Source organism: Ammospiza nelsoni, chromosome 6 (assembly GCF_027579445.1).
Source record: "Ammospiza nelsoni isolate bAmmNel1 chromosome 6, bAmmNel1.pri, whole genome shotgun sequence".
NCBI lineage: Eukaryota > Metazoa > Chordata > Aves > Passeriformes > Passerellidae > Ammospiza > Ammospiza nelsoni.
In genome coordinates this window covers 9,568,600-9,639,252 of record NC_080638.1, presented here as the reverse complement: position 1 = coordinate 9,639,252, position 70,653 = coordinate 9,568,600, and the positions used below count along the sequence as shown (strand labels likewise).

At 44.7% G+C, this 70,653-nt stretch overlaps 3 protein-coding genes across 3 annotated transcripts; 2 read left to right on the top strand and 1 right to left on the bottom strand.

Moving 5' to 3' along the window:
* Positions 1 to 12,370: 12,370 nt before the first annotated feature.
* FGF19 (fibroblast growth factor 19) lies at positions 12,371 to 16,287 on the top strand. The gene is made up of 3 exons (XM_059475259.1): positions 12,371 to 12,704; positions 12,798 to 12,901; positions 15,955 to 16,287. The coding sequence occupies exons 1-3, from the start codon at positions 12,371 to 12,373 to the stop codon at positions 16,285 to 16,287; spliced, it is 771 nt and encodes a 256-aa protein (XP_059331242.1).
* Positions 16,288 to 20,283: 3,996 nt separating this feature from the next.
* Positions 20,284 to 25,699, top strand: LTO1 (LTO1 maturation factor of ABCE1). The gene is made up of 5 exons (XM_059475363.1): positions 20,284 to 20,324; positions 22,122 to 22,227; positions 23,008 to 23,078; positions 23,525 to 23,642; positions 23,982 to 25,699. The coding sequence occupies exons 1-5, from the start codon at positions 20,284 to 20,286 to the stop codon at positions 24,048 to 24,050; spliced, it is 405 nt and encodes a 134-aa protein (XP_059331346.1). The 3' UTR covers positions 24,051 to 25,699.
* A 6,861-nt stretch (positions 25,700 to 32,560) lies between these two features.
* Positions 32,561 to 49,230, bottom strand: CCND1 (cyclin D1). Its single transcript, XM_059473984.1, has 5 exons — positions 48,922 to 49,230; positions 47,009 to 47,224; positions 46,409 to 46,568; positions 41,154 to 41,302; positions 32,561 to 36,110 (listed from the first exon to the last, which is right to left on the bottom strand). The coding sequence occupies exons 1-5, from the start codon at positions 49,117 to 49,119 to the stop codon at positions 35,955 to 35,957; spliced, it is 879 nt and encodes a 292-aa protein (XP_059329967.1). The 5' UTR covers positions 49,120 to 49,230; the 3' UTR covers positions 32,561 to 35,954.
* Between the last annotated feature and the right edge of the window lie 21,423 nt (positions 49,231 to 70,653).

Here is a 70,653-nt window from a genome sequence, read left to right as displayed (position 1 = left end):
TTCCAGATGTGCAGGTGCAAAGCCTGCAGACATCAAAAGCACTGATGTTCACCTCCATTACCTGAGCACCACCCTTCTGTACTTCAAAGGGAAACCAGCTGAACTTTCCCTGTAATCACCACCTTGTGACATCCCTTTAATGAACCAGATTGTACAGGACCTTCGTGTCAGCCACATAAAGAGGGTGCTGGCATTTTATTTTCCTCTGCTAGGATCCCTCCCAACCCTCTTCTTCCTGTGGGGAATTCACCCAGTTATCCTGCAACATCAAGAGGGAAAAGGCAGAGCCAACAAAGCCACCACAGGGTAGAGTGGGCAAAGCCACGGTCGTGAATTGGACATGCTGGAAGAAGGCCAGGCTGAAATCTCGGGATAAGGGGAAGCATGAGCTGACAAACTCTTTGCAAGTGCGAAGAGTGCATTTGGCATTTTGTAATTTGGAAGTGCATTTGGCAGTCTGTAATATGGTTATGCTGTTTTCTGGAGTTTAAGAAGTCACCTCTTCGCTCAGAGAGATTGGATGTACCATGGCAGCAACAAATAGGATTTAGTAAATTGCCCACAGAGATTTGATTACTTTGACTAATTAATAAACATGTACTTGCTTGTTCAAACAGCAGTAGGTAGAAACTTTCCAATATGAACCCAGGTCTGTGACTGGTACCTGTCTCAAAGAGAAAAACTGCTGAAATTTCTCTCTTCAGGATGTGCACATACGTGGTATTTCCTCCTCTTCTGGATCCTTAACTTACACCCTGGCATTTCTGCCTTGGGTGAATAATCTGCACATTTTAAAAAGGCTCTGTGCTGTGCTTCTAAAGAGTGTCTGATCATCCACCCACAAAAACAGTATTTTTTCTCCAGGGTGTGCAGAGAAAATAGTATGGCCATTACATTTGTAATGGTCAGTAATGCAGCGGGTAAAAATATGTGAATGGGTGGCTCTATGTCACTTAATCTTTTCCTTTCTTACACTACAGTAGCAGAGAATCAAGAAGGGATGGAGTGTTTCTGTAGACAGGAGATTTAAGGCCCAAAAGAGCCTTAACAAAACCCACATGAGGTCTAACAAAAGTATTGAGAAAGTATCTTGTCCTGTGGTTCTGTGGTTGAGAAATTAATTTCGAATTAGCTCCTACTTGCTACAAATCATTGCAGAAGGGAGGCTCACTCTTTAAACTCTGTTTCTTTATTCTGTAGTCCCTCAAGTAACTCAAAACTGTAAGCCAGCTGTAAACAGGGTATCTGTCCACAATATTTCTGAGATATGTGACCTGCCCCATGCCCCTGTTACGACTTAGAGCAATTTTCAATTTTCTCATTGGGAAAACTGTTATTTTCCCCATAGGGAATTCAGGGGTTTTGCCATAGATTTCATCTCTTTTGATCCACGTTTTGGTTTTGATTTTACCCAACAGCCTGCTTTGCATTGTTACTTTGCTAGCTTTCCCACAAGTAAATAATCTCAAGTCAGTGATAATCACCTCATTATTCCTTAGACCTACTCCTCAGAATCAGAGCAACACGGATCTAGATTTGGAATTTTTGCACCTGCTGTATGCCATAGGAAAAAAAAATAAAGTATTTCTTTAAGAAGACAGAAGATGGTGTGGATATCCTGAATTATCCCATGAGGACCCGGCATCCACAGTGGACATGGCTGGAGGGGGTTGCTTTGGGTAAGGTCTAACCTGGTCCCATGGACTCAGTGGCCACTGGGGCTAACACCATGTCAGGGGACGTCAGTGAGCACAAGCCCAGGCCTGGTTTATTCCAAAGAGAATTCAGCCCACATGCTCCAGTGCCACTTGCTCCTAAAAGCAAACTGAAGCTCGGCAAGGAGGGAAGTCTTTTCCTTCAAACCATTTATTTTGACTCCAGCTTAAATGATGCCAAAACAGACCTTTTGTTTTCTGCTGCACAGAAACAAAATTCTAGTTTCACTGGGCTGTAGAGAGACTCCCCACAGTCACTCACATGAGCTGCTAACTGGAATAAGTCAATCCATCCTTACCTGTGAGGATCAGTCCTGAGAAGCAAAAGGTTATTTATTTTCTATATTTGGTCCTTGTGTTTTATTTTTTAACTACCACTTGAATGAGTAATAAAATCAGTTTACTTTTTTGCCTCCATTCATCTCCATGGTTAGGATCTCACCATGGAGAGGTGGCTACAGATCACTTCTTGCTCAGCATTAATATCAACATTATATAAACGCAATCTGATGAAATATTTAAGTTCTAAGCATTCCTTGAAAGTTGTGGAAAGAGGTAACATTTAGCTCTGTACAAGCAGCCACTGGCTGGCTCACAAACAAGCCAGCAGCAGCCATTTAAAGGACGTTGCAAAGCCTTTGGACAATGTGCATTTTATTAGGAAAAGGAAGCAATGAAGAATACACACAGCAGGAAAAACTAAACACAGTAACTGACCTTAATGTGGATAAAAATTGTGGCACGGGGAGAAATTCTGTTCCAGAAAGGTCATTCCTTTGCCTCTGCATTCCTCCCCCACATTTACATGCTGCTCGCTGGATTCATCAAAGGTCTTCATTATTCGCTCTCAGCACGCATGAAACAATCACTTTCAGATATAATGACCTAATTACTCAAACAAGACAAATGAAAAAAAAAAAAAAAGGAGGCAGTTATTTACTTCAGACGTTAGCATTTAGCAGCTTTTCAGAAAAGCCATTTAAAGGACTCTGGTAGGGAGTTAAACCTGGAGAACCAGGATCATCTCAAAGGGTGGGGTTTGATGACTGCAGGCACTGGTGATGATTCTCAGCCATTGGGACTCAGGCTGTCCCAACTTAAACTCCTCTCCCTACCGACCAGGTAACCATGAGCTGCGCAACAAGGATGTTCTCCCCACCTTTCTCCCCCAGTTTCCTTGTGGTCAGAACCAGATCATCCTGCATGCCCAGGGACAACCGGGGGCTTTCGGTGACTTTGGGACCTCTACACAACATGTACACGAGCCAACGTTGCCTTTAGAGATAATTTCTCCTCCCTCTATGTGTTTTTCTACTTCCTGAGCAGCACAGAAATCAGATGCAACAAGAGAAAATTTTGGATTGAATATTGGTAAATGAAGGCATAACCAAGAGCATTTATTACTCAGACTTGCTGTGCCTGAAAAGAGACCCAGTCCAAAAGGTGGATCACAATGGTTCTTTATTTTGTGTTGTTCTGCAGAATGGAACAGTAGCAATGATACAATCGCTACCAGTAAATGCCCCAGTCAGGTAATGCCTCACTCATTTGGCACCCACATTTTTGCAGAAAAATAAAAAATAGATATCAGTTTGATGATGCTTATCAGTGCTGTGTCACTTACATAACCATATAAATTGTCTCAGTTAAAAAGAGGTGATTTTGGGAACAAGAATCAGAGTATGAACTTTTGAGCCTCTATGCAATTTCTCCTAAAGATGTGAACTTTATTTGCTGTTCCAGTACCTCTGCAAGTGTGGGATATTCACCCAGTGTCAGGAAATGTTCCCAGATATAATGCTTGAGCCTGTTTTAATCAATATACACCATCCCAGTACCTCTGCAAGGGTGGGATATTCATCCAGAGAATTCATCAGGAAATGTTCCCAGATATTATGCTTGAGCCTGGTCCAATCAATATACACCATTACAGAGAGATCCAGCTCATTTCCTAATTGCTAAACATTTCACACAGAAGGTTTAAGCCCCAGTGGGATCATATGTGTCTGACCACAAATAATTGTGTGACACCAGAAGGTTTATTATCTCCTAGCAGGAATGAGAAGCATATTTCTTAATAGGTTCCCCACCCTGGGCAGTGCAAGCCTTCCTTTGAAGAGTGTCTCTATGGTAATTGATGTTAATGAGCAGCCGGCAGAGGAGAAACACTGAGTCACCAGGTAGGAAGCCCCCCAAGAGATAATCTAATTACTCTCCAAAACAAATTACTTTCAACCAAAACAAATTACTTTCAATCACTCTGCAACAGATAAGATCAGTGGAGGGGGCTCAAAGCTGATGACAGCTGGAGACTGAGGCTTCATGAGTTTATGGATTGATCGCTTTTCTCTTTGGTCCGTTTTGCTGAATGACAATGGAGTGACAGAAAACTGGAGCCAAGAACTGAGCTCCCTTTCATTTCATTCAGGACCTGCCAACTCTGTGCTCTTTGCTGGGTGGCTCATTGATCTGAAATTGGAAAAGCTGGAGCTGTGTGTGTCCACAGCTGTAATGGGAGCAAGACTCTCCAGAGGAATAAATATGCAGTCTGGGGGTCTACAAAACCCACTCCTTGTGCATTTTTTTATGTGAGGAATGGAAAACATGATATTGTTGCTTTTTTTTTTCTGATCTCTTTTTTAAAGATATGAGGCAAAATGGAGCCTTCATTCTCATGAAGCCTCAACAGGACTAAACTACAAATATTAATTTAAATTGCAGCTCTACAGGGAACATAAGTGAGTCAGTTGGAGTGAGGATTGAATGATTAATCAGTGGGGTTTTATATCTGCTACTTGCTGTGCAAAGGGTTGTCATTGCTGCCTGTGTATGTGAGAAAATCTCATAAATTTGGCAATTACTGTCTCTTGAGAAAGGTGCTGGCATTGCCACTGGAGCCATGAATTGAAAGGGTTTCTGCAGGGATCAGTTACAGTTCTGCTGCTCTCGATGTCATTAGCATTGGCTGCTCCCTTCCTTCTGTTATCCAGCTGATGGAACATCTGCCTGGCTGAGTCCAAACCACACTGGTGGCAATCTGTGTCCTGATAGAGCAGGCAATGGGAAAAAGGGCATCTCCCTGCTTGCAGCAGCAGCTCTCCCTTGCAGCGAGGCTGCAGTGGCAGCGATCAGTAGCTGTTTTGTGACAGGCTTTATCTGCTGGAGGCCTCTGATAAAGAGCAATAGACAGGTCTCGGGGAGCCTTTGCTATTGATTGAAACCTCAGTGCCCCACAGGGAGAGAAGGATTCCTCCCCTGCTCTGTAAACGTTCTGAACTAGGTTGAATTCTGAATTAACTGGGGTGTGTGTGTGTGGTGTGCGATTGTCTTTACAGCCCCCTTGGCAAAGGCAATGCCCAAATCCACAGATCCACAACCCAGAGTGGATGAACTGCATGCTGAGCTGCCATGCGAAAGAGCCACTCCACCTTTCCATCCCCAGCAAATCTGTCTGCTTTGCTTACTTCAGCAACTGAGGGCTCTCTGCCTCTGGTCGTGCAAGGATCTTCCTGCTGCCTCCAGACATGAAAGAGCCAGAGGCAATGGGGCTCTCACTTTCACCTTGAAATGTTCAAGGAGCTTTGTTTCCAGAAAAAGGAAAACAAGTTGAAAATGTGTTTGACATAAAAATATTTAGCATTTTAAAATGGTAAAATAGAATTTTTCTGACCGTTATATGTCTGATTACAGTTGTAAGTGTACACAAAAAACATTTAGTTTAATTCTGCTTCTTATAGCAAGTCAACGTACAGAACACACAATAACCAGATAGTGGAGGATTCTACATTCCTTCCCATATTTGTGATGTTTAGGTAGATGTTTAGGTTTAAATACCTTGTGGTAATGCAGATATTTCCTTTTACCTTCCAGTGGTGTTTCAGATTTTATGTCTTGCTGAAACAAGTTATTTAATGAAGCTGAACTACTTTTGGAGTAAAACATCCATTACTCACTCGTTTCCTCACTAGTCAGATGTGTAAAATCTAAGTAAACTTGAATTACTTTCTAAAGACCATGCAGGCTCTTTCCATGCTGATTTGTTCTGCTTCTCTTACTTTCAAATGGCCTTTTAATTGGCCATTAAAGTAGGAAATTATGGCTGATTAGGATCAATCCAAATGCAATGCTTTGGATGGACTGGCTATTTGAATGCCATTCTTTTAGATCCCGTGTCATTTCTGCTTTGTCAGCTAAAGGTCACTTTTAGCTGCATTGGCAGGATGCTTCAGTAACCTCTGCCCTTCAGTTCTTGACCCCAAATGTGCCACAGCCATGTTTGGTGGCAGCAAAGGGGACCAGTTGCAATAAGGAACATCAGAGAAAGTTACTCCGTTTCCCAATTCATAACAAATTGTGCAGCTACACCCAGGCTATGCTTTATGCTCCATTTCAGATGAAAATTACTTACAATGACCTCCAAGAGGAAGAACAGTTTATTAATAATCTTCCTCTCTCTTGAGCAAAGCCATTGTAAAACTTCCTACCGGGTTGTCACTAAAGTTAAGGAGTGAATCTGGAGGTCTTCTGAGAAAGGAGGCAAAATACCATTGCACTTTTTAATTCCATGTACTAAACAGATTTTGGAGTAGCTGCATGAGAATTTTGTTTTTTCTAAGATATTTCTCCAGAGTTTTAGGCCTATGGTATGAGCTGGAGTGAAAGGTTAGATATCTGTTGACTCAGATGAATGGTTTTGCTTTCCAGAAGCTGAGGATATGCCTGTGTGCAAAATATTAACAGTCTTAAATGATCAGGAAACTTTGTACTAGTTTTGGGGTTTACATTTGTTCAGAATGTTTCATAAAGAGCTTCACAGTTTCAGTCCTTCCTGCAGTATCATCATAATCAAAGGTGATGACAGCAGGTCAGTAAGCACTCATGGGCTGAATTTGATAATCATTTACATGTCTTAACAATTTATACAGTTCTGTTGGTGCCTTGGAGTTTTTAGTAGTGATAAGCAGCAGTGTAGATGAAATATAGACAGCAAGAAAACTCTGAGACTTAGCTGGCTTCCTTAACTCCCTTTCTACCTCTTTTACTTCACAATATGGGAAATTTTTGTAATGTGTTCAGCACACACTCATTTTTCTCTGATCTTCATCAAGTATTTGAAGCCCAAATAAGAAAAAAAAAAAAAAAAAAAAAAAGTAGGCTGCTGTGATTATTGGCATCACATAAGCCATAACAATTCTCCCACCACTTCTCAGTCAAGCCTAACTGATTCTAGCTAGAACACCACTTAGATGGTCATGAACATAATAAATACCTACAGTGATGTAACTCATTATCATCTTCATGACTAGAAGACTTTGGAGTATCAATTTTACAACAAAACAGGATTATTATAATAGGTGTTTTTGAGAAAACATCTGCCTTTAATCAAAGGTACAATCACATTTCTGAGGTGGTTTAACTTCAAGGGAAAGGAGGGATTCAGTGTCTCACCAAAGAGACAGGCAGAGCTAAAACCCTTTCATACCTCTCCTTCTTACCTCTGACTCCCAAAAAATCATCACCTGAGCACCCCTGGATCAGTGTCCCTCTTAACAATGCACCTCCAGTGAAAGTCAGACCTCTGTGGGACAAATTCATCCCACATTTCACTCAGTGAAATTGTTCTGGGGTCAGGTTTGTTTTAACGGGCCTGTATTGGTCTTGTTGCCAAAGTCTTTGCAAGTCCTGGCTTCCTACTATGCTCTTCAGGGGTGATTTTGTGGGAATTGTCACTATATCAGGCTGAATAAAACCACCTGATTAATTCTGTCCAGATGTGTTTGTACAGGACCACAGGTCCAAGTATGCACTCTTGCAAGTTTGAAGCATTTCTGGTATATCTTCTTCTACTGTTCTCTGTCTATTAAAGGAAAAATATTTCCAGTGAAGCTGGAACTTGTCATGCAGACAGCATTATTTAGTCACTGTCAGGAAAAGAATACAGGTAAATGCTGCAAGGATACCACATTTGACTGAGAAGCTGATGGTCTAGAGTCACCCTCTTCTAGAAAAGCTTCCCTTATGGCTTCCAGGAACACGTTGTGTAAACAAAGTCCAGGGGCATTACTCCCTAGGTCAAGCTGGAAATCAAAATATAATTTGTTGGCAAATAAACCTGCAATTATTCATTTCTGTTGCAGGACGAAGATCTGCTCAAAACATAAGAAAAAACATAAGAAAAACACAGCTTTTGTTGGTTTAGTGCTGGAGAATCACAGTACCAAATATGATCCCATAAAATCAGTAAGGTTTCTTCTATAGGAGAATTATGAAGGATTTGATAGCACACAGAAAAGATGGGGTGGATGAGATACCTCTAAAACATGAAATAATGGCTTGCAGTGATGACAAAAAAAAAAAAAAAAGTATTTAGGCTATTTGAAGCTGGTGGGAATTTTGTGAGCTTTAGAGCAGACCTAACCAGAAGATATCATTTGACTGTGCAAGCTCCAAGTCAATTCCAGGCTCAGTATTGCTCTCTGGAATGCATTGACTGATAGCAATAGCTGAGGAAGCATTAGATAACAGAATGGTGAGAGATATTTGAAATTGGTTGTCTGGCTGTGCTCCTTGGAAAGAACCAGCAACAACACACACCAATTACAGTAGCAAAAATCTCCCCAGCATGTTGACCTTCCTTAGCAGAGCAGTTTTAGAAGCAGAACCCCTCTGGAAGTGGATCATTTGGAAATCTATGAGTCTCTCATGCACTTGAATCCTACAAATTCACTGAGGACTGTGGTATCAGGGAAGAGGCTCAGTGAGTGCTCGTCCCATCCTATGACATCCTGTCAGTGGGTGCACGCAGCGGGAGCTGTGGAATCTCAATTCTGCACTCATTCACAGCCCGGGGAGAAATATTGTCACCTCCATGCCTCTTGGATTGCAGAAGCAGCTGGGAAGCAGAGCAGTCCCTGACATATGGTGGAGTAACCTCTCCTTCTTAGGCAGATTTTTCAACTGGTGCTGTGCTGATAAGGCTCTTTATAGAACAAGCTCGTGCTCGAGTAGCTGCGTATCGCAGTGTCCTGTGTCTTCACTTCTGCCTTCCCTCATTCTCCTGACATATTCTTCTCCACCAGAAGCAAGAGAAAAGGCTAGACTGCTCTGCTGGCTCTCTGCCATGGGTAAAATAATTTTCTTTTCTCTGTCACTTCTGGGATGACTGGCAGGAACCACAGCAGAAACCAGAAACTGGCGGCATTAGCACTGACATCTCCAGCCCTGCCTGGAACCTCACTGCCCTCAGAGTATTTGCAGCCTCTGTAACTCTCCCACCTCTGACTTCAGAGAAAAGAGGGGAAGACTGACAGATCTCTTCACAAAAGTAATATTAGATCACACTGGTGCAATCCCAACTCCAAAATCTGTAGGAGATCCCAAAGACAGCCCAAAGGAAGCAGAAAGTCTTCAATGTTTCTGTGGTATTTCCCTCTTCCTTCAGTGACTCGTACAACCAAAGCTTTCACCATCATATTCCAAAGACATTCCGTAACTGAGAAAATGTCTCTTCATCCTAAACACCTCCAGTTTATCACATTTTTGACCCTCACTCAGCCTTGAGTGACTCACCTATATAATTCTTTGATCTCCACCACCAAGTAGCCTGCTATGACCAACTTTGACTCATGGGTGGTTCTTGCCCTATTTCCTCACCAATTTTTGTGGCCACCTTCCTTAGTTTCTTTTCAGTTGGTTTCAATCATGTCATTATCCAGTATGGTACAAGCCCTCTGTTACCTCTGTGGTGTGTTCCGGGATCTCTGGATGTTTGACTTTTAATTATAGCTAATTTTATTCTTCCAAAACACATTCACTTCATTATTGCTGAAATCTGGACTTCTCGTTCTGCAGAAATTGCACTGGGACATTGGAAAGTGCAGTGGAAATAAATGATCCTTTGCAACAGGTGAAAACGCTTTTGCGAATTGTGAACTGTTTAGTTAGGAGGTATTTTTGTTCTATAAGACTTTCTGCCTGGGTTTTTGGTTGTTTTTCCTATCCTCATAAAAGCAGAAAATCTAACACTACCAGGTTTCCTTGTTGCAGGAAGCAGGTCCAGCACTGGAAGTGAATGTGGAATTTACCCTACAATACATTTGTTCTGCAACCATATACTTTTTCCTGCAAGTGCATTTGTAGGAACATGCAAAGGCATGTGCCTTTTTTATTGAACTTTGAGAAAACATGTCAATAAATGATAAAGTCCAGTGACACAGACAGGAACTGAAATTAAAATAATGTGTTGCAACTCTTGCATTTTGAATTCAGTGACATTCACTAGCTCATTTATCTCTAGCTAAAAATAAGTTATCTTCAGTTTCTAGCTAAAAATAAGTTACCTGAATCTGAGTTAATAATCTAGGCTTCTTTTTTTTCTTTACAGAGGCAATAAGAAATTGAATACTTCTACTTGAATAAGAAAATGAATACTTCCTGGGTATATTCAACCCATATTTCAGCAGCTGTTTTGTGATAGGATTGGCACCATTCAGTCTAGTTAAGTGTTTGCAGACACTTACCTCTGTCAGGGACTACAGGGGGACTTGGACAAATTATTTAGGTTGGAACCTTCCCCTAACAAGAAAGGCCATTCCAAAAAATTAGTTAAGAGCTTAATGTTTGTTTTAATTTGATAAGACACGAACCCTTTAACATCAGCCTGTGCAACATCAGCAACAGCAACAGTGAAAATAATTTTTAAAGGCTCTCCTTCAATTCTTGGGAAATTCTCCTTTACAGCCAGCTTTTTCACTGATTTGAAATATCATTTAGTGCAAATGATTTGTCCTTTCTGCCTCAATTTTTGATCCTCACAGAGATGAATGAACAAGTTCCAAGCATCAATTCCTTACTGCTTGAAAGAAGCCTGAACTTCTTGATGAGGAAAAAAAAAACCTGTGATAATGATTGTTGCTCCCACTGCAGTACAGCAGAAGCAGTGGTCATAAACCAGCTTCTATTCACTGAGATGCACAGAAAAATTGAGCTAAAGGAGCCCTCCAGATTAATTTCAGACCATAACCTCCGCGTGTGTGGCGGGTGCTCAGTACCTTGAAGAATGCCAGGATGAGTTACATGCACAACTGCTGTGGGGCCCAGGGTTGCAGGGCAGGAACTGCCTTTGTAGCAGCCATGTAATAACATTGCAGAGGAAAAAAAGAATTAGGGACTTGCATGCCTTCGTATTATTTACTGGGCTTATAATACTGTGAACTTCCGTGATGTAAGGAAGACCAGAATTGGTAGGAAAGCCCACACATGATTTGGAGGATGCAGCAGGAGACATCTGACTGAGAAGTGGTCTTAATCCTTATTAATTATTCAGCAATCATGCAGGGAAAACTAGGATCTTTTCTGGGTGTTTCAAACTGGTCACCAAAAAAATGCCCAAAGCTAATCAAAAGTTGTAGCTGCTTTTGAAGGGATTGATGAGATTCAATCCCTTGCTTCCAATGAGTTTGTTATGCAAGACCTTGATCATCAAAATACGGACTGATTGATGTCATTAACTCCAGTTAAATACACCTGAAATTGCACATGAAAATAAGTGCAAGACATAATCCTACAAGCCTCTGTATTTTTGTGTGGTTTGTCTGTGTGCTTATCCCCACTGAGCTAAGATTGCTTATGGGGCAAAGATTTTTGTGGGAGTGTTTGCAGGAGGGAGATGCAAGTGCAGGGTCAAAATGATGAAAGCGAACAAGAAGGAAAAGATAAAAACAGTATGACCGAAGCTTTGTGTTTCAGAGAAGATGGTCAGGAGGTGGGGTTAGGTCTTGTTGAATTGTCATTTATTGTCTGGGGGGGGGGGGGGATAATTTCTTTATGAAATTACCAGTTTTCTTTTTGGGAATCTAAGAAAATTCCTTCAATGATCACTTTGTATGTACAGCAGAAGAGTCGGCAGCAATCCCTTTAAATATGTCTGAGATACAAATACAGTGGAAAACCCCCAAATTTGTGTGTCGTCTTCTTTCCAGGGCCATTCTCTGAGCGAGCTCCCTGGGAGGAGCTCGCGTACAAAAAAAAAAATCCATGCGCAGACCAGAAGAAAATTTCTGTTTGAAGCTTAAATCGGGCGATGCAGTTTAACTTCACCCAGAATTTTTTCCTCCCCAGTCTTTTTGTAAGAAGTGGGGACAAACAGGAGCTGGAGAGCGCCCCCAGAGCGGCTCCCCGAGGCGAGGCAGCCGCATCCCAGGGGCCAGGCTCCATCTAGTGACCCGGGCGGGGATGGCCGGGCGGGGATGCCGCCGGGAGCCGCGCCGGGACAGCCGCAGCCGCCGGTACCTGGCCGGACCGGGCTGCACCCGCGCCGGGACCGGGAGCGGCTGTCCCGCTCCCCTGGAGAGGCGAGCCCAGGTTTAGGCAGCAACTCTTTTGATTTCTGCAAAGGGAAATGAAACACAGGACGGGCCAGGCCGAAGGCAGGGGCTGAGCCGCGGCGGGGAGCGGGGCAGCCTCCTGCCGCTGGGTGGGCTGGGTGCACACACGCCCACCCGCGCTCCCCGTCCCACATCGGGGCTGCGGGACGTGCAGTGCCCCGGCAGCGCGGCCGGACCCGGCAGGAGCGGAGAGCTCGGAGATGCGGAGGAAGCGACTTAGGGTGTCACCCGCTTAATATTTTCGGGGGAGTGACCGAAGGCGGCTATGAAATGGGCTCTATATGGGATGCGGCCGGATCGATGGAGCTGATAAGGGCGAGCTATAAAAGGCTGGGGGGCGGCTGCGGCCGCGCTACAGCCCCGAGGCGCCGCTCCGGGATGGGGCTGCGCCCCGCCGCGCTGGCGCTGCTCGCTCTGGCGGCCGCCGCCGCCTCCGCGCTGCCGCTGCCGCTGCCCGACGCCGGCCCGCACCTCAACTACGGCTGGGGAGAGCCCATCCGGCTGCGGCACCTCTACACCGCCAGCAAGCACGGCCTCTTCAGCTGCTTCCTGCGCATCGGCGCCGACGGCCGGGTGGACGCGGCCGGCAGCCAGAGCGCGCAGAGTGAGTGGCGGCGGCGGGCATGGCGACGGGGATGGGGACAGGGATGGGGCGGCGGGGGTGACACTGCTGTCCCCTCTCTCTGTCTGCCCGCAGGTCTGCTGGAGATCCGCGCCGTGGCCGTGCGCACCGTGGCCATCAAGGGCGTGCAGAGCTCCCGGTACCTGTGCATGGACGAGGCGGGGCGGCTGCACGGGCAGGTGAGACCAGCGATGCTGTCCCCGGGGGGGTTTTACACCCTGGAACAGCGGCGTGTTCTAATAACGGGGTAACAAAGCTTCTAATAACGGCGTGTTCTAATAACGGGGTAACAAAGCTTCCAGGTGTCCGCCGCAGTCCCTCCCCCAGCGCCTGTTCTCCCGAGGAGCTGCGGTTCTTGTCACCGTCGCTGTGGGGATTGTTAGAAGGCAGAAAGGAAATGTCGTTTAGAGAGTAAATGATGTTTTGCGTGTCCTCTGCCAAAACATACCGAAAGTACAGCCCAGGGCAAAATTGCATTTCGGTTTAAAATTCTCGTCGGTGGGAGACTGTGATTCTGCTGCAGGAATAGATTAAGCTCTGCCGTAGAGTATGAGTAATTCCTCACTGTTCAGGTCAGGTATTCTGGAAGAAAAAAGTTAAAAAGAGATTGCTCCTTTGGAGAAGAGTTGCAGCCAGCTGGCTGCCAGGCATACAATTCCCAGGAGCATGGGTTGCTACCTCTTAGGAAGCTGCAGACAGGAAAAGGCTTTTGAGGGAGAAAGGATGCTTCTCCACTGCCTCACTTCTGCCCTGCTATAACAGCACAGCTGCGGGACTCAGGGTTTGGAGAGTTACGTGCCCCTCTGATGCCACTAGATCAGCTTTTTCACTAGGCTTAGAAACTAGTCATTGACATAAACCCTAGTTTTTAAGGCAGGTGAATACATTCTTGACTCTAGAATTTGACAAGTGCAGTTCAGATTTAGTCTGTACAGAAGCCTGAGTTTCAGAGTGATGGCTTTTCATGAAGCCACAGTAAAGATACAGCTTGATTCTTTTTTGATTACTCCAGCAAAATTTCTGCTGATTTTAATCAGGAAAGGACTTCTCAAAACTCCCGGTATCTTTAATAACAGCAACACTGATGTTTCTGAATGTGGATAAAATTAAGAATGCTGAACACAGAATTAAGTTTATCTTTCTGGATTTCATTGCTTGTCTGGGCTTAAATCAGTCGAGGCTGAGATGAGGTGCATAGGTTCAGATGACATGGCAGGTCAATTATTAGCTTTAATGTATATCCAAATACATTAATATAATTCTTTAATGTATATCCAAAACAAATCAGAACCTGGATTCTGCTCCCGTTGGAGCTACCAGCTGAACTTGAGCAATCACAGAATTTTAAAATGGTTTTCCTGTAGCACCATTTTGAAGGCATACACGTTGACTGGAACTGCATTTGTTTGTGTAGTGTATTAGATGCAGGCTGGAGTTTTATTCTGAAAACACAACAGCAAGTAGCTGTGTTGTTCCATCTCTGTGCTGGGGACACCTGCTGTCACCTCTGTGCTCACAGCCCAGGCAGGCAGCTCTGCAGGTAGATCTCAGCCTTATCAGCACCACGCTCAGGACTGGGAGAACAAAAGGGCAGACACGGTGTCTGGGGGCTGAACCTGTGCTCCTGCAACTTGGCCTGTTTTGACACTGGAAAAATGATGACGGGGGTTGGTTTTTGAATGTGCTGTGTGCTGTAGTCAGTAGTTTAGGGGAAATGCTGAATCTACTAGCATACTGTGATTCCTCCTGTGAAAAAAATCCCTCCTGTGGGGAAAAAAAAACCTGGAAATACTTTAAAAAGTCTGTCTGGTACTTGTTTAAAAAGACAGACTAGAGACAATCCCAGTGTAGTGAAGAGGGAAAGGTATAGCTGAGACACAGGGACTCAATCAATATCTGTTGTTTGTAGTGTGTACTTCTTGAGCAAGAACCTTTTTTATTTCATCATCCTTTTTAGTGAGGCTGAGCACTCATAAAGACAGCCAACAATCCAGCCCCAATTTTTTGTCATATAGACATATTTTTCTGAGATATAATGTGTGTGTGTAAGGATAAACATTGCACCATTTTATTTGAAGAAAACTTTCTTTAAAATTACTTTTTAAATTTAAAATGTGCTTTTGAAAGATAACCAAATGCACATCCTTAATTTTACTCCATGTTACTGAGGGTGTCTGAGAAAGGCCCAAAAATATTAAATATGCTCTCTGTTCAGACAGGCAGAACATTCATGTAAGGACACTTCTGTGTCTGCAGACTGAGACATAATCAGCAATTCTCTTTTATTGACCAAGGTTCAATCACCTGCAGTAGCTGAGACTGAAATAGCAACAGAGTTGTAAGAAGCACAACTCAAGTGCTGGTGTAAAGATCTAGAGAGGTCTGACCTGCTGATATGGGTTCAAGATACAAATATCATATATTATATTATACATACATATATATATATATATCTATATCTATATATATATATATATATTCGTATTTATAACTTAAGATGTTACAGGTATATAATATTTGTACAGGCCATTGCAAATGTAATCCTAGAAATTCATGCCTAAGAAAATACATTCTTCTCTACCAAGTCCTAACTTGTGCTGGCATTAATTCAACAGTTCTCATGTTAACAAGAAAATGACACTTTGTAAAAGGGTCCTTGGCAATTTCAGTAAATTCTGAGTGGAAAAAGGTGGAAATTACCTTTTAGCATTGTTTTACTGATTGGCCACGCTGCCTTTCTATCCTGAAGCCTTTGCACAGGCAGATCTCTAACAGAGCAGGAGTTATATACTTGGATTAGGACTTAAGACTGCAATTAAGGACAAATTCATCTAAATCTGCTCTGGCATCTGAGACTTTTTTCCCAGTGCTCAATCAGGATAAGTGTGGTGGCTGTGGAGAAGCACATCCTGGGATTCAAAGCTTATTTGATGGGATGGGCATGGAAAGAACTTCAGGGGTTATGGAATGGAATGGAATGGAATGGAATGGAATAGAATAGAATAGAATAGAATAGAATAGAATAGAATAGAATAGAATAGAATAGAATAGAATAGAATTAGGAATAGAATAGGAATATAACAGAATAGGACAGGGATAGGGATTGGGATTGGGAAAGCCAGGATACCACCACTGAGGGACTAGGACTTTTCCCATCCAAGGTTTGTTTTGTGGTTGAATACACCCAGCCTGGTGGGCATATTTATCATTCTCACTATTCCTTGCTTTTCAGCTCAGGTATTCCACTGAAGACTGTTCCTTTGAGGAGGAGATTCGCCCAGACGGCTACAACGTGTATCGATCAAAAAAACATGGAATATCAGTGTCTTTGAGCAGTGCCAAACAAAGACAGCAGTTCAAAGGGAAGGATTTCCTTCCCCTGTCTCACTTCTTGCCCATGATCAACACGGTGCCCATGGAGTCAGCAGACTTTGGTGAATATGGTGATTACAGCCAGGCCTTTGAGCCAGAGGCGTTCTCCTCGCCCCTGGAGACGGACAGCATGGATCCCTTTGGCATCGCCTCCAAACTGTCCCCAGTGAAGAGCCCCAGCTTCCAGAACTGACTGTGCTCCCACACACGTTTTCACAGAAATATTGAAGAGGACTGTAGGGTTTGTAGCTTTCTGTGTAGTGATATTTGGGAACTTTTTTGTGTGTTTGAGTATGGAGCCAGCCTCGTCCTTGTTGTACCTGCAAGAGATGAGTGCCTGTTCTATAGTCTAAAGAATTGCCTGTCCATAGTTTTGTTTGGAAAAGCAGGATTAAATGTGAAAACTTTAGCGACCTTACCAGAATTCCTCCATAGGTGGTGATAAAATAACTGTAATTTTTCTACACCAGCTACACTTCCACATATATTCACCTGTTATATCTGCTCATACAAGCAAATGCAGAAAACTTTTTCCTCTTCAGAGATCCCAACTCAAACACTTGGACCAAAACTAGATGAAGGAAAACATCCTACCAGATGTAACTTGAGTTAATGCTGCTTCTTTAAAGAGCTGCTAACAACATTCTGGGGAAGATCTCCTATGGAAAGCATACTGCTGAAAAAACAAATCTGCTTGTACATTGTGCTTTTTCTTCCCTTAGAAAATAAGAGAAGAAAGGGAAAAATTTCTCCCTTCCCTTACTGCTAAGAGATACTTTGGGAAACTTGATAATTGATTTCTTTTGTAGGCTAAATTATGTTCTCTGTGGCATCAGAATCACCCAGCAGAGAGTTCTCATCAAAATCAGTGAGGATTCAGTGTGCGGTTGGAAGGGTGCCCAGGGCTAGAATTGATGTTCATCAGGTAGGGGAATGAGCAGCTCAAATGAATGTTTAAATGAAGATTGTGTTGTATATAAGCATGTATATGTCATTAGCAAATAGAGAAGAACACTGAGAACGGATGTATAGGTCAAATCAGTTGTAAAATAGGTTTTTGTGTTCAACCTTTAACCACCAGGAATTCTTTCAAGTCACTTCCAGGCTTGATTCAGCATCCATGGGAATCAGTGGAGAGATGGTTTAGTGAGATAAAAGCTGCAGAACTGGGTCAGGATTCTCCTTGCAAGAAGGGATTGTGAGGACTTCTGGCCAAGGCACCCACTTCAAGTTCTGTTCTCCCTCTGAAAAGATTCAGTGAAGGAATAGCCAAGGTGAAGCCAAAGGGGAAAAAAAAAGGATGGTTCAGGGATTATACTTGTTTCCAAAGGTTCATTTATAAGAGAGATTTCTGTAACAAAAAAAAAAAAACAAAAAAAAAAAAACAAAAAAAAAAAAAAAAGAAAGAAAGAAAAGAAGAAAAAAAAAAGCTTTACTGGAAATACTGGTGTTTTTCTGACCTAGCACTTCATTGCCAATGCAATATTTATAATTAATTTATTGAATACATACATCTGTTTATTTTGTTACTGTTATTTATGCTCAAGATTCTATTTATATACTTCTGAATATAGGTTATTTAGTTGTAACAAATCTTGTGCAGTTTTGTAATCAACAGAATTTTAGCCAACAATAGCCAATTTTTAAATAGCTGTAATTTTAGCTAATTTCAAAATTTCTGTGCATTATCATTAGTGTAATGTGTACATTTGCAATAAAAGAGAAAATCATCCTCAACACTGAAATCTGCTTGACTCTTCTGTCTCTCCACAAGTGCCACATCCACACATCTTTTAAATACCTCCAGAGATGGTGACTCAACCACTTCCCTTGACAAAAAAAATCCTCTGGGTAGAAGGCTGCTCCCATTTAAAAATGGGAACTATTCTAACCAGTGCTGCCAGGGAGAAAAGTGGTGTGAGTTTTGCCTGAAAAAGATGTCAGTTTCTGGCAGGAAAAGAGCCTGAATGTTTCCATTTGGAAATGCTGTGAGACACAGGAACAGCAGATTTCTTGGCCGGCAAACACCTCCCATAGTGTTTTCCCATTCTCTTTTGTGCTGAGCCACTGCCACACATCCGGAGGGCTCCTACTTCTCGTTTGGTGGAAGATGTAGTTCTGATTTCCAGGTTGTTTTATTCCAAAACTTTTCAGATTTCAGGGGGTTTCATTTCCAGTTTTGATCAGTCACTATATTTTCTTTGAACGCCTTTCAAAACCTTTCTTAAAAAAAAAAACAACAATAACAACAAACAAAACACAAAAAGCCAGGAAACAATATAAGAATGAACTTTTGAAGTTGGGGCAAGAAAAGAAAAATCACTTTTCTGCTAAAAACTTGCACAGATTTGACAGGAAGCATGGCAAATAATGGAGTTTGGAGGGTACACAGTTTGATTGACCCAGTGAGAGATTTTTTAAGTGGGTGTAACATTGTGAAAATTTCTCAAGGGTGCAAAGACAGGCAACCTTACATTTTGGGAACATCATCTTGAGCTCTCTTGTGACCCTATTTGCTGACACCTTTGGCTGACATTCTTCCAGCGGCAGCACGATGATTTTTCCGGCAACAGCACGGTTAGAGGTTGGTTCAATATTTATTCAGACAGAGGGAAGAATGCCAGGAGCTAAATTAACCCACACCACTTCCTGGAGAGCTCCAGTTTTCGTTGGAGTTTTCCCATCCCAGCTCTGACCAAACCTGGCTGTTTTGCTTATAAAATCTGACAAGATCTCGGCTTGAGGTTGGAGGATTGCTGGGAAACGCTTCCCCTGCCCTGCGACACCTGACTCGGTCAGGAGCCGGGCGTGCAAAACCTCCAAAAATCACCTTTGGTTCTGTGGGAATGTAAACACCAGCAGCAGCACCCATCAGCACACCCCATCCCCTGCCCATCAGAGCTGCTCAAAGGCAGGGGGACAATGGAGGTGCTTTCATTTGCAACAGAACATTTTACAGCCCCGAAACGTTTTTAAAGCTCAGGTGTCAAATGTCTCCTTGGGAAGTCTCAGCTGGAAGCTGTGATGTGCAAATACGAGTTGCTAGAGGAGCGGGAAAGGGATTACTGAGCGTCTTCATTTCCACTGGGAGGAAGTGTGAAAACCTATAAATCAATTCAAAGTCACAGTATCCATTTTACCCCTGCTCAAATAATTGAAACCCTGTTAGTGGATAATTTGGGGGCCACTCTTTCTACTCTGCCAGTGTACTTTTCATATGAACGGAGAGCAACTTGATAAATTAAATAAAAATTCCCCTTTTTCCCCCTCAAAAATATATGTATTCTAACAGCAGAGTGGTAGAATACTGTGACCAAGAGCCACATTTTATTAAGTCTCTGGAAAATAGAATACGTTAACTTTAAAACACGTGCTTGTAAATGAGTATACATGTTTCCTTTGACTGGTGTTGATCTGTAACAACTCCTAAGTATTTAAATAGAGCAGCCTAGAAGGACACAGTACAGTTTGGGTGGGTAATAACACAAAAAATATTTATGTTTTAGAATCATAGACTGGTTTGGGTCGGAAGGGACTTCAAAGATCATTTAATTCCAGGGGCAGGGACACCTTTCCACGTTGCTCAGAGCCCCATCCAAACTGGCCTCGGACACTTCCCAGGGATGGCGCATCCACAGCTTCTCTGGGCAGCCTGTGCCAGGGCCGCACCACCCTCACAGGGAACAATTGTGGGGACACACCAAAAATACACTTCTTGAAAGCCACAGACACCAATGTTACATGAGAGAGATGTGCAAACTCTATCATTCCGTGACCAGCGACAGCAGCCGGGACGACGGCCTGGAGCTGCCTCAGGCTCAGGCTGGATACCGGGACAAGGCTCCTCACCCACAGCGAGCCGGGGCACTGGACCCGGCTCCGCACGGCAGGGCGGAACTCAGGGAGCGTCTGGACACCGCTTTGAGGCGCAGGGTGGGATTTCTGGGAGGCACAGTGGGCTTTTTGGCACACTGGGCGGGATTTTTGGAACACTGGGTGGGATTTCTGGGACACCGACGTTTCCCCGCGGACGGCCGGGCCCGGGATCTGTGGCGGCGCTCGGGCGCCCCCTGGTGGCCGCACGCCATCGTAGCGTGTGGGGCGTGGCTTACCATGGGGGGCGTGGTCTATGCTCATGAGCCACGCCCCCTCCCGCGCGCCGTCCGCTCCCGGCGTGCCCCGCGCCGCCATGGCCGACCTGTTCGATGGCATCGTGATGGCCGAGCAGAGGTGGGGGCACGGAGCCAGCCTGGAGCGGCCCCACAGCGGCTTCTCTACAGCACGGGGCTCCCCCGGCGCTCCGCTTCCCTCTGGGAGCTGCCAGGGGAGCGTCAGGGAAAGGAGGGCGAGCGCTGAGCCCGAGGAGGACGGCGGGGAAGATTCGCCTCCTTGCCCGTTCTGAGGGAGCGATCGGCGCGAACGACCTGGAGCTGAGGCGGGGAGGTTTGGGCTGGGTATTAGGGATGGGTTCTTCATGCAGGGGATGGTCGGACGCTGGGACAGGCTGCCAGGGGAATTGGTGTCCGCACACAGTGGGACCCACGCCGGCAGGCTGGGTTGATGGGCTGAGAGCAGCGGGGTGAGGGTCAGCAAGGCCGAGTGCCGGGTCCTTGGGCCGCCTCAGCCCTCTGCAGCCTTCCAGGGTAGCCGGAGAGTCCCTCCAAAGCATCCCAGAGGGAAAGGGCCTGGGGGTGCTGGCAGAGAGCTGCTGAACACGAGCCCAGGTGGCCAAGAAGGACGGTGGCGTCCTGGCATTGTCAGCAGGAGCATGGCAGTGACCATCCCCCTGTTCTGGGCGCCGCTGAGGCCCCACATTGAATTGTGGGCTCAGTTGTGGGTCCCACGCTACAAGAAAGACTTTGAGGTGCTGGAGAGTGTCCAGAGAAGGGAATTGAGCTGGGGCAGGCTCTGGAGCACAAGTTGGATGAGAAGTGGCTGGGGAGGCTCAGCCTGGAGAAAAGGAGGCTCGGGGAGAGCCTTCTCTCTCTACAACTCCCTGACAGGAGCCCCCCATGTGGGGCCAGACTTCACTCCCTGGTTACAAGTGACAGGACAAAAAGAAGTGGCCTGGAGCTGCCCCAGAGGAGGTTTAAGTTGGACATAAGGAGGAATTTCTTCATGAAAAAGGTTGCCAGGCCTTGGAAGGGGCAGCCCAGGGAGCTGCTGGAGTCTCCACTTCGGGAGGTGCCCAAGGAGCAGCTGGATGTGACACTTAGGGCTCTGGGCTGCTTGACACAGTGATGATCATTCAAAAGTTGGACTGAATGATCTCAGAGGTCTTTCCCAACCAAAACAAGCCTGTGATTCTGGGATTTAAATTGATTTTCTGTGGTATTTCTACGATTTGGAGGCAATGCACGTTTCTGTTGCCAGGAGCCACTTGTGTGCAGTGTTGACTGGACAGGAGATTAACCAAGCTGTGGTTGTGCACTCCCAGGTTCCACGGGGAGATTAACCAAGCTGTGGTTCTGCTCTCCCAGGTTCCATGGGGAGATTAACCAAGCTGTGGTTCTGCTCTCCCAGGTTCCACAGGGAGATTAACCAAGCTGTGGTTGTGCACTCCCAGGTTCCACGGGGAGATTAACCAAGCTGTGGTTCTGCTCTCCCAGGTTCCATGGGGAGATTAACCAAGCTGTGGTTCTGCTCTCCCAGGTTCCACAGGGAGATTAACCAAGCTGTGGTTGTGCTCTCCCAGGTTCCACGGGGAGATTAACCAAGCTGTGGTTCTGCAGGTTCCATGGGGAGATTAACCAAGCTGTGGTTGTGCTCTCCCAGGTTCCACGGGGAGATTAACCAAGCTGTGGTTCTGCTCTCCCAGGTTCCACGGGGAGATTAACCAAGCTGTGGTTCTGCAGGTTCCATGGGGAGATTAACCAAGCTGTGGTTGTGCACTCCCAGGTTCCACAGGGAGATTAACCAGGCTGTGGTTGTGCTCTCCCAGGTTCCACGGGGAGATTAACCAAGCTGTGGTTCTGCTCTCCCAGGTTCCACGGGGAGATTAACCAAGCTGTGGTTCTGCTCTCCCAGGTTCCACGGGGAGGGCTACCAGGAGGGGCTTGCAGAGGGCAGCCACGCTGGCATGGCTGAGGGCAGGAGGCACGGAGCACTGCACGGAGCCAGGATGGGCTCAGAGGTAAGTGGGGAAACTCTTCAGCACATGTCATGAGGAAATGACAGCCACACAGAAATTTCCAGGCTGAGGCCTGCTGTGTTTCACTGCTATGTCTGTGTCCAGGAGGACCCATAAAGCTGTTTTGAGCTGGAGAGCTCAGTAGATGCACTTGTGTTTTCTCAGCTTATTTGCTGCATGGAGCTTTGGTAATATTTTTTCCCAAATTTATGGCTAAAGGTTCTGCTGCCCCCCCAGTACCATCTGCTGTGGCCCAGCATAGGGAAAATCATGGAATCTGGAGCCACAGAGGCAGGTGTGCGTGTCTCCTGCACTCTTTGTGATTCTGTGAGGGTTTGTGGCACTGCTCCTCTTCTGCACAGCTGGATCAGTAACCATTCCTAGGAATTCAGGGGCTGGACACTGGTGGGGAGGCACCTCAGCTTGTCCCATATGTCTTCTCCAGTTTGTCACAGCTACAGGATGAGAATGCCAAACAGCAGTCGCCAGAGCTGGATGGTTTGTACAAAATGGTCCTGGACAAACCATAAGAGAGAATTCCTGTGATCTCCTCATACTGGGAAAGCTCTAGAGGGAGGCAGGATTAAACACATCAACTGAGAGGGTGGCTTGGGTTACCTTGTACTTGCCAGCCTTTCCAGCTTGGAAACACGTTTGTGTACCCAGGGTTGATTTTCCCAAAGAGTGAGACACAGTGTAGTGCTTTATTTTTGTTCCCCTGTCTATGCTCTGTGTCCTTTGTGGTTTTTTCTTTCCTTCATGACTCTTTAAAATTAATTTCAGATTGGCTGCTACCTTGGGTTTGCACTGACGTGGCACTGTCTGCTCCAGAAATGCACAGATCCAAAGAACAGGTGAGGTTAAAAAGGCTTAAAGTCATCTCACTGTGACTTCCATTCTTCTCTTCACATCTTTTTTTTCTGTCCCATTCTGATTAATCTGTCTGCCAGAATTGCCTTTTTGGTTGCATTTCTTTATTTTGCCCAGTCATGTAATCAATTTGTTGATTCTTGAATATTTTTCAACTTTGGACTGGTAAGTTGAAATGGAAGCCTTAAATCTGTCAGTTGTGCTTGATTCCCAATTTGGAATAATTCCTAGTTTGCATAATTTCTTATTGAAGAATATGGAACACACCTGACAGTGGGCTGAAAGTTGAATTAAAGAAGGATGGAGGGCTGGGTTTTGTGCTCTGGATTATTACATATCAGTGTAATTTTCATAGTGATACTGTTTCAAAAAACTCCTGTGTAAGGATCATTGTGTTTTCTTTTAATTAGATTAATTTTGTTTTTTCTAGCAAGAAGCTAAGGGCTCTGGATTCATTAATAGGGATGATTCAGAAATTCCCATATGAAGACCCCACTTATGATAAGCTGCAAGAAGATCTGGAAAAAATCAGAGGAAAATTTAAACAGGTTTGTAGGATTAAGTTGTAATTTTAGCACATAAATTAATTTTTGAGAAACTTTGTTTCTTAAGCCACTCCAAAGTTTTGTGGAGCAGTTATTATTCCCATTCTGCAATCATAGCAAAATACTAGAAGTGAAAATCCTTGACAGTTGCAAAATTTCCCAAGCAATAGCAAATGCAAAATAAAGGGGAAAAAAATCTTTAAAAAGCAAGTTGGAAATAATCTTTGACAATTTGAATTACAAGTGGGATCAGAAGAAGATAAATGGAGCAATTGGGAGTTTTGTTGAACATTCTTCTTGAAAAACAGACCCTTTGAACCACTTCTGTGTATTCCTTTTTAGGTTTGTTCAATGCTAAATATTCAGTCTGATTTTAGACTCGGTAATGAGAGATCTTCACTGACATTTTGAATGCAACAGATGAAGATAATTGTGGATGACCAAAGGAAAAAAAAAACATTAACAGAACTGGAAAACTGTCTATCTACTTTTGTATTAAAAAAAAATCAAAATAGTGAAGAGATGTTAAAGGGGAAGTGAAAAATCACTGGACTTGCAGTATTATTTAACATGTATTATCTCCAACTTTTATTTAGGATATTACACACACTAGTGTGTAAATCTGTTAAATAGAAATATTTGTTTTACTTCTTTGCTAGTCTTTTACTGATAATTCCTCAAAAGGAAAACAAGCATTTGCACACTTTCCTTGTTTAAAGGATGTCTGTAACTTAAAAATCTGTGTATGCAGATGATTCAGTTTACACAATGTGTACATGCTGTGGGTGAAGGAAAGTAAAATCAACTCCCTGCAGACTTTGCAGCAGGAAACATTTTTGTGGGGAGAAGATGGAATGACAAAGGAGATCAGAATGCAGAGGAGAAGGATGAAGATACCTGCTTAGAATATGGAATTTGCACCTGGATTTTCCAATAGTTTTGCAGACTGGTGGGAGAAGGAAGCAAACTCCACAAAATCCAACCACTTCCCTACAAGTTATCGGTTTAAATGATGGATGAGATGAACATGACTGCCAGGAGAGTTGTGATTCTCATTGACTATATTTATCAGTACCTCTCACACAGACCAGCTTTTTGTGTGCCAGCCTTGAAAAGTGACAACTTCAGTCTCATTCCAAACCGCTGGATGCTGCCAGCTGTGTTAGCTGAGAGGAGTGCCTGTAACAGGCTTTGCCTTGGGCTGCTGATGTCTTTGCATTCCAGTGAGGAATTCCAGAATTCCTTTTACCACCTGTACCCTGTGTGTGTCTGGCTCTGCCTGCATGGCATGGTTCAGCCTTACGAATTTGATATGAAATATGAAAATCAAAGACAGATTTGAGGTTTTTGGTTTGTTTAATTGTCTTACATGTGAATTTTGATTCCCCACAGGCAGTGTCAGAGCCATCTAGTGGATGTGTGGGATTGTAGGAGCTCACAAATACTTGTGTAGGTGAATTGGTTAAAATAGTACAGAGTGTACACACTCATGATGATTCTGATTATGTGGAGAATATAACACTGAGGCAGGAATGAATTTTTACTTGTTTCCTCATTTGCTAAAATGTCTGTAAAAGCAAGGGCAGGGTTGTGAGAGCTCCAGGTGGAGCATTGGTTTAATAGAAGTGTGTGACATGTGGGTGACAAGCCAAGGTGCTGCTCCAGAGATTGTATCAAACACAATTATTTTTGTTCAGCTCAGGAGAGAAAATGTCTCTGGCACTCAGGTGGTGACTCTATTTGGAAAATTGGTTTGGTGGCTAATTTTCTTGTATTGCTTTAGTTCTATTAAAAAAATAGATAATAAATTATTATATAAATACATGAGTATGTACTATACTATAAGTATTGTATCAACCAGGGTTTTCAAGTTTGGGATATACCAAGTTTAGGGTTATCTGTTAGGTCTTTATTCTTTTAAATTAGGTCTTTAATTAAGTTTCATTTGTGTGGACACACTGATGGAGTCTCTTCTTCCATGAGTCTGTGTTTTTCTGCATATCTTCTGTTTCACACCTTGTGGGCCTGATTTAGTTTATTAAATGAGGTACAATTCAAAATTCTGTTGGATGTGCAGTTGTGTGCTTTCTTCGGTGCCATTTTTTTTGTTTTCTGCAGTGATTTGTGGGGGTTTGTGTCACATTCAGTGCTGTGGCAGTGGAACTTTCCCAGCATTCTGAAGAGGTGTTTTTAGGCCTGATTTACAGCTGAGGTTTTGGGTATGCCTGATTTATAGCCCAGGTTACATCAAGAATATTCATTTGTCTTTGTCATAGTGTCACAAAGACATAGAAAAACATGCAACCTTGTACATTATGATACTTGTTATTAATAAAGCAGGACACTGAGATTGTGGCTTGGTGCTGATTGTCCACAAAGTTTGAAATTTCACAGAAGTAAGACTTCAGAATATATCTCTGTACTCATTCACCAGCCCTGCTTACAGCTCAGTAGTTAGGGAGGAATGTTTGAAACATTTCACTCACCAATTTCTGACTTGCCTGGACTGAGTTCTAGCTTGTTTTGTCTCTTTGTGATCATCTGTCAGCTGAGCCTGTGGAATATGGAATTTTATTAAAAGGTGGATACACAGCTCATTACTGCTAGCTGCTGAAGTCATGGCAATCCAGAAGAGTTGTAATTTTCCTTTCTGCAATGTGTGATGAGTGCAAGAAATAGTGAATTTTGAGGCAGCAGCAGAGAGGTAAACTTTGAATACCATTTGGTAAAGTTCCCAAGCACAATTCTTGTTCTGTCTTCATGAAGCAACTTCCTTTCCATTCCTTGTCAGCTGTACTAAAGGTGATAAATTCCAGCTTTGAGTGAATATCTATAATCAACAGAAACAAGTGAAATAAATCAGAAAAAAAAGAACCTGGGTATGCAATTGATTGCTTCAAAACCAGCCCTGTAGAGGTACTCTGGCTCATTTGAATCCTGATCTGTTTTTCTGAAACAAGGTTGTGATAATTTCAATGTGAAATTACACGTTGAGTTTTAATTTGCCACTAAATCAGTTTCAAGGTTTATGTAGGTTTTGGTTTTTGAAGAGATGCAAGAGAGAGTTTGAGCCTGCCCTGTGTTTATGAATGCTTATTTACACTTTGGCTGGAAATGCAACTTCTGCACTGGAATAAAGGGAAATCCATCTGTCAAAAGTCTGCCTGCACCCTAATATCCCAGTGTGCTTTAGAGTAAGAACTTAATATTTCTGGTATTGTTTTCAAATTCTTTCTATTCTTGGTGCCTTTTGAATAGTGCCCTTTGCAACTTCTTACAACCATGGCTTCTGGTCTAATTGCAGCTTAAAACTTCAGCTTTCATAGTTTGGCAAGTAACCATGAAGATTCTCATTTTACAGTCTGCCAGAGTTGTTTTTTTAATGGATAAAGTTGTGACAGTACACATTCCCACAGAAGTGGATGTATCACCAAGGAAAAAGGGGATTTGGGAGGTGTGAGAGGCGTTCAGCAGGTTCCCAGTTGCAAGTTGTGGTGTCTGGGACCGATGTGTAAAAGCCAACTGGAGCAAAGCACTGCTGAAGCACTTCAGTGTGTCCCAGGGTTTGGAACTGCAGGACCAGCCTAGCCTGGGGTGATAATAAAAATAACAATAAAAGCTCTGTGTGCTGTTTTGTTGGCTTGCACAGTCAGTTCGTTTGTAGCTGAATATCTGACATTGCACTGGGAATGCTCTCACCTTAATCACTGGAGTGTTTATTCTCTTAAGTGTGGTAATTAAATTTTTTCAGCATTTTTGGTGCTAGAATTCTGTAGTACTACTTGTCAAATGCTGCACTACTGTGTGGAAGGAGACGTGGTCACTAAGCTCATCTGAAATGTGGGAGACTTCCTAAATCCATGGAATATATGAAAAGTAAAAAAATCTCAGGCATTGTTTAACTTGATTCCAAAGCAGCTTGCTGCACAATGTTTTAAATTATTTTATGCTATTCTATAACCATAACTAATTGAGCACTAGTGCAGCATTCTGTGTATCTGATTTGGGGAGATTTCTGAATAGGAATGAGAAATGGCATAAACCTTTTGCCTTGGAAAAATTAGAAAGCTACACAATTCTAGTTGTGCAGAATTTATTAGGATGACATCTGAAATAGTGGCCTCCTGTCTGATAGAGTTTAACTGATGCTTGTTCCTAATAAAATCATGGAGTTTTATTTTAGCAAAATGTTCAGCAGAAAGGAGATTGATTATTCAGTCCCTGCATCCTGACTGTGCATCAGACAGAATCAACTCAGCATTTGTCACTGTTCCATTTCTGATTTTAACTCCCTGTTTTGCTGCTTTAGCTCAACACTTTTTAACTTTCAGCATCTTCAGGATTCTGGGGAATAATCAACACTGTGTGGAATCTTTCCTGATAGTAGGAACTGTGAGTCAGCAACCCTTTAATTTTTTTAGTTGCAGCCATTGTTCCAGCAGCAAGCTTTGCTGCTATTGTCCACTGTTTGTCCAGCTCACGTTTACTGGACTGTGGGAACGGATTAGGGTTTCATGGCTTTTTTTTTCTTCTTGCATAAACTCTTGATCAAAGACATTCCTTGGATGACAAAACACTGTATACTGTGTCACACAGCCCTGACCAGACTGCACGAACAGTAGTTTAAAAACACATGCCTACATTGTTCTCTAAACTGGCCTGTTTTTTTTTTTTTTTTGCCATGTATGTGCAGACATTGAATTTTTGAGACCCCATTTACCTCTGTTAAAAACACACACACATACAGAAGTTATTGTTAATAAGCACTTGACAGTTTCTGAAATACAAGTTAAAAAGCAAATTACTCTGAGACTAAGAGCAAGACAGAACAGAATGTCATTTCTTAGCAGAGCTAGGAGTTATATCTGCAGTGCATTTCCTTCTTGAGGAGACCTTGGTTGTGGGGCAGGTAGTCAAGGACACTGGAAATCTAAACCCACATGGATTGTGGCATCATTTATGTGTCACAGCCAGAACACCTGAGTAGGGTAGAGAATGATTGGAGCACAGTTTGGGACTGCATTAACCTCCTTCACCATAAGTACATTGTTAGAACCACATTTTGAGAACCTCGCTTTTTACAGTTTTATGTCTTGGTCTTCTTTTAAGCTCTCTTATGCATTAGGAGGAGGACAAATTTCAGAAAATTCCAACATCATTATTCCTCAATGAGAAAAAAAGAAATGGTGTTAGCAAGCATGGAGACACTTTTTCAAGGAGCCTTGCCTTGTGATTTGCCTGAAATACTCCTTCAGCAGAAACATGGAGGAAAGGGATTCCTGAAGACATGTTGAGCAGTTTTACAGAGGGATTTAAAACCTTGGGAGGGCTGAATTGTGGTGTCTGGAGAGCTGTTTGTGAAGGAGAGAAATGATCCACAAACACGAGGCTTTGCATTGTCTGGCTCTGCAGCACTGTTGAGCACTGTCATGCAGAAGCGAAGGCAGATGAAACTTCTTTCCCTGACATTGGAATGTCATATCCATAAGGGAAGAACCCTTCTGATCCTTTGCAGTCCAAGGGTCTCCATGGAAAGAGAAACCTAAAAAATATGTGGCTAATGGATGTGTTTAAAAGGAATTAAATGGTCAGAGTGAGTGACTGAAATGGCTACAGAAATATTAAGTCAAACCCACAAAATAAACGTATTACATTTAGAAGAAATAATGTTTACTAATGAGTAAATCATTTATGATGTCTTCTGGAAATTTAACAGCATCCATTGGCTGAAGCTTTACTCTTCATATTTAAAATAGCCAAATGTAAAGAACTTTGGTCTGTGGATGTTCAGGGAGGAAAGAAAGCTGTTCAAAAATAATGCCCTGTATTTGAACAATCTGGAGTGATACAATCTAATAAAGGGGAGAGATGAAACATCAAAAAGCTCAATTGCCCGTTGCAGACAGTTTGCCATCAGAGAGTGGCTCAGGACACCAGGTCACTGCCTCAGGCTGGCTCAGGGGTGCTGTCACAGTGCCCTGCTGGTGCTTTCGTGGGCCTTGGGTGAGGATCTGTCCCATCACATCCCAGCCACAAACGTGGTGGCTGTCACAGGAGACAGGGGGAATTAAGCCGTGTCACAGAGCTGCTGCCACGTGGGATGGATGAAACAAAACCACTCAGCAATGTAGAATCTAAAGCAGGGAAGGGCGAGTGCATGGCAATTTCCTTTCTGTGATGCACACACTACAAGCACGACTCAGAGCTCTAGACCTCTGTTCCCCACACGGTGCAGAGGAGGATTCCTTCTCTGGCCAGTCCGTGTGGCAGGTCCTGCCTTGGAGCTTGGCCCCTGCATGTGACAATTCCTCCTTTGGTCTTCACAGGCAGAAAGGAGGACAGGTCTAGGTAGGGCTCTGCAGGTGCTATAGGATCAGCAAGGAACTGTTTCTGGTTTCACTCTTAAATGTTTATGACAATCAAAAAGCAAATGGGTAACTTTTGCCTTCCTCCTGCATTTGGTCCTGCTTGGCCATAAAGAACAAAATCAGAAGTCTGGCAAATGTCCCATTATCAGTGCAATCCCACTGACTAGTTTGCATTCCCTTTCTCATCACTTTATTGGAATATGGTGTGGGACTCAGTCAGAAGACACATGGGAATCTATGCTGGCCATGCCAATGCAATTACTATGAGAAATTATATTTGTGGGATCATAAAAATACCTTGTTTATCTGAAGAGATACATTTCTCATAAAATGATGCCAACAGGAATTCATTAAAATTCATTGAAATGCCATCATTTACAGCTTTACTGCCATTTTCCCATTGTAGGAATCTCAGAGTGTGTAGCTCACGTGCATGGATCATTCCTGTGACTCTTAAAAACAGCTCCAACCTTCTCTTTCTCCTTTATCTTCTGGAGTTTTCTATCACTTAAAATGCCAGCTGTGCTTGAATGCAAGTGGATTAATTTTTTTTTCATTTGCTAGTTCTTGTTTATTTTTTAATAAAGAGCATTTGAATTTGTGTTCATAAAAGGTCCAAGATTGTCAAATGGCCTGAATTCAGCAATGGAACTGGGAAGGTTTTTGGGAGATCTGTTGGAGGTTTTTCTTTGTACATGTCTCAATTTGACACAAAAACATACAGTAGTTATCCCTTTAATAAGCTACAACATAGTCTAGCTGAACATGCATATTTTTTACAGCCTATAGTAAATTGTTTTTCTTGCTACATTCTTGTCTTTCTGCCCTTTGCAATGTGAGTAATACTGTCATAGTTCACCCAGCATTCAAGTTTAGGAGTTTAGGAGAGATGATGTTCAGGAGAAGGAAAATGTAAATAACAGAGCTGACTATGTGGGCTTAAACCTACTTAAGTCACAAACACTTAGTCAGTTTAACAGCATTTATAAAAGAGATGGGAATGGCAAAACGCACTTAACACATTCAACCAAACACAGGTTTACATTTCTCACTGAATCACTGTAATGTTTTTATCAGCACAAGATTTTTGTCAGAAGTCGAGATCCCCGAAGTGTGTCCTCACTTGGTTTTCACACACTTGAGGTCAGAGAGATGAGCCATCAGCCATACAAAAGAAAGCTATTTGTTCTTTCTGGGCTTTTGGGGTTTTTTTATGCTGGGAAAAAGGAATCATTTTTGGCCCAGACCAATTTAAGCTTTTGCTTGATGTGTTTTTGAAGTCCCTGTGAGTTTAGTTCAGGTCATCTCTCAGTGTTTTACGCCTCCCAGTGTAACTCACCGTACAGAGGAGCTGCCCATTTCAAAAGGAACAAACCAGACCCCGTTTGTACTGGTTTTACTTCACCCACCTGACCTGGGATTTTGCAGCAGGCCGCACAGGCTTCAGGTTTCTGGCTGAAATGACTGGGAAACCACCGAGCTCACAGAGACTCATCTGGGATTCTTCTGATGCAGGTGGTTTCCCATCTAGTGGTAACTGCCCTGAAAGGAGCTTTTTCTGCACTAGACAACAATTAACACGTTAGAAGTTAGCTCTGCAGTTTCATTTTTCATTTCCTGTGCTGCACTTGCTGCACAGAATCAGTTGTAACGTGAAGTTTAGTCAGTGGGAAACTCAGAAGGCAAATACCAAATTTCTAATTTGTGGCAGAGAGGACAAGCACTTGGCCTTTTGCATAATTTTTTTAAGGAAATGCAGGATATATTTTACTGGATAAAAATTCACAGGATAATAATCAAATACATAGGTTATAAGCTTGACCATCTTCACTGAAAAGAAGCTGCTTCTGCTGTGTTCAGCTCTGAAAATAATAGTAATAATAATAGTAATAGTAATAATTGATAATGTGCAGCCCTTATTTTAAGAGATATTTTGGACTGTGTATTGGAACAGAGATTATAAATTTTTTTCTCATTTTATTTTGTATTAGTATCTAATTCCTGTCCTCGGTCCAGTTCTTTTTTTACATTCTTTTAGTTGGCTTTAATGTTTTTCAGGTTTATTCCATATTCTCTTAGCTGTAAAAGCTGTCTGAGGGAAGGCACAGAGAAGAAGGCAGCTTAACCAACTGGCTTTTAAAACCAACTGTCTTCTGTAAAGGTCTTGTGGGACACAAAACCTTCCCCTGATGAGAAAATACCAGCAAGCACTCTGTACCATCCAACACCTACTGTGTTTTACCCTTTATTCACATGAACCACCAAAGGCCATTTTACTATGACTAATTAATGTGAAAAAAATAAAGTCTTCAGGCAGGGGAAAAAAAAAAATTTGCTTCATTAAAAAGACACGTTGGTGTGACAGGCAGGCAGTTACCTACCCATGGCTCGAAACACCCACGGTTTCCTAAAATATCAACAAAAGGTCCTCAGCTTTTCAAATGTGTCAAACCTAGAAAATGTCACGTGCTTTACTCACAGCACCAGGGAGTTACAACCATTCAGCATTTTCAAGGCAGTTAAAGATAAATGTAAATTAAAAGACGACAACAGTTGGGTTTTACCAATTTTATTTCTAGACTTTAGATTTTTTTGCTGGAAACTTGTCTGTTACAGGTCTGTTGGTGAAAATGTGCATTTCAGACCAGTGATGCCAATAAGTACAATATAAAAATGTACAAATCTGAATTGCTTTTGCTTACTACAGATTGTTATAATAACGTGACAAATAAAGCATCTCTGTTGGCACGTGAACCCACTTATCTGGATTTGGCCTTTTTCAGTACATACAATATTTCAAAAAAAATTTGCAGTACACACTACCACTCAGTGTAACACATAATAAAACCAACAAGCACTAAACTCAAGAATCATGTTTGGTTCAGGGACACAGAGATGCCACAAACAGAAGTGTTTTATGAGGTAAGCAGTAAGAAATGTTCCTGAAATTTGGACAGAATGTATCCAGTCCTCCTGGGTCCTGCGACTGCTAGTAGCATTGCAATGCTTATTTATGCACTATGTAGGATCTTAACTGCATTTGCCTCAAAATGAGTTCTAATTCTGTTTTGGTTTAGCAGCATACAGGCAACAGCTAGATTATTCTTCAGCATACAACTCTGTTAGCTGGCTTATTTATGAGATTTACAGGCTTTTTTTAAATTAGCATTATGCTATAATTATTAAAAAAAAAAAAAAAAACAAACAAAAAAACCCTAGTATATCATAACAGATTAAACACACAAAATACTTAGAGTTCCAGAAGATAACCTATCATACCAAATGATGTGTCCTAGCTGAGGGAGAACCACATCAGGTGGCACACAAGAGTTATATTATACTGCACCTTTCATATATCAATGTGGCTAGTAACACAACTTAAAACTACTATGATAATAAACCCCAGATCAGACAAAGTATCCAGCTTTATAAAATGCATAACAAAAAACAAAAAACAACAAAAAAAAAAAAAACACAAAAAAAAAAAAAAAAACAAATAAAAACAACCAACCCTTGACATAAATTGATCTTCTGAAATGTCTGCTAGTTTTTAAATTAATGCAGAGACCCATTCAGAGCAATGTTTGATGCATTTCTGTTTGCAGTAGAACTATGAGGCACTGTAAGAACATCAAAACCTGGTCTAGACACGGGTAACTGAAGTATGAGGTATTGTGAAACAGGAACCTTTTTTGGAATAGAGCAGTAATCACATTAAGTAAAAATTGATCACATAAAAAAATCTACAAAAAAAATGATGTCAATAATATAATTTTCTATGAGAAAATTAAAACCTATTACATGGCAGTATATGACATTGTATAACAAAAAAAAAAAAAAACTGATCCACAAAATAGCAGCAAAACACAATGACAAAGATACAGAAAAGCAATGTTAATTTTTTTTCAAACCATGCTGGGAATTTATCCATAGCAGCTCAATAAAAACGGAGCATCCACTCCTTTTCTTTTGTCTTTTTCTCTTTTTTTTATCTTTTGAATTTTTTATATTTTTTCCTTTTTTTGTTCTTTTTTGTTGTTGTTGTTGTTGTTGTTGTTTTTTACAATCAACACCTTAGCGGCAGTTTTCTCACATACATCTCACCATCACATTCTCCTCGAGCATCAACTTCAACAGCTATGTCCACGTCCCTTCAGCTACTTTCTAAAATAATAATAAAAAGATACATAGCCAAGATGTGCAAATTTTCTATTTGTAGCTAAATTAAAAAAAAAAAAAAAACCAACCAAAAATGGGGCATATTCTGGAATAAAAACTTCTTTCAAGTACTCCAATTTTCATATCTATTAACTATGGCGTTTTTCATGGTTAGACTGCTTTTGAAAATGTATAGGAAGGGGCCAAATAGACTGCCTGGTTTTGGGTTTGTTCTTTGAAGCGTGTCCTTTTTTTTTGCTTTAATAAGCTGGGTTAAAACTGCAACATCAAGGGTAGAAAGATTTTCTTTTTCAAAAGGGGCAATTGCATTAATTTACAAATCATACTGGCCTTACGAACATCCTCTGCAATAAATATTCTTTTTAGCCTTAACTATAAATTATATATTTTAGTGTTTAAAAACCTTCAGTTGTAAAAACATCTAGTGATAATCCTTAAAACTATGTGTCCTATATGTGAACCTTTAAGGCCCCTAATTTATAAAGATGAGTTGGCACCAAAGGATTCTAAACTCCAAACTTTTCTATAGAAAAGGAAAGGAAGATATCCTGGCAATTTGTGAATGCAATTTTCTCTCACTGGAACACAACCTTCGGAAAAAAAGAATCACCTCTCCTCTAACACCATAGTTAAATGCACTTGCTTTGCAATTCCAAGTTTGCCAACAAGCACTTTATATATTTCCAAACCATTCCATTAAAAATAACAAACAAACAAAAAAAAAATTCCCACACAATAAAAGAATGTATTTCCTATATCTAATGGACTGAAAGTGCTTTGAATGGAATGGTTTTAGAATATTACAAACAAACAAAAAAAAAAAAAAAAAAAAAAAAAGACTGAACTGTGGATTGAACCTGACCATAATTAGGCTGAATATCTGTGGGGTCAGAACAGCATTTTTACACAGGTAACTACAAAAATAGGAAGATTACAAAAATATAATATATTATGTCACTATTTCGGTTTCTCTTTATAATAGGGTCCTGTATGAGTAGTACATTGGCCTTTCCCAACCACGCTAAGCTGGAACCCTACAAATGCCTCAATGCACAGGCAATCCACAGGCACAAAAAAAAAAAAAAGATTAACATATAATAATGCTGCATACTAATATACACTAACTTATGGGTTACGTTAACCATTTATAAGGTGAAGAGGATAAAAAAAAAACCTAAGGAAATAAAATAAACATTTACAGATGAATTATAAAGTGACTAAATGCATAAGCAAGCAAGATACAGAAAAGCCTAGAACTGCGTTAAAGCTATGCTTTTTAAAGAGAAAGAATATTTCATTTACTATCTAAAAAAAAAAAAAAACACCCTCTTCTACTTTAAAAATGGTTGGTTGGTTTGTTTTATATGTAAGAAATCAAATCTAATACCTCCCCTGGAGACATTTTGTGTGTTAATGCCTATTTTTACAACATACAGACAAGAACACTTCAATATAAAAACTAGTTGATTATTATTGTATAAAATCCTCTATTTTTGTAGCACAAACCCCTGGGGGTAATGCAAATACTATTTTTTCTTTTTTTAAGACAGTTTTTGGGGTATTTTTTTGTTTATTTGTTTGTTTGAAGTCACAGATGGAAGGGAGACAGAGCGAGGAAAAAAATATAACAAGACTGGTTTTCCCTTCTGGTATAAAAACGTCCTGGAGAAAAGGGTTTCTGGGGGGGAGATCCTGACGCCGATTCCATCTCAGATGCCCTTTCTTTGTCTGCTTTTCTTGCCAAGCAAATCCATTTAGGAAGTCCTCTTTAAATGTTCACGTCTCGCACATCAGTAGGCGTGCAGGAGAGGTCTGCTTCGTCCTCTACAGTCTTTGTTTCTGAGGATACGTTGTGCTGCTGTGCCTGGCGTAGACTGGACTCCAGGAGGGACTCAATCTGTTCTTGGCAGGCTCGTAAACAATCCTGCAGGAGGGTGCAATGGAAAGGGGAAAAAAAGAGAGAGAGAGACCCAAGAGTCCTTTAGAAAGATCACAGGGTAAAATACTGGTTTCTTGACAAAGCAAGAGAAATGTCACCAGGTTATCTGGGAGAGCAGCAGGCTGGAAAGGAGGGTGGGAAGAGCAGAAGCACCCGACAGTGAAAGGACTGGCTGAGCAAGCCTGTTTTTTTGCAGATTGTACCTTGCACTGCTGCTTCTCTGCCTGTGCTGCTTACAGCTCTCTACAAGCCCACTGCTCACAACTGTGATTTCTGCTTTTACCCCAGGAACCCTTCAGCAGTGGAGTTTGCTAGAAGCGATGCTCACCAACACTGACTTTCCTCCCAGGGCTAAATTCCAATGACAGAAATGCCATTTATATGTTGAGATTGCCTGCCAGCTGCTGCAATGTCCAGCTGTGGGCAGCTGATAAACTCCTAACCCTGAAAGCATCTCCAGAGATTGGACTGGACTGCCAGACCCCAAAAGGGAGAGGTCTCTCAGGAGCACCACAAAGCGCCTCCCTAACCATGCACTACCAAGCCCATCCAAGCTACCACATCCACCTGGAAATCTCAGCCAGGGTGAGACATTTTCCTCTCATTTCTGCTTGTGAGACATTTCCCCCTCACTTCCAAAGCGCCTTCTCCAAGCTGGATGTGCACACACTCCTCCTGAGGGTTCAGGAGGCTGCATAGGCCTCGCTGGGAATTTAAAAACTGCAAAGAACTAAGGAAGGTCCTGTCTGTGGTGGGGAAAGGCAACTTCCCCCAGGCATTATGCCACACCATGAGGAGAGATATCAGATTCCCAGCCAGCAGAATTGGAGAAGGCCTTTTAGCTCAACCTGCACAGCTTCCTGCAGGCTGTGGAGCCCTGTACACCCACTGCAGTGGCACAGAAATGGTGCCCTAAACAGCCCAAACAATCCCTCAGCATTTTGCCAAAACGCATCCAGTGTGCTGTTTACCTTTATCTTTATAACAAACACGGTAAGCTTTTCCCCCCAACATCTTTAACTCTGTGCATGAAGGACTTTGAAGTTTCCTTTCAGCATTGCCTTTTCTGATTTAACCTATGACATGTGTTAGCCCTTGCGGTGAACCCAGTCTTCCATGATAAATTGCCGTCAAAAGTGTTAGGATGTGCATGACTGAGAATGAATGTTGTTTTCCTGAGAGGGTGACCTGCCTGCTGTTTTCTTTATTTCCCAGTTTCAATTCTGCCTTCATTCAGAGGCTTCTTGTGTGATCTACCAGCTTTTCACTGATTTCACTACCACAAGAATCTCCTCTGCCACCAATAAGGGCACATGGCATTTGGGGTAAAATAAGATTAGAAACCCAAGCAAACAATTCTCTGCAAGTCCTTTCTGAGAGAGAGGGAGGTTAATCCTACCTCTAAGCAGATCAGACCATCAGTTACAGCTCACTGAAAACACATAACCTATGACCTTTCCTGGTTTAAAGCCTAGTGTAATATTTCCTCTTGACAGAGACACACAGCGTTTTAAATGACAAAAAGAAACGCCTCATATCCTAAAGTCATCATCATGCCTTTTGCTCCTGCATACCTCTGGCCTCCACAATAAGGTCTCTATGAAGTCCCTGCACCCAGCCCTCCTCCAGATATGATGGATCAATCCTGACTGTAAGGCTCCCCCTTGGACCACAGGCACAGTAAAGAGTCCACACCAGCTTTAGGTGATCCTGGCTTTACAAAGCCACCTCTGGGGATAATTCTCTTTTAGCACGTTCAGTGGCCCAAACTGAAAGCATTTTAATTTTTCAGAGCAGAATGAATCGTCTTGGGTTTTGTTTTAGGGGTTTTTTTTCAGGTGGGAGTACATTTCATGGTGAGTTTTGATGGGAACTTTGTGGGGATTTTTTTTAGTCCTGACCATTTGCATATATCGTGTTTGAGCTCTGAAAACTAAAACCATTCAAAAGAATTTCTATAAATACCTATTCTTCTCCCTCTGGAGTCCAGTTATGAATAATTACATAGGACTATGTAATTTAAAGGTACTTTTTGTCCAGAGATTTTTTTTCATTTAAAATTCTCAGAGTGCAGCACGCTGTAACTGTTTTTTTTTAAAAACAATCTTTACAATATATTATGAACAGACTGCCATAAGCTACAGTTGAATGAAAACTTTTTTTTTACTCTTTAAGGCATTTTGTCCATGTCTTATTAACATGGCTATTAGATAAATAGTTTGCCTGTAGGAATGCATTAGAGCTAGCAAAAAACAACTGCAAAACATAAAATTCACTGTGAACGACCTCACCAAAGCTGTTTTCATTCTCAGTACTTCCCAACACTGAAAAGCAAATACGAAACTTGTGCATTACTCTGATAACTTCTCCCAACAACTTTTCTGCTTCACTACCCAAATTTTCAATGCCCACAGTTTGTTCAAGGTCATAAACCCTTCCTGGACTAATTAAGCTCCTCAGTAAAAAAAAAAAAAAAAAAAAAAAAAAAAAAAAAGAAAAAAATAACTTGCTAGCTTAACTGATGTGGTCAAATACTTTTAAGACACAGTGGACATGATCAGGCTCCAGGGTCACACAGTAAAGGAAACAAACAACAACAAAAAAGGAACTGCCTGGAAATCCTTTGTTCCTGCCTGACCCATTGTGGATAACAAGCACATGTTTGAAGGTGCCTCTGAGAAGGGGCAGGCAGGAGGCAAATTCCAGTGCACGAACAGACAGCATGGAGACCCAATCTAATCTAGTTCAGCAAATTTCTGGCCTGGAAATGAATGTCAGGTAAAATTCCATCTGTTTGGATGATGGGGTCAAGAATAGAATGATGGAAGACAGCCCAAGACTTCTAATTGTGATTATCTGACTTCTAATTACCCCTGATCAAAGGCAAAATGGGAAATTGGACTCCTACCAACACATAAACATGAACCATAAAGGAATTCCAATCAGGTGATATTCATTTATTCATTTTATTTTAGATTCAGCTCTCTTTGAGACTGAAGGTAAAAAAGTGTAATTATGTAACCTGAAATCCAACAGACCTGTGCTCCAGCTAACAGATCATCAGGGGGAACACTAGCCCTGCTCTTAACATTCCAAGACTATCCAACATAAAACCTGTTCCCTGACAAGGGGAACCATCACTGGTTCCATACAAATCCTAGTGAAATGGGATAGCAGGAATGGCATTTGATACCATGGGTCACACAGACAGGAATTTTGGGAAAGTCTCCCTGCAGGGGAATCATACGAAATCTGTACGAAACCAAGCAGATTTCTCTCCCAGAACAACTGCAGTGGAAGTTGTTGTTCCCTTATTCCATTCCAAACACAACAATATACCTGTGCATACACAGAACTTTGTGATGCTAATTTTCTGTAGCAATCCATACAAAAATCCTTATTTCTACCTAACACTTGAATATATTTAACACTAGAAGCTGGAGGGGAGGTACTCCCTTTTCAAGCTGTTAACCAAGTCCAGGTCAGATTGCGGCCTTGCAATGACTCAGGACAATTAAAATGAAATAATTTTTAAAAATCCTCTTTTCTTCCTAAAGCAACTTTGTTTTCTTTTTCAAGAGCTCTGTCATCAACTAAGTCAAGTCACATAAGGACAGGCAGTTGTTCTGCATGATGTGAGAGAATCCACTTCAGTGCCCAGTATCAGGAATGGTTAAATCATCTTGCTTGAATCAAGATGCTGCCTGGACAGACAGCAAGCATTTTCCCTCAGTACCTGCTTCAAACATCTCACCCTGGACAGAGGCCAACCACACACTGGAATTATCTGCATTGTTCACAAACTGACTAAAAGCACCACACGTGAGTACCAAACTGAGCAGCCCATTAGTTCAGCATTTCTTAGAGAATTCAGCATTTCAGGTGCTTAGGGCATTTAACACTTCCACACTGCATTACTTCAGCTGCAGTGAGGTAAGTGGCAAAAAGAACGTGCTCAATACTGAGGCACCGTTCAGGTGATAAAATTATATAAAACATAAAATTACAAGCTGAGATACTGCATTTACAACAATTGTTTCACACAGTCTATATAAAGTAAAATATTCATTTGAGAATAATTAATTGCAATGAAATTGTTCAATCCCATCAACAAAGCCCAATTACACAAACCCAGTTTTGCGTGGCTGGACTGGGACATTTTTCTACGCATTTAAATTATTAACATGTAAAATAATTTAACAGCATCTCCAAGATTCTGCTCCTAACCACAGAGTTGTCTTTATTTGACTCATTGTCCGGCTCTTGGAGACCTCACAAGAACCTTTTTAAAGCATCCATTTATTGGTCTTCCACATTGTTACAAAACAAAGCTCAACTCTGCCCCAACTTCACACACCATTATGACATGGATCATTGACTTTAGGTCTTCCTTGTAGGCTCCCTTCCTGGCCCATTCACTCATGAAAGGTTTATTGCTCACTAGTTACTGATGTGCATCTCCTGGAAGCTGCAGAGCAAAATGAAGGGTCCTGAGAGGACCATCTACCTTGTCAGAAAGTCGTGGGACAAGCACTCATTCCAAAAAGGAATTCAATACCAGCTACTGTGAAGGTCCAGCAAGTAATAAACCAAATTAGATCATTAGAACTCTTTTAAGAAGAGCTTTTTCACACCACTTGGCACAATAAAAGGCCTCAAGAATGGTCAAAGATAAGGTCAGAGTTACCACGAGGTCTCAGCAAACTGTTTCCTGGTCTTATTCCCCAAGTTTTGTTTTACAGGGGCTTCTGGTTTAATTACTCCCAGCCAAACACATCCTAAATTGGGGCAGGGCTTCCTCCTGTCCCAAACACCAGAGCTGGATGTGCCATTCCCAACTGGGCATCACAGATTATCACAGTGGGCATCACAACAGCCAAACAAGCAAGAGAACACATTGAGAACCCCCACTCTGAGGCTTGACCTCTCCCAAGATTTACTGTCAGATTAGCTCCCATGCAGCAAGCAGGCATTCATTCTTAAAAAACCCTTAATGCAGGAGATCAACCGAGAGGAAGAGTCACTTACCGGGTCACATTTGATAACTTGTGATAGGAAATGTGTGAGGCATTGATAGGAGAGGAAAGTGTTAGTGTTCCCCAGATGCAGGCCTTGCACAGCTGCTACCACGCTGCCAGCTGCGATCATGGAGGGTGGGTTTGAAATAAATTTAATATCTGTATGAAGAAAGGAGAGAAACAAAAAAAAAAAAAAAAAAAAAAAAGAGAGAAAAAAAAGAAGACTGAAATGATTGCTTTAGGAGAAGCCTGTCCATACACATACACTCTTTGTACCAGCATGGCTTTCAGCTGCCAACTATTGCATCCAAAAAGGCAGTGAGAATGGTGAGCAGAAAGGTGCCTCCTGCTGTAAAACTCTTACAGGTCCAAACCTGCAAACACTTATCCACATGAGCAACTGCTCTGCAGAGAGTGGCCCTTCCTAGCACTGGGCCTGGGAGGCCATTCATCACTCGGAGGCACTTTTATCATAAGCAGGGCCCCCATTTGTCCAGGTTTAAATGCTTTGCTCCTGTGAATAATGCCATGGGGGTCAATGGCACTGCACATCTGAGAAAACCTGTTCACATCCTGCAGTGTTTTGCATGGTCAGACCCAAGGTGCACTCTAACAACGAGTCCTGGGCCCCTTCAATGCAGAAACTTTTGCTCTAACACGCAAAGGAATATTGCTTTAATGAACAACAACATCAACAAAAAGAAAGAAAAGAGAAAGACTGCTTAACCCTGTCAGGAGGCAGATAATCCATATTTAAATTAAGGTTTCATCTTAAAAATGCTTTGTCTCAACCTAGTCTCTTGTCAGTGGCTGCCATCCATCCTGGCAACAGGGATTTAATGTAAATGTGGCATAACTAAGTGACGGGGGTCCCAAGAATTGGCGGACAATCAGTTACATTCTGATGTGACACCATGCTGACAAGAGGCTGGGCCCCCTTCCAGACTGCATTGCTGTAGGTCTCTCCACAAAGCCACTCCCAGGATCCCTTAAGGGGCTATCTCTGCCATTTAGCATGTTTTGCCTTTGGGTTTGTTTGATTTGGTTTGGGTTTTTCTAGGTTTTTTTTTTGTTTGTTTTTTTTTGGTTTTTTTTTTAATAATAATAATAGTCTACATTTTAATGATAAGGCTCTTTTCTGCTGAGCAAGAATGCATTTGATCTGTGGCAGTGAACACCTTGGTGGAGAATCAGGAACAAAGGAAGCAAGTGGCACAAGTCAAGGTCCAGTTTTGTGAGGGAGAAAGGGAAACACTGCAATGTACACCAGAACCTGAGATACATTCCTTCAGCTTTTATCAGAACACAACTTCCTCTGGGTTGGAAAAATATAAACCATCTGTCAAAGCCCTGAATGAAATCAAAGGAATGGACAGCTTAGAGGGCTCAGTGGAACTGTTTAAGTATTAAATCATGCATCTCCTTTATTATGATAAAATAACTTTTGTGTAAATGTTTTACCAGTGGAACTAAAGCCTTCAGGACTCCATGGAAGTCCTGGCTCTGAATCTGTTTATTCAGACACCTCTGACACTCCACTGTGGCCTTGACCAATACCCACCTTCAAAGGGGCATTTGGCCCAGCATCCTGCAAACCTCCAAAACTGAACTGATACATGAAATTCTGGCCAAGCTTTGGGGATGCACTGCCAGCGAAAAGGCAAGTCTGAGCTAAAGTCATCTCGTTTATGTTAAAATAAACACATCAAAATAAATTTGGCTTGCCCCTTTTTCCTAACCTACCTGTTTCCAGGCAGATGTAAACACATCCACCTTCTAGCAAGCTGCTGTCATTCCCAAAAAAACTCCTAAAAGCTCTGCCATTCCAAAGCCAGTCCTGAACTGAAATAGTGACACAGAACTGCAGGTGGACTTTGGAAATGGGGGATTCCCAGCAGGGATCCCACCAGGATGGGGTTGCTCAGAGGGGTAGAGTGGCAGTGCCTTCCCGACACTGTTTACGATGCTCCACAAACAGGACATGACCAAAATGTGTCACTCTAATGAGCCTGTCCTGACAGGATCACGTTTGGGATTAATATTTGTGTTCTTCTTTTAAATGGAGCAGTAAACAAGAACATGAATTCGTAGTCACACCCTCATTCTTTCCAAGGTGGAAAAGTGATAATGAAGTTTAAATGACCAGTTTGTGTCTGTCCCTATAACCACTCCAGACAAGCAGCATGGACTGCCTTTTTGTTGCAACTCAACAAGGAATTATTTGTGGCAGAGGCCACTAATTTCAGCATATTAATCAGGGGGCCCCTCTCGCCTGTAATTGGATGCCCCCAAGTGAAGAGTGTGGCATCATTGTCAGCCTCCATCGCCTCATCTTGCGCTATTGAGCACTCAGGAACAAGGGGGCTTCGGTGAGATGAATTAGACCTGACACAGCCACAATGGGGTAGGGGGCCCCATCAATTGAAGCACACATCCCCAGTAGCCTATCTGAGACTTCATCCAAAAAGAATAAACAACTTCAGCGTTGTTAAAAAGAGAGAGAGGGAGAGAGAGAGGAGGGGGAGGAGAGAGAAGAATGCCAGCCACCCTGAAGGGAGGACAAAGCAGGCATATAGGCGCTGCAGCGCTTTAAAAAAAAATTCCTAACAAGGCGAGTCACCCCTTTTCCTTTTTAAATGGAGCAGCAATTCCATCCGTCTGGAGAGCTGGGGGCTATGAATGAAAATCTTTTCATTGAGGCAAATCAAAACTGTGAACATAAATCACTTGCTGCAAGATGCAACAGGTTCCAACTGGTCACATACCTTGAGACTTCCAATTTTATAAAGGCCGGAGAATGGGAGAATTGTAACGTGCTCATTTCAAAGGGAGATCCTTCTTTCTCCTTTGGAGAGGACCAAAGCAATAACAATAATAACAGCAATAATAATAATAATAATAATAATAATAATAATAATAATAATAATAACAAGCCTGGTATGTTTTGATAACCAGAGGAACATAATGAAATGCTGAAGCTCCAATATTTGTTGCTATTCATTGTTATGCTTGTATAGAGCTGCAGTTCTCCCTCAACACCGGTCTTAACTTGGGCCAAAAGAGGCCTGCTTCCTTTTGAGCTCTCCCTGCCTTGCTCTGCCATGCCAAAGTCCCATTCATTAAGCTCAATTATGTGTTAACTTCAAACAAGCCCTGGTAATTTTTTTTTCTTTTCTCTTTTCTTTTTTTCTTTCTTTTTCGCTTTTTCTCCCAAACCTACCACAGCACAAAGGCATCCTTTGGTGAAAATGGATTTTTCAAAACCAAACCAAATCGAACAAATCCACTTCTGCTTCTACTAACCAGACAACTGGAGGGGGAGCCTAGGAGGAATTCCCCTCAACTTCACCTTGCAGTGCAACATTCTTTTTCTGGAGCAAACACATACACACTCATCTACAAACACTTCCACAGGCTTCACCTTGGTAAGCCAACTGGCCAAGGGTTTGTTTTCTAAGCAAGGATTATTTTGCAGTGTCTTCACAGGAGAACCTCCTTTACAGAAGAGGACACAGGCAGAGGAGAGACTGCACTTGCCCCTGAGGCCACTTAAGCGAGTTGTCAGTGTCCCCAGTGGACTTTGGATCAGGCCCCACAGCATCCAGGCAGCACAAGGCATTTGCAGTCCATCTAGGTTCGTTTTGGCAAGGGGAAATGCAGCACGACCCAGCAACAGCAAAGCAAAGTCCAGATGCTGCTTAAGCCACATGTGATCTTCACTAGCCAACAAAGAAGTCATGAGAAAAGCAAAAAGGTAGAGAAAGCCCTGATATCCAAAAATAACAATAAAAACACAGAGCCTAGTGGCAGCCTTCCTGAGTGCTCCTTCCCCAGGCAATATTCCCAGCTCCAGTAGGGAGCTGCAGAGGGCCCCAACTGGTGAGCTCAGCACTGTTTTTTTTAAAAGCTCAGTAAAACTCCCAGAACATGGTTCTCATTTACTGATCCATTCTCCAGCTGTGGTGTGCAGCAGTGTTAAATAAAGGCTCTGGATGTGCTTCCTAAAAGAAACATAACAACACCGACAGTAGATCAAAGTACTGGACTCTTAGCAAGTCTCCAACCTTTGAACTACTCTTGCTTTCATCCCTGTCATTGCCAACACAACAACCTAGGTTAAACATCCCCACATCCAAAGGGGAGCCCGGGTGGCTGTTCTTTTTAGCTCCAAACTTAGCAAATCATGCCTCCAGAGTCGCAGCAGCCTCGGATCTGGCAGAACCTGGCATGGAGGGACAACACTGGACTTTCCCAAAATGTTTCTGCCGGTGGTTTGAAGGTTGTGGTGCTCCCAGCACCAAGCATTACTCCAGGCAACCTCACCTACGAGCTGCCCCTTACGCTGATTTTAGACCCAAGATGAAGAGCAACGCCACTGTTTATAAACTTCTCTTTTATGGCTTGGTTGTTCTACCTTTAAGGCCTCGCAGCGGGGCTGGTTCTGTGAAATAAAACTTTTTTTTTTTTTTTTTTTTTAAACTTTGTGGGTTTTTTTTTGTTTTTTTTGTTCCTTCTGAGCTCCTGCCATCTTCCTTCCACTTTTTTCACACCAAATCCAGCCTCTGGAGAACAAGCCAGACGGCACTAGCGGGTGCCACCGGCCACGCGCGTCCGTCCCGCCGAGGTTTTGGAGCGTGGATACCACGGCTCCTGGGCGTCTTTGGAGGCTGGCCCTGCTCACGGCTCCAGCACAGCACGTGGTCACGAGGGTGCAGATGGCAGCGGCTCGGTCCTGTGCCAGGAAAAGCCTCCGTGCCGCGTGGCCCTCCTCCAATCCACCGGCCACCGAGGAGGGAAGGGAGGGGGGAAGAGGCAGCTTGAAGAGGGAAGGTTTAAAACCCCCACGCAGTGCCGTTCACAGGCAAAATCTCCCTCTGCCTCATCCTAGAGAATGAATCCACACAGGGAGGGATTCCCTGCACGGGCAGTGAGCCTTTTGCAGCACCCACATAAACCCGGTGTGGGGAGGCGAGGAAATCATGAAATCATGAAATCACACCGTGCTGAGCTACAGACAGTGATTTGGGGTCCCCCTCCCTGACATCCACACAAAACTCCGACTCAGAGGCGAAATATCTTCTGAAAATAAAAAAAAACTTACCTCTGGCAAAGTAATCCACCTTCTGCAAACAAGGGGCAATAATCGGGGCTTAAACTACCTCCCCGCAGCTCTGAGACCAACAGCTACGGGAAGCTTTACAAGCCAGGGGGTGGGCGCATGGTGTCGGGGAGCAACGCGCTTTGCGCAACGTGCAGGGCTCATACCTGTAGCGCACAGAGCCACAAAAGTCTGAGCATGTTTACGGATGATCTGCTTGGTGTCCTCTGCCAGAGGCATTTTAGTGAGGAAATGTTCAATGAAATCGTGGGGGGTCATTGCGGCCAGATTCCATTTCAGCTTATTCACCAGCAGCAGCTCCATTTGCTGCAAAGAGAAGAGAGAGGGACGGGAAAGGGGAAGGAGAGAAGCGGAAGGAGCAGGGGGTGGGGTGGGGGGAGCGTGGTTAGAGCCGCTCGCACACGGTGCTGCCGGGGCTCGGCGGCAGCAGCAGCAGCAGCAGCGGCAGCGCCGGGCCGGGAGCGGCACCGGGCCCCCCCGCGCCGGGGCAGCGCCCGCCGCGGCCGCCAGGGGGAGCCCGCGGGCCGCCCAGCGCCGGGCCGGCCGCCGGTGCCGCTCCCGCTCCCGATCCCATCCCGGCCCCATCCCGGCCCGCGCCGCATCCGCAGCTACCGCCCGCCGCTTCCCAACGTGCGGCGTTGCCGTCATTTTCCCCTGCTTTTTTTTTTTTTATACTTTTCTTAAATTTTTTGCATCGATTTTTTTTTTTTTTTTTTTATTCCTGAAGCGACTGAACGTGAAATTACCAGTAATTCGTCGGGTCTAATGGAGTTATCTGTATAAATGCACAGTTTTTCTGCGGTCAGAGGAATAGTTTCCTTCATTTTTGAAGCCACAAACATGCAGGTAGCTCCGAGCAATTGCAATCGGCTTTTCTTGAGGGGTTCGAACGACAAAAATCTGTCCAAATAATTCATAGCCAAGGGGAAAACTTCCTCTTCGCACTTCTGCTCCTCGCAAACCTGCAAGAAGGAGAGAGATCGTTGAAGAATAATTTAATTGAGGCGAAAGACAGGCTTGTCCCGCTGCTCTCGCCCTCCCTCCTCCCTCACCCCCAGGCTTTGAAGGGCAAGGTTGAAGGAGACGAGGAGGAAACGCAGTTGGGGGAAAATGGATAAATATGGGAAAAGCAGAGGCATCAAAGAAAACGAAAGTCACGAGTGACAAAGTGGGGGGAAATGTTGCGTTAGAAACCCGCAGGCGATTCATGGCAAAAGGGGAGGAGGGTAATCGAAGAAGAGGTCTGTGCCCAGTTTTTCAGCCCCTAAGAACAAATTTTTAAAAAGGGAAGAAGACGGAAAGCGGAGGAAAATGCTAACCCCCGTGGTCGGTAACGGGGTGCAGAGCCGGGCTCGGCCCCGGGTTTATTTATTTCGCTTCTATTTTTTCATCTAATTTGCCGTTGTGCTGCCGATTCCCCTCCGGTCGAGACACAAAGGTGGCGTCCAGCCTCATTTCCCCAGACGTCATCTTTTCAAAAAATATTTAAAAATATTTAAAAAATTATTCGACCTCTCAAAAAAGGCTGAAAATGAAGCGGCAGGGGTCCTTTACCGAGCCCCGTGCCTCTGGTGCTGCTGGGGGGCTCCAGGAGGATCCCCCGAAGTGAAATCCACCGCCTCCCTCTCTCGCCCTGCAGCACAGCCGGGCGCGACATTTCCCAGAGCAAGGCAGGGCGCTGCGGTTTCAAAAATTAATTAAAAATACATCGCGGGCACCCACGGCTTCCGAAAAGGCATGAAAATGTAGCCCAGCTCCTGGGGCTCCCTCTGGGACCCCCCCCAGACGTGTCTCGCCAGGGACCGGGCCCTTTCCAACTGTTTTTTCCCAGGCGACCTTGCCGCTTGCTGCCGCAGCACAAGCGTGCCTTTGAGGGGTGACCGCAGCTCCAGCCTGTCTTCAGGCTGAACAAAGAAACTTTCACCCTGCAGCTCCCCCCAGAAAGGCCGGAGCCCCTCGGGCCGGTCCCCCTGCCCGCAGCCCCAGCGGGGTCCCCCGGCCCCCGACCTTCCTCCCCCGGCCCCTTCCCCCGCTCCCCCCGCCACACACACACACACACACACCCTTGGCTTTGCTCCCCGGGACTTTCTTCGTTTTTCTCCCGATTAATAAACACTTTTTGCTTTGCAAATAAAAGAACAAAGATGGCGCATAATACTGGCACGGGCAGCCGCCTGCATACGTGTACAAGGATATTAATTTAAAATAAAAATCCCCCAGAAAACACGGGCTGGCAGCAGGGGCCGGCAGCGCGGCCGGGGGTTCGGCGGCCGGGCCGGAGCCGCTCCCCGCCGGGCCCGGGGAGCCCCGAGCCGGCTCTGCCCCGGCTCCGCCGAGCCCCGACGGCCGGGAAAGGCGCCGGGCACCCCCCGAGCCCCGGGGGCACCGGGCAGGGATGGGGGGGGGCTCATCCGCCGCCTCTCAGCGCCGGGAGCCGGCGGCCGCAGCGGGGACGCGGAGCCGGCGGCCGCCGCCACCTCGGGCCGCGTCCCCTCGCTCCACGCGGGCGTCTCCGAGGGCAGGCAACGTGTGCCGAGCCGGGAAAGCGATCCCGGGGGAAAGGCAGGGGGGCCGGGAGATGGGGCAGCGGCTCCCCCGGCTTAATTCGTTTCGGTGGCCGGAGGTTGCAAGGAAAAAAAAGTCGCCGAAAGATACAAACCTCCAGCATCCAAGTGGCAACTATTTTCCTCATATATGGCAAGATTTCTTTCTGCACGCACTTGAAGTAGGAGACGGAGGGCGAGCAGGTCTCCTCCGCCTTGAGCATTGTCTGCAGCACCCTGTCATTGAGGAGGCTGGCATCCAGGTAGGCTCGTCGGATGGTCTCCACCTCGCAGCACAGCAGCTGATGTTCCATGTCTGCCTTCGTCGCCTCGAGTCAGTTCTCTGCAGCAGGACTGAGTCAGTCGCTCGCTCGCTCTCTCTCTCTTCCCCTTCCAGGAGTCCCTTGGATGCTGCTTCTGCTACTGCCGCTACAGCCCTCTGGAGGCTGAAAAACTTTCTAACTTCCAACAAAACTCTCCTGGTGTAGTCTCTGTGACGTTACTGTTGTTAAGCAGAGATCAAAGCACGAGAGAGAATGAGAAAGAGGGAGAGAGCCAAAAGCAAGGGGCAGAGCCCTAAAGCCATCCCATAGGCTTCAAGTCCTTCCCCTTTGCTTAGCTTATAGAGAGCAGGGTTTTAATGCAAATGAGACAAGGGCTCGCTTTCTTCAAGGGCAAGGCAGAAGTGGGGGAAACCCAAATTGTCTCTTCAGTGGATCATGCATAATTTTAAAAATGGAGCAAGTTCTGCACTGGGAGCCAAATGATGAATGGGGCTAAGGCCACACACAGACATCAGGGAGAGAAATGCAAGGAGACTTTGTATTATTTTACGGGGGCGCCAGGGAGGGGAGCAGAGTGGAGCAGCACCAGTGCCTCGCTGTTTGCTATCAATATTATTATTATTATTATTATTATTATTATTATTATTATTATTATTATTATTATTATTATTATTAGTGCTGTCACTGGCACGAAGCTGCCGTGCTGTCCTTTAAAAAGGTGCACTCCCAGCCTGAATGCCGACTCCTCTTTGTAGCTGGTCCCAAGGGAAAACCTTTCTCCCATTTCCTCAGCCCTTTTTTTCCCAGCCAGGATGGTTTTACCGCACACCAAATTTTTTAAACAATTGGGGTGCCCACCGCTCTGCCAAGATGGTTCTTTTCCCAACCTTTCTCTTTTATTTTTCTTTTTTTCTTTTTTTTTTTTTTTTTTTGTTTTTCCATTCACTTTAAAGGTTTCACCTTCCCAGAGGGGCACGGAGGTGGCAGGGGAGCTAATCCTGCACACTTGGGAAGGCCACACTCGGCACGCCACCCAGGAAAAATATCCCTGTGGAGCAGCACAATGGAGGCCAGGGCTCCCTCCAGCACCTCTGGGGACATGAGCTGGTGGGGAGGGAGGGAGGGAAGTGCTGGAGCCTGCAGGGGCATCATCTGCGTCTCCAGGACATTCTGTCCACTCGTGATGGGGCCCTGCTGTAAATAGCTCCCGCTCCCTGGCTGAGCCTCCTGTACCTGAGCTGCTTGGTGCTGTTTGTGTTAAAAAGGGGCATCTCTGAAAGCCTCACTTTGCCGGGGGCTGGCAGCACAGCTTGAGGCCTGCTGGGGAGCACTGGAGGTGAGGCTGATGCCTGGGAGAAGTGCCTTGTCCTGCCCCAAAGTGGTGTTGGGAGAAGCAGGAAGGCTGTAAATTGGGGTGCATGGATTAACCTCAGCCTCGGTGCTTTAGCATCACCTGGGTGTTGAATACCTGCCAGGGGTGCAACACTGATGGCAGAAACTCCAGCTAGTGGCAGGGGCTGCTGGCCATGGAGGACACAGCATCTCTCCTGCAGGGAGAGCAGTGCCAAAGATCACAGGGCATGTTGTTGCACAGTTGTGTGTTTATGTAATCTCTTTGCACGGACTGTCTGCCCATCTTTTCTCATTTACTCGTTTGCTTGACCATTTGTCTCCATTTTGTGTCCTCTGTCAGGAGGAGGAGGAGGAGGAGGAGGATGTTGGAGGCCCCGCGCTCTCAGTTCCCTTTGCACGCCACAGCCCATGGGGCGACTCTGGAGGGTCCCTCAGTGAGGAAGCTGTCCCCTGTCCCCCTGTCCATCTGTCTGTCTATTGTGCCTCACGCACAGGACTTCCACTTCTGTTTCCACAACTTTAGCTGGCCGGGAAGGTTTTAACATTAAATGAAGAAGCACGGAGCACCCCGCGCTCTTGGGTCGAAACGGGACGTGCCTCCATGCACATCCAGGGGGACCCTATTTAGTGCCAACCCTGCACCCCCAACACCTTTCTGGTGAGCAGGGCTGCATTCCCCTGGACCGCGCCAGCTCCTTCCTCCTGATCATTGTCTCCCGGCCCCGCTGCCCGGGCACACGGGTCCCGTGCTCCCGGTGCGTGCCGGTCGGAGCGGGCTCTCGGCGGAGCCCGTCCGCGCTCGGAGCACGCGGCCGCCGCTCCATTCATAAAAGCGGCGCGGCGGGGCGCGGGCAGCGCGGCGGGCGGGCGGTGCCGGCGGCGGCGGGCGGGGCTGGCGCGGGGCCCGGGGAGCCCCCGGGGGCGGCGCGGCCGCAGGAAGCGGCGGCGCGGGAGCCAATGGCGGCGCGGGGCTGTTACCGGGCGGGACGGGCAGATCTCGCCGCTCCCGCCGACACAAAGGGGACGGGCCGGGCGGCAGCGCCAGAGCCGGGCCGCCCCCGCTCGCCCCGGTGCGGGCAGCATCCCCGAGCCGCCGGCACCGCCCGCTGCTGCCTGCCCGGAGCCGCGGGGCGCGCTCCCTGCCGCCCGTCCTTGGATGCGGGATGATGCGGGATGGAGGATGCGGGATGCGGGATGCGGGCGCTTCCGCCGCTCTGGGCCCCGGGGGCTTCCGACGGCGCTTCCTTCCTGCCCGCTCTCCCTCCCCGGCTCTCTCTCTCTCCCCCTCGCTGCCTGGCGGCGCTCCCCTCCCCGCGGCGCTGGGCCCGGCCGCCGCCGCCACTTTCTCATGATGTCATCCCGCCCCCGCCGCTGCGCGCCGCCGCGCCCCGCCGCGGGAGCGCGCATTCCTGGCGTGCCGCCGCTGCCCCCGGAACGCCGCCGAGGAGGGCGGGAGGGCGGCCGCGAAAGGGAACACCTCCCCCCCAAAAATAAACCCGCTCCTGCTCCGGACTCCTCTGGACCCGAAAGAGAAGGAGCGGATGGAGAGGGTCCGGCAGATGGAGATGGGTCTGAGCAGTTCTCCTGAGACGAGAGGCTGAGAAAGACTGACTGCAAGGGCATCTCATCCGTGACTCCAAAAACCTCCAAGCGGTGCCAAGAGGAAGGTGCCAGCCTCTTCAGTGGGTGCCCAGCAGCAGGCTGAGGAGCAATGGCCCTAAACACAAAACACGAGAAGCGTCACCTCAATAACTTCTTCACAGCGAGGGTGGCAAAGCTCCAGGACAGCTGCCCAAGGAGGGCGGGGGTCTCCCTCTCTGGGGACATCCCAAACCCACCTGGAGGGGTTCAGTGTCTCTCTGGGGACATCCCAAACCCACCTGGAGGGGTTCAGTGTCATCTGTGGTGCCCAAAACCCCAGAGCAGCCGTGGGGTTCCTCATTCCATGGAATCCCTCCGTGAAATGAGGAATTCGATGGAGCAAAGCTCACAGAGGTTTTCTGTAGGGGAACCATCCCCAAGCTGGGGATGCAAGGAGGATAGAGATGGTTGGAGGGACCTGAGATGAGGAGCTGTCACTGATGGGACCAAAAAAGCAGGGACAGACCCCGAGCTAATGGAAACCAGCCCAAATTTATACTGGGGGAGTAAGAAAACGCAAAAGGGGGGGGGGGGGGGAAAGAAGCAGGGAGCGAGGTTTTGTTTCTTTCTTTCAAGGAAAACCTCCTGTTAGGCCGTGCCAGAAGTGGGCCAGCGGGGGGAGAGGCGCCACAGGAAGCCTGGCAGAGAGTAACAAGGTGAAATAAACAATGTATTTAAGCACCAGCATCCCTAAAGCGAAAGTGTTTTAGAGTGAAGAATATTTTGATTCTGTACCCAGCAGCTACAGTTGCTGTTTTGCTCAGCTGGCAGTATGTTTTGGTAATATATCAGCATGAAAATGGCCAGCACAGACACCGGGGTTTGATATGGATATGTGAGGTAGGAAAAAGCACATATTGACCACACAGAGCATTTACATTTGATTTACAATGTAAAGAAACATTTTCTCTATTCCCTAGACTGGCACTCGCTCCTTGTCATCCCAGAGGCACATAAATAAAAAAATGCCATTGGAAATTTGTTGTTGAATTGCTTATTTAGAAGGTTTTGAAGCACAATGTTATTTTTTGTCTTTAAAAAAAACAACAACCAAACAAGAAGAAACAGCAACAAAACCACAGGGAGATGCTTTGTAGCGATTTTAGGTGTAATTCCCCATAAATGGCAGTAAATCAGTGTGGATCATCACACCCACTGCAGAAGTGCTCTCTCAAAGGATGGTCTCTCATCCTTCCTGTTGAGTTAAAGTGAGGTGCTGTTGTTGGGCAGACCCTGGGAGCTGGGCTTGCTGTGGTCACTGCGAGATGTTTGCATCCCTCAGAGCATTCTGAGATCCTCAGCCCCCCTGCTCCTTCCTTGTAAAGTGGATTGGCGCCTCTCTGAAGGACAAGTGTTCTTGGAACCTTTAGGAAAAATCATTTGGCTCAGAACCAGGCCTAAAACACTCGGTTGTAGTTTTGACCTGAAGCGTAGATGACAAAAATGATAAATTTGCAAAACTCAGGCATTTGTCAGAGCGCATGAATTCAGTGGGAGAAATTCCACCAACTTCAAAGGGAGCAGGATTGAGCCCTTAATGTACAGCACTAATGACTGCAATCAAATAAACTCACTTTGCCCGGGCTTTCTACCACCTTTAGCCTCGTGTGTGTGTGTGTGTGTGTGTGTGTGTGTGTGTGTGTGTGTGTGTGCACTTCTCTGTGTGTGCCAAAGGAGTGGACTCGGGGTGCTGCCATTTCAAATCTGTAGCACTTGTGCTAGATTGGTGAAAATATAATTAATGGTGCAGGGTGACAAGATTTGGGGAATCTGCCGCACTTGTTTCCAGGAATCAGTAAAGGAAGTGAAGAATTGATAACCTTGAGGGGTGAGATGATAGTCTTAGCGAAGCCTTCAGAAATATTTATACTTAATTTGGGTTTTTTGTGGCAACTGGTGTTTTGTTATTTACTTGAGGTGCAGTCTGATTTGGTTAAAAATGAGTATGGAACAGCATATTTTTGGGGAAACACATAATCCTAGAATTACATCTTTGTATCCTATTTACTTTATATTCTTTTTGCTGTGTCTGGAACACTGCCCAGTGACAGCAGTAGCTGCTTTGTCCCCTCTGGTTGATGCTTTACCTGACTCACTCTACATTTAGTTACAGAAGAGGATGCAAGGTATGATAACAACCTCCTATTTAACTCAAGTGAATTTCATTATTGGCTAATTTTCATTTGTGTTTACATCATTGACCAGACTGCTCAGATTTGCAACCTTGGACTGTGAATGCTTTTCTTTTCAGAGAAGAAAAATATAATGAAGAATCATCTTTCTGACTGTGCATTCCATTTCAAAGGAATTAAAGTAAAAAAAAATTATGAAAATAAAATATGAATTTCAGTTTTGATCAGCAACTACATCAACCCAAAATACACACAAAGGTCTTCTGCAGCCACAAGCTGGTGGTGTCATGGTGTGAGTGCTGACCACAGAGTGCCTTGAAATGAACAGGTAATGTCCCAGAACACTGAGCTGGGAAAAAGGAGGGTCTGGAGAAAAGGAGCACCTGCATTTTTTGCTTGAAATGCCCAATAAAGCTGTGCCCCCACTTTATCTCTCCTCTTTAAAATCTGTGTATACTTGGAGCATATTCCCTTCTCAACCGAAGTATTTCATCAAATCCCACCTTTGCTTTTGAGTTCAGGCTGAAGAAGGAAACTGGTTAAAAAAGCTGAACCCCCCAGCAGAATATTGTTATAAAAGCAGGAAATTTTTCTCAAGAAATTGCCAAGAATATTTTTTCTTACTTCTGCAGTAATCAAATGATGTAGCACAGTGACTTGCACTGATGGAAGTGAGGCTAAATTGTGAATGTTTTAGAAGCTAATTCAGGAAAAGACTGAAACATGTGCCTAAATTTAAATAAGTAAGTACACTGGAATTTACATGTGCCTAAAAAGTTAAATATATGTTTAAATACATTGCTAAACTGGAGCCTAAGGGTACGGTTTAAAGTAAAGTCTAAACTAGTCTAGACAGTAGCTGTTGCTGAAAGTGATTATTCTTCTCCTGGCTGATTTCTCTGAAATGCCCATCCTGGAGTAAAACCAATGCAGCTTGTTGACAATAACAGCTACTTCCTCAACGGCTTTGAAAAGCATCCATTTCTCATAAAAATGAAAGTAAAAGTCTCAGTTAATGCTAAAGTCTATGGAGATGGGCTGGAGTCAGCTTTTGTGCTCACACGCAGCCCCTGTTTGATTTCACAAGCTCCAGCCTGTTGGAGACAGAACAGAGGGGAGCAGTTCTCACACCGGCTGGGATGCTTTTATTTCCTGTGCTCCTGGGCTCCTCCATCCTGCCAGGGATACCCGGGGGGAAGGGAACAGCAGGGAAAATGTGTCAGTGAAACCAAACTGGCTGCAAATCAAGTGAGAGCAGACGGTGCTTTGAGGTGCTTGCCCCTCTCAGCAGGATGCAGGCGATGCTGGAATTTTGGGATGCTCACCCCTCAGTGGGATGCAGGAGGTGCTGGAGTTTTGGGATGCTCACCCCTCAGTGGGATGCAGGAGATGCTGGAATTTTGGGATGCTCACCCCTCAGTGGGATGCAGGAGGTGCTGGAGTTTTGGGATGCTCACCCCTCTCACTGGTATGCAAGATATGATGGAGTTTTGGGATGCTCACCCCTCTGGTTGGGATGCAGGAGATGCTGGAATTTTGGGATGCTCACCCCTCTGGTTGGGATGCAGGAAATGCTGGAATTTTGGGATGCTCACCCCTCAGTGGGATGCAGGAGGTGCTGGAGTTTTGGGATGCTCACCCCTCTCAGCAGGATGCAGGAGGTGCTGGAGTTTTGGGATGCTCACCCCCGTCTCCTGAAATTCCTGACTGGAATTTTTCTGGAATAAAACCACACACAGAGTTTGAAGGGTATTGGCCTGACACAAAGGCACGTGGCCTCTTGGAGAGGCTGAGGCTTCCTGGACCCAGCCCAAGAGGTCTGGGCTGGGGCAGATGATGCTCTCAGAGCTGTCTGTGTTCTAAAGGGTGGTGACAGCGCACCTCAGTCTCTCACTGCACACACTGAAAGGCAGCAGAGGTCTGAGAAGCCCAGGCATCCTTCAGGCAGGTTTTCTGTGGAAGGACTTGGGGGCCTGTGGATTTCCTCCATGGACCATTTGTGCTGCTGCTCAGCACTTGGCTGCCTGCCTGCCTGTGAGGGCTTTGTGATTAGACCCCGAGAAAAAGATCTAGCAGGTTTTTAATCAAATGTTTCCATTGGCTTTAATATGTTGCACCCATCAGATTAGGGTCACTCAGCAGAACTCCAGCCTTCCACAACACAGTGTCCCATTTATCCTTGTCCCTGCCATGTGCCCAGCTCTGCTCTGCTGACGTTGGTTCTGGTTGTGCACTCCTGTTGTAGGGGGTGTTTTTGGGTGGGGGAGTGGTGCAATTAGCCTGGTTGAAGCAACTAGGCCAAGGAACATCAAGCAGTAAAATAAAGTCTTGATGACATATTTGAACTCTTGGAGACCATGGGTTATCTGATCTGCAAGGTCACTGCTATTCTCTGGGAAAGTTTTAAAGAATCTGCTCCTGTTTCAAGCTTAAAGGGCCCTTCTTGCATTGTAGGGCGCAGTTGGTGAGTGTTTTAGTCTATTTAGGACCTGTGTTTTTATTTCCTTTTCTTTTAACTGCTCATCAAAAGCAAACGGTATGGAATTAGTTTTAATGAACAGAAGGAAAAAGTGACTCCAGTAAGGTTCCTTCTGCCACCAGAACTGAATGAAATGCAGAAAGGAAAATAACAATAATATGAAAATGAGAAACCTACAAAGAACTTTAAAAATTCCTTTTAATCATTTAAGCTGTCATCAGTAGCAGAAATAAGGAATTATATTTCAGACATGACTTATACCAGGCATGCTTTAAAAAGAAAAAGGCAAATTGATAGTGCCTGAAGAGTCTGTGCCTGGGAATAAAAAAGTGCAGGATTAGGCCCTTGGAAGCCAAGTGCCTTTTCCACCATTCAGTCTGCAGAAGAAATGATGGCCCTTGATCTTTAGCAGCTCTAACAGATGGGCTTGGGGAAGCAGGGGGAAAATAACATCAGTGACAGTTTTGTGTTTCTGTATTTCTGAAAAGTCAAAATGTTAGAAGCTATTCTATTACAAAGATTCATTATGGGCATGATTGGCTTAACAGCGTTCTCCTGTAATACAGATCATAAAGTCCCCTCAGAACGGAATCAAATGCTAAAAATGTTGCATAATAACTTTCACAGACCATTAAGCTTTAAGGCTGCAGCGTGGGAGTTTGTTACAAAGAGACCCTCTTAGAGCAGCAGATACTTTAAGTGAGAGGTATTTCCCACCCCGGGCTTTATTTGCTGCCAAGTCTGATTTCTGGCTGTGTTTATGTTCCTGCACGGGGGCTGGCTTAGCTTGGCAGTGGGGTTGCTGCAGTGGCACAAGCAGAGCTGTAGGAAGGGATTGGGCAGGCTGTTGTTTTCCTTTCATGGGAAGCTGGATATGTAAACTGCTGGCCATTTCATCCTTGCTGGCTGTGGCAAAGCATCCCCCCTCCGTTTCCCTCCTATTATAGCAACAGCATTATTCTGCAGAATGAGGTTCCCCGTGTCTTTCATGCCACTCTCTGTGCTTTTGGGAGCAAGGATAATGCACTCCCTTGCCTCAGGGATTATGAATTCAGTGTCCTTAAGGAACATGCAGTTTATCTACAAAGCAATGCACTGCTTGTGCCATAAAAATCCCTTATCACCCGGTAGGAATATGGGTTCTGATCCATCTGTTTGGCTCTCTGTAGGTATTGGGGTTTAAAGAAGGGATTCTATTGCCTTGCCATTATCTCCTTGGGCTGGTTTTGCCCTGGTATAATTCCATGAAGTTGCTTTTGACTCAGGTGGGAAATGATTCAGTGCATGGGCTTGATGAAGTTACAGTGATAGCAAAATGTGAGCTGCAGTCTCTGGTGGGGAAAATCTTTCATTTTGCATTGATAAAAAGTTTATGATTCATCACTGGCTTGATTATATTACCCTTTAATTAAGCTTGTAATTGCTAAAGACTGGGGACTTGGCTATGTCCTGATTGTGGCTCTGCTGGTGTGACTTTATAGAACCATAGGATCATTTAGGCTGGAAAAATCATCAAGTCCAGCTGTTAAAAAAGGTCTTGCAGTGATTTCTCCTTGCTGTAAGACTTCCCAGGAATTTAAGTCATATTACTCCCTGCTGATGCTTCCACAGTTGGAACGACCTCAGTGGAAAGCAAAAAAATGCAGGTGAAAAAATGTGTTTGGGTTGAAATCTTGGGATTTTCTTCCACAGAAAACTGCTGAGTCTAAGGATTACTGCCCAGGCAGTTTATGGTAAACTTCCTCACACAGGATCCCACTGCACCTCACAAACTCACCAAAACCACCACCTCAAGAGTGCATGGTGGATCAGGACAGTTTCATCCTGAGCCACAGGAGCCAGTTCCACCTCTGCTGAGACATGTCCTCGGAAGATCAAGACGCAGAATGGCAAAGGGAGAAGTTTAGTTCTGAACATGGGAGCCGAAGGAAAGGTGGGTGCTGTGCTTCAGGAGGGCTCCTCACAGAGCTGCTGGGAGCCTCAGTTCTTCTGTCCTGAGGAGGATTTGGTGGCTGGGCTCAGTTAGGAATGACCATGGGACAGGGGGATGGAAAGGGACTGGGTGCCGTCACAGTGCCTCAACCCACCTAAAAACCCAAACTTCACCCACTTTCACAAGTCATTCGCTGCCTGGAGGGACAATCAGTCCCCAGCCAGGACAGACTGAGACCTTTGATGGTATCAGCCTGAAGATAAGGAGGATAAGACAGATGTTGGTTTCACTGCTTGTCTTGCCGGCAGCCCCTGAGACATCCACCCTTTTACAAGCCACCAAGTCACCCTGGGCAAAAGTCACTGCTAAGATTCCCCCACTGGAAAGGCAGGAGGTGGAGGAGGGCAGGGATCAGGGCCCAGCTCTGTCCCCCTCTCTGAGCTCAGCATTTTGTGGGGCTCTTTCAGACAGCACTGCCAAACTTCCAGCGCTCACTCCATTGGACCTGGCTAGAAACATGGCCACAAACAGCTCTCCTCTGCTCCAGTGCATCTTCTTAGCAGGAAAACCAGATTCTCAGCTCAGGCTGGATCTTCTTTCCTGCTATTCTGACAGAACAGTGTTTAGAAACCCTCTCTGGCACCTTTGCTCCCAAGCTGAGGGAGCCCAACCAGCTCTGGCTCCATTCATGGTGTGGTTATCTCATATGTCTGGCTCAGCTGATCAGGAGAAAGATGCAATTACACCCAGGCATGCAATTTTGGACTAGTTTAAATGATATCACACAATAATAGTAACGATAATGGTGATAATATCTTATGCTATATGTGAGGAAAATTAGCTATTGTCTCAGAAGGTGGCTGACAGGCAGCACAATGCAGTATTACATACTCAGGAGGGAGAATACAAGTTACTTCACTCATTTCCATCCCAGCCTAGGGCTTAAATCCGGGAGGCAGAACCATCTGCATGAGAAATGTGGCAGGAAGCACTGGGCTGGGCTGACAGGAGCTGCAGGCTCCCACACAGCCCACAGCACCAGGAGAGCACTATCAGATGGAGAGGGGTGATACACAGCCTGGCTCAGCCTTGCAGCCTCAGCTGAGGATCCTTGCAATGGTTTCCCACATCACTTAACAGCTTGTTTAACCTATCATGATTAACCAGCAGGCTCTACAGGAATTTCCCACAATCAGTAAAAATGCAGTGGAAAGCCTGAATGACCACTGTGAGGGCAAACACAGTGATGGACCCTCAGTGCCTGCTCATGGCTCTCCTGAAAAGCTACCCACAGCTATCTGGGTTCCAAAGTGCTGTCAATTCATTGCTAATATTTTAGTTTCAATCTTTTTCACATATATTGCAGTCAGGCTTAGGAAAAGCAGCAGAAATCTTGATAATTGTAGTCCTATTATGTGTATAGCTTTGCAAAGCCACAGTTTTTTCTCTTTCCACAAATAATCAGTTATCTCTCTGTCATTCTCAGAAAAAGACTTGATCATGAAGTGATTGCAGTGAGGTCTTTTACTTGAGTCTGAAAAGACTTCTATAAAATGTGACAGATAATGCCTTACCTGGTATGCCAACTTACTTTACATTAAGATCACCTGGAGAAAGACAGCGTGTTGGTTTTATGGTGCTTTTCGCCTCCTTTTTGCCATACACCTTTGCCTGTTTACTCCTTTTCAAAGTTTGGCAATTGGTAATGGATATGCCAACCATGCAAGCTAGAAAGTTTCCCTGTCTGTTCTTAAAACCACTGGTTTCTCCTCATTCTAATTGCAAACTGCTTTCTTTATCATGAAAATTTTAAATTTCCATAAATAGCCATCCTGAAGTCTAAGTGAATGCTAAACAAAACTACAAAACTAAAAAACAGAGAGGAAGTACAATGTGCAGAAATAACCCAAATGCATAGCTTGTATTCTTTCAGGAGGAGCTGAGCACCCCTGAGAGCTGCTTGCATTGATGAAGTTGAGCAGTGGAGGTGCAGAAGCATCCTACAAGGCCTCTTTGAAACAGCCCCCGTCAAGCCTGCTTTCTTAGATCAAAGTCCAAAGCTTCACTTTATCAAGCCACAAAACTTCAGTCACAGAGATGCAGGAAGGAAGGAAGGGCTGGCAGATGAAGGTGACAGATAGTAGAAGTGCTCCTTAGATGAGAATTCTAGTTACTTAGTTCAGCTTAAATATTGCCTTTCCATAACGTAAATCCTGGAAACCCAAAAAATATTATTGCACCCAGAGATCTGGCGCAGGGTACGTCAGCAGTGATGTAATATTGATAGACAAATACAGCAATTGTGTTCACAAATGCTCTCCTTACAGAGCAAAGAGCTTTGTGGCAGCACATGCCTCCTGCCAGCATGGCAGACTGCAATGCAATCAGTGCCTCGGATGCATTGGGAACACAAACAGAAATAGATTAGCTAACAACCAAAATTGTGTTTGTCTTGCTTGACAGGGCTCGCTCCATAGTGAGTCACGTTCTGATCTAATGGTGCTGCCATCCCAGGGATGTGGGCAATGGTGCTGCCCAGAGGAGCAGTTCAGCAGCCCCAGAGCTGCAGAGCCAGGAGTGCTGGCCTGTCTGAGGGTGATCCCCATCCCCAGGAGATGCCAGGCAACATTCCCCAAGCTGGGAATGCCGGGGGCTTGGCCTCCTGGGGTATGCACAGCTTTCACGGGGCTTTGGTGGGAGCAGAGCTGGTTTTCCAGGCAGGATCACAGCCTCCTCCTGATGCTCTGTCCATGCTCTGCTGGCTGCAGCATCCCTCACCTCCAGAGTTTTGGGCGGGAAGAGCACAACCCCCCCAGGAGCGCTGGGATGAAGCCAAAGATCACCCTCAGCCACTCTTCTGAAGCCTGCCTTTATCTGCCCAGAGGTGAGGGCTTCTCCAATGCCAGCACAGGGCTCTACAGCAGCATCACCAGAGCTCGGGACATGCCAGGATCCCGAGGATTTTTCCGGGAGTCTGGCTGGTTTTGCTGGCCACAGTCGGCCCCACCCACGCCTGCCTTTCTTTGGGATCTATTTGTTGGTAATCAATGGGGATTGCAGCAAAGCGTATCTCCCAGCATCGCTGCTTTGAGGATTAAATGCGCCCCGCGTTCATAATGAGAGTAATTAACTTGTTTGAAAATAAGTTGTCAACTTAATGTTGAATAAGGAGGCTTTGCGCTGAGGTCATTCGGGTTCCAGGTGAAAACGTGCTAGGGGAGACAAATATTCAAAGCAAGAATGGGCATGAATGTGATTGGGCTTGGTTCTGATCAAGTTTACATTTGTTTAAAGGCCCAGCCCAAAGCCTGTGAAAGTCATTTGGAATAAATCAGCTGGAGTCGATGGGATTACCCTACTGTCAGCCCGGGATGGGTGAGATCAAACCCCAGATCATTATCTTCTTGTGGTTTTCCTTTCCGCACGCTGAGAGGGAGTCGGTGCGAAAAGCCATTGATTGTTTTGTAAAGCATCCCTTGGATCCAGGGGGTCTGCCTGCCTGCAGGATATGACCCATAAAGGCACCGGGATGGCGAGGATTCCTCCCTCTGGATGGGCTGCATCTGCCGGGCTTTGCTGCCAGGGGAAATCAGAGCTAGCAGAGAGCCCAGCCAGGAGACAAAACACGAGTTAAAGCACCACATTCCTCGGGAGAGCGCTGCTGGGTGACTCTTGTCTCTTGCCACCTTGGTATTCTGCTCTTGCATCACAACCAACTACTTAATTTCTCTTTAAAGTGATGCTTCCATGGAGAACCGAGTCCATGGTAATACTGAACACCGGTGAGGCAGGAGAAGGGAAGGATGCAAACCTGCAGTTTTCCCATGGCCTGAAAATGACTCCCTCCCCGGCTTAGGGCAGCCACAGGTATGCTGTTAATTTTCAGTCCTCTTGCCAGAAGGCTATAAAATGTCTTTTCATCTTATGTTACATAAGTATCCAACAAATAAGAAGACTGTTATTACAAAGGCAACCACACCGAAAAAAAGGTTTCATTTACCCTGCATTAAAGACTTCTGATGTCTCTGTGGAACTTGTAGCTTGCTGAACAATGTTGGAGAGGAAAATCCATTGGGATTTTTTTTTTTCCAAAAAAGAAGCAAGTCTGATGCAACATCAAATTGGAATGCTGTGAGGAACCAACCGTGTAATAAACCTACTGTTAATCATGGTGATAATTTGCTCTTGAAGCTTCTATATTCTTTCAGCTTCACAGGCAGCATTCTGGACAACAGTGCTGATATCAAGCTCTCTCTGATCAAACATTTCAGTGATCCCTCTGAACTAGACAGAAAAGTTCGATGCGTGTCAGGAGTGAGAACTGAGCACACATTAAGACACAAAACCACGGCTGAGTCTGATGATGCTCAGGACTCCAGAGAAAGTGCTCAGCAGCCATGGGAAAGGTCTTCAAAATCCTTGTGCTTCTTGTCATCAAGGAAATAATTCTGCTTGGCCTCACTGGGTGCTGAATGCTTTGCACTTTGACCCGATTTTCCCTGGGATAATAAAGTGTGGTTTTGTGCCAGTAGGGCAGACAGAGGGACAGTGAGGTGAGGCACAGGAGGTGATTCAGCACATATCCAACATACCTTCCAGCAATTCAGGCATTCTTCCTGAAGCTGTTTAGTTGTGTTGTACCCTTCTGCATCTTCACAAATTGACTAGCATCAGGTGTATTTGAAATATGTCCTAAGTCTGTTAACTTTCAGGCAGTAAGGCATCCTCACCTGCTCATTTCACAGGGAAAAAAAAACAAAACCAAAAGCCCCAAACAATAGAAAGGTCCCTGTGTGTGTTGACATCCTGCTTGTGAACCAATATTTTCACAAGCAATAGGCTTGGAGAGACAGGCCAATCAATGGATATGAACTGATTTACACTGAGCTAAAATTAGACCCAGTATCCCCATGGAAGTTATTACAATTAGCTACATAAACACACAGGCTCAGGTAATTAATTTTGTAGCACCATGGTGCCTAGAGGTCACATCTGAGACTGAGAGACATCTATGCTAAGCCCTGAAAATACATCCAGCCAGACACAGCCCCTGATCCTGAACAGCTTGCTGCTCATATAGACAAAAGGAACAAAGGACTGGGGACAGAAATCATTCTTTATTGCCTCCATGTCAGAAAAACTGGCCCAGAAAAATTGAATTGTCTTGCCCAACACTGTATAAGAATTATTTGGCAGGAATGAGAAGCAAATGGGGAACATCAGTATCCACTTCACGGGTCTGCCCTCCCTTTCTCTAGCACAAACTCTTTTTTTTTTTTTTTATATCCAGGAGGCTGCTCAGGCATAAAACAGCTCTGGACTCTTGTTTCTTTACATTCCATTACTACTCTTTTCAAGCACAACAGGAGCTTTTGGTTTCTGAGGTCTTTGATGAGCCTGTGTCCTGTCCACCTCACCAGAGTGAAACACACCTCTGCTCCCTATTAAAATTATGTTTTTCAGCAAAATTTCAAGGCCTCAAATGCAGAAATCCATGATCTGCCACATGTCTGCTGACTGCTTACACTTGGTTCAAGAGCTCCTGCATATTCTTCCTTAAACCCAGGAGTCCAGCTTTGCCTCCTTTGTGTACACTTGGAAATCAGCTCTGTAGAGAAATCTTGGCAAATCTCACTGCAAGGGGAGCAAACGCGTCTTGTAAACCTTATAGTGGCATCTTCAGGTGTTACAGAATTTTGTGTTTCTCCCTCTACTGTCTCTCAACCTTGGTTCTTTCAAAATCAATGATAAAATTGTGATGGCTTTAATTTAATATAGAATTTCATCTTCTTCTCCAGAAAAGCAGTACATGGTTCTCAATGTTTCTTTCCTCCTTTTTCTGCAGAGAAAAAAACCTGACAAGAAAGCTGAAAATCTGAGGTTTCAAAAGTACTATTCTTTAACCTCAGATCTGTATTCCAGACTTTGATAGATTCATGTTGCAGTCAATCAATTATCGTTTGGGTCTGAGGAGGTTTGAAAAATTGGCTTGAAATAAATAATCTGTTCTTCTTGTAATCTTAACTATGGAGTATTTGTAGTGATTCTGTAATGCATATTTCTGTTTCCAGCAGTTTAGCTATAAAATATGACTTCACGTGAATCACTGAGTCCATCTGGAACTTCAACAAGTCAATGTCCATGCCATCTTCCTGGCCATAAAATTATTTTCTGCCTCTTTGCCAGGCTGAAAGTTCTAGGAAAGTTCCAACTGACAAATTACAGAACAGTGCATCAAGCAATATTTTTTTTCCCAGATAGTCACACGTCTGAAACAAAATTTTCATTTGGATATCATGGATATATATTTGAATGCATGCTTATTTCCTAGTTCTGGAATATTTATTTACCTGAAATCCTGCTGTGAACTGAAGACAAAGGTGGTCTCCTGGCTGAGAGAGTGAAGGACAAACCAGCTCTCTGAAGCAAGAACAAGGTTTCCAACCATGGAAAAGCCTTTAGAGGCTCAAGTGAAGTTTTGGTCCCTGGCCCCAGTGTCACCCATCCTGGAAACCCTTCTGGTTTTATCCTTTCAGACAGGTCAGTGAGAGCGCGGTGGGAAATTGCGATTTCAAAACAGGCGCCCACCACACAGTGCTCTCAGCAGAGCAGCCTGTGATTGCAAAGGGAAATCTAGCACTGCTTCTGGAGCCCTTGCAAAATTCCTTCAGGTCCCAACACCTCTGCCTGTGCCAGTGGTTTGGTGCTCAGACCTGGAGCATGCAGCTGCCCACGATAACCCTAAACCCACTGGGGGCCACTGCGAAGAGCCATGAATGAGAGATACTTTCCATTTCCAGCCCCGTGTCATATGAATGGAAATTATGCAACTTGCTCAGGCTGGTGCAGTGTGGGGCTGTGCATTTGAACAGGAACACAGGAGCTGTTTTCTGTTTCCTGTGTTTGAGAGCAGTGCAAGCACGATCCGGGGCCTTCTGCAGCGCCGCTCGCCCAGACACTCTTTCTTTAGGAAAGCAGTTGGGGAAGAACAACAAAGAATTCTCCCTTGTAGAAAAAGTTGTGGTTGCCTTGCCAGCTCTCAAAATTAAAACTATGTTCCAGTCAAAAATGCCTATTCAGGCTGACATCAAAGAGAAAAATGCAAGCAGGTCAGGGAGTTTAATTTCCATGGCACTGGCGTTTGTGATTCACATGTCAGGCGCAGTAATGACTTACATGCCCATTGGCAATAATGGAGCAAAGGGCCAGCACAAAGGGACACAAAGGGAAAGGATCCCGAGGTAGCAGGGACAGGAAGGAGCCCCTTGAAGTCGGGTGGTGTCACTGGGAGCACGGGCTGCTGGTCCCTCTCACAGTTTCCATCAATGACAACCTTGTGGAGCGCCCTGGCCTGGGTTGAGGCTTTTGGGAATGATGCTCATGGGGTGCCTGATGCCAGAGGGCTCCTTTTCATTGTGGAGAGAGCACGTCCTTTTAAATGCCCTGAACCTAGTGGGTGAATCCCAGAAATCTGGGTCTCAGGGCATATTTCCTGAATCCTTTGAGGTGTGGTCTCCTACCAACTTTGTAACTTCTCAAAATCTCCATTCCAGGTGAAGGGCTGTGTTGTGAGATTTGAAGGCAGGAGGTATGTAAACTTTTTAACAGTGTCTGTATATTCTCCTACTACTCCTTATTTGCTTTTCTCATGGGACGATCCAAGTAGGCATTACACACTGTTGATAAATAGATTTTCAGCCTATTTCATTTAACCATTACTGCATTTCCATATCAAAGATTTTACCCTTGGCATGCCCGAGCCTATTTTATTTGTAATCTATTCTCAAGTGAGGAGTTTGGAATGTTTTTTTTTCATTCTGTGTTTCATCTGCAAGGTACTGCCCTCATGTTATTTTTTAAGATGAGAACTTGTACACCACCACAAGTCATTGTACAACTCATTGGCTCTTATTTATTCTGGCCTCCTAATCTAACACCATTTCTGTGTTGAAACTTGTTGCTACTTTTTTTCCAAGGATACACCATAGGATATTAAGCATGTGCTCTATATCAAAGTGCAAATATAAACTGGTTGATAGTCTCTAGTCACACCCTGGATAGGTGTGGCATTTGGGAATTTTTCACTTGCTGGCTGGAGATCAGAATGTGCTTAACATGGCTCCACACACAGGATCTTGGCTGGGGGAGAGAAATGGCTGGGGCTTTTTGGGGTTTGGGTTTTGGGGTGGCGCTTTTGTTTTGTTTTGGTTTTCTGGTTTTTTTTGGGTTTTTTTTGTGTGTGTGTATGTTGTTTGAAGGGTTGAGAGCTAAATAGTTGTACCATTTCCAGAAACAGATTTTTACATGTTTGGCTATATTTAGAGCTGCAATTGGGAGATGTGAGGGTATGATAACCCAGTGCCTCACTGTCTTTCCTCTTCTCTATCACTTTGTGATGGACAAGCTTGATTCTGGAGTCAGCCTAAGGCATGGTGCAGGGCTCCACTACTCCAAGAGAAACTCCAAAGAGGAAGTATGACTCAGAGAACTGCAATTCCTTCCACATTTCCTCCTTGTTCCAGCCAGGGAAGTAAGTTACTTTGGGTTTTGAGCTGCTAGACTGAAGCTTGCTTCTCCCCTGGTGCTCACAAGCCTCAGCTTGCAGGACAGAAAGAAGAGGGATAAAAAACAGAAACACTGATTGGGGCATTCCTGGTGAAAATGTTCAAAATCAGCATTTCCTCACTGATAGTGCAGCTCTGAGGCCTGAGGACATCCAGTGATGCAGGATCTGTCTGCAAATGATGCACGTGACTCTTTCACCTGCCTGACGTTCTGCTCAGCATCACCGTGCTCTGGAGAAAAACATAAAATAATAATAACAACAATCAAAGAATTCACAGCCTATTTTAAATGTGCTTCTTCCTGAATGGCAGAAATGCTGTGCTATGGAGGGATCTTCAGCTGAGCACTGTTTAAAAAGAATTTTTAATATGGCAGTAAAATACTGTGGTAACTGAGATAGCGTCAGCTGAGAGCACAGGCTAAATGCTGCAAGATAAAAGGGGCCAGGAAAACAAGAGAGAAATTTATCCATATGCACAAAAGCTAGATGATCCAGTTAGGAATAAGACCTTGTTATTAAACCCTGTAGGATTACCAGGGATAAGTTTTCAGGAAGTATTTTGCAGTTAAAAAAACCCCAAAACCAACAACAAAAAACAACGAAGCAAAACCAGGAGCAAGAATCAACTTCAGAAAACAGATCTGGCCCTCATGTGGTGTTCAGCAGCACAGATACACACTTCCTGCCTGAGTTATATCAGTTTCAAAAATAGCCCGTGAAAGAAGATTCAGGCTATTGGAGCAACTTCTGCTTTCAGCAAAGTGGACTGAAGCATGGAGCTGAATTTATACCTCCACGTGGGATTTGAGGTACCCACAGGGATAAAGCTCATCCTTCTGCTGTCAGCTCTGAATGGCATCAGTGCTAATTCACCTGCGTACCTGACAGAGATCTCCAGAGAGATGTAGAGAGAAAAACACCATTCATTTGAGCTGGTCTTTATTCCTGCACCAAAAATAAATGATGTAAAGGAAGCCTGCAGTTCAAACATGCAAAAAGTTGCTTTTGTTTTGCATTGGTTTATTCAGGTATTTTAAACAGGCTTAGTTAAAATAATCAGTTGAGCCTTTCTGACAGCTTTGTAAGAAAGCCTTATGTGGCTAATTCTTAAATATCATCAGACAGCAGGCTAATTGTGTCCTGGTGCACATTGTTGCCCCAGGTTGCAGATGACTTCCTGTGTTGAAGCGATGACCTGAGAGCGATATCCTCGTGGACAAGGAAATATCACCTTCCAGTCCTGCTGGCTCTCAGACTAATCTGTGAGAACCCCCCTCAGCTGACTGCCTGTGCTCAGCCAGGTTATTAGGCACATTCAGGATGCATTAAGCTCATACAGCTTCTAAACTACTGGGTGGGTTTGAGCTCACACAGCCAGCTGATTTGGTGATACCTCTGGTGCTAACAAAAATGGGATACACTGGACCTGCCAGGAGTGTTGCCTGTGTAGGTATGTAATAAATTTGCTTGGATGTGTTTAATCATACAGATATGATTAAACATGTGCTTGGATGTGTTTAATCATACAGATATGCAGTAGGCACCTTTACCACCCTCTGTAGTATCTATCCTGTTCTCAGTGCTTAGTCATGTCCCTTTTGACAGGGGATAATACTTTGGAAGAGCAAACATTCAAATTTCTGAACACATACTCAGTCAAAAATATGGCAACAGAACAATTAGTGGACCAAGCTATGTTCCCTTTTGAACAGAAGTAAATTCAAAATAATTCCATTAAGTCAAGTCAGGGGAGAACTTACTCTCCTTAATAAGTAACATCATAAAATTGGCTGGATGATTCACTGTGAACAGTTCAGTGAAAATATTATCTGTTTTGTATACCCTTCCTTTTTCTTTTCTCCATATTCCTCTTTCTCTTCCTCATCCCCTTTTTAGCCTTTTCTGCCTTATGATGCCACACAGAGAAGACCTAAGAACCAGAGTAAGGCAGAGTGATGAAGGATAAAAAAAGCCACTGCTGGAAGTGCAGAAGATGGTGAAATACCAATAATCCATGTTGATATCTGACATGGCTAACAAAGGAAAGGCTCATTCCTTGTATTGTCTGGGTTCCTGAGAGTGCCCCTTGCCTGCTCCCTTGTACAATATAACCCGGATAAAATGCAGCTGCAAGAGGGAAAAGGTGACACTGATCCTGCTCTGAACAGGAGTCAGTGCTGTGCTCATCACTGCAGTGCCTGAAAGCAGGACATCCCATTGCTGCTGCAGGACAAAGTTCATGGAATATCAAGTGTTGATAATCTGTGCTCAGAGTCTGTAAATGTATGTACAAATGGGTCACATCCACAGCTGGCATCTGTCTGGCTCCAGATCTGGTCCAGTAAGTTTCTAAAGAGTAGCTCACGACAGACCATTGAAAACTTCCAAAGGAAGTCCCAGGGCACATGACAGAAATGGCCAAGTGGGACAGCACAGTAAAAGAAAGAAATCCTGTGGGTTCATTTCTTTAAAGCATAGAAGTCATTAATCATTTCTATTCCTTTCCATTTGAAACAGCTGCCTGCCTGCATTTGCTAAGTAACTGCTTTTTCTAACCGCACAGCAACTAAGTTGTGAGCCCCAGAATGCTCATGCTTCCAGATATTAATAAACATTTTCCCTCCTTCACTGTGTCAATGAAAGCACGTTAACATTCTCAGCATCTGGTTTTGGTTGGGAAACAAAACTCTGATGGTTCTACACTTTATGAATTCCTTCCCCCCAAAAATCTTTCTTACTGGTTATAAGCAGTAAGCCTTCAAGTGGGGCTGAAGAAGTTCAAAAGCTTGGAGTGAAATATCTCAGGGGCCTTCTACCTGTCACCTGCCATGCAGGATGTCGCTCGCTGCCAAATAAAGAAAGCGATGCTCTCCTGTCGCTCTTGTCCGCCCATCTCCTTGCGAGACCGAGCGACATTTCCCACGTCAGCCCGGTCCCCGCTGTCATCCCGGCGGCTGCAATGAGCGGAATGCCAGCCAGCAGGTGGAGACGCATGAAAGCAATCCCCGAGCACGGACAGCCTGCCTCGACACAGCATTCCCACAGCCCCGGCCGAGCCAGGCAGAGAGCAGCGCCATTGGCCCCACGGAGGAGCGCGGAGCCGAAAGCCTTGGCCGGCTGACAGGACGTGTGACGGAGCAGCGCCGGCTGAGGAGGAGCCGCGCAGCGCCTTTCACGTCTCAGCGAGCCGGGGCGGGAGGGAGGGATGCCGGGGGCTGGCCTCGCTCCATTCAGTTTGCTCAGCAGCTCGGAGCTGCCTGTCAGCCTCAGCTGGGCTGGGTGATGCGGGAGCCACACGCGAGCTCCGGGCCGGCCGCATTCCCGGCGGGCGCATCCCGGCTGTGCATCCTCGGGGCTCCGCTGGCGCACAGGCTTTCCCAGCCCTTTGCTGCAAAAGCGCAGCCTGGGATGATGTGGAAACGGCTCCGCTTCCTCTGTTCCTCTCAAAACTCCTCCCACC

What these genes read in the sequence shown, in the direction of transcription:
- FGF19 (XM_059475259.1), top strand. Translation starts at nt 12,371, where the DNA reads ATGGGCTCTATATGGGATGCGGCCGGATCGATGGAGCTGATAAGGGCG. An exon ending in CGGCAGCCAGAGCGCGCAGA is followed by an intron (nt 12,705 to 12,797) that starts GTGAGTGGCGGC and finishes GTCTGCCCGCAG; the next exon opens with GTCTGCTGGAGATCCGCGCC. An exon ending in CGGGGCGGCTGCACGGGCAG is followed by an intron (nt 12,902 to 15,954) that starts GTGAGACCAGCG and finishes CTTGCTTTTCAG; the next exon opens with CTCAGGTATTCCACTGAAGA.
- LTO1 (XM_059475363.1), top strand. Translation starts at nt 20,284, where the DNA reads ATGGCCGACCTGTTCGATGGCATCGTGATGGCCGAGCAGAG. An exon ending in GAGCCAGGATGGGCTCAGAG is followed by an intron (nt 22,228 to 23,007) that starts GTAAGTGGGGAA and finishes AATTAATTTCAG; the next exon opens with ATTGGCTGCTACCTTGGGTT. An exon ending in TGCACAGATCCAAAGAACAG is followed by an intron (nt 23,079 to 23,524) that starts GTGAGGTTAAAA and finishes TGTTTTTTCTAG; the next exon opens with CAAGAAGCTAAGGGCTCTGG.
- CCND1 (XM_059473984.1), bottom strand. Translation starts at nt 49,119, where the DNA reads ATGGAACATCAGCTGCTGTGCTGCGAGGTGGAGACCATCCGACGAGCC. An exon ending in TGTGGCTCTGTGCGCTACAG is followed by an intron (nt 41,303 to 46,408) that starts GTATGAGCCCTG and finishes TTCTTCATACAG; the next exon opens with ATATTAAATTTATTTCAAAC. An exon ending in AAGTTATCAAATGTGACCCG is followed by an intron (nt 36,111 to 41,153) that starts GTAAGTGACTCT and finishes ACCCTCCTGCAG; the next exon opens with GATTGTTTACGAGCCTGCCA.